Source organism: Oncorhynchus mykiss, chromosome 8 (genome assembly GCF_013265735.2).
Source record: "Oncorhynchus mykiss isolate Arlee chromosome 8, USDA_OmykA_1.1, whole genome shotgun sequence".
Taxonomy (NCBI): Eukaryota; Metazoa; Chordata; class Actinopteri; order Salmoniformes; family Salmonidae; genus Oncorhynchus; species Oncorhynchus mykiss.
In genome coordinates, this window is record NC_048572.1 from 35,424,249 (window position 1) to 35,485,196 (window position 60,948).

The 60,948-nt window shown below is 43.2% G+C and overlaps 4 protein-coding genes across 5 annotated transcripts; 2 read left to right on the forward strand and 2 right to left on the reverse strand.

The window, feature by feature from the left end:
- Nucleotides 1–2,067: 2,067 nt before the first annotated feature.
- Nucleotides 2,068–4,889, reverse strand: LOC110529854 (homeobox protein OTX2-like). The gene is made up of 3 exons (XM_021612459.2): nucleotides 4,477–4,889; nucleotides 3,852–4,003; nucleotides 2,068–3,569 (listed from the first exon to the last, which is right to left on the reverse strand). Exons 1-3 carry the CDS (start codon nucleotides 4,571–4,573, stop codon nucleotides 2,952–2,954), a joined length of 867 nt encoding a protein of 288 aa, XP_021468134.1. The 5' UTR covers nucleotides 4,574–4,889; the 3' UTR covers nucleotides 2,068–2,951.
- A 25,299-nt stretch (nucleotides 4,890–30,188) lies between these two features.
- Nucleotides 30,189–37,838, forward strand: LOC110529856 (N-alpha-acetyltransferase 30). Its single transcript, XM_021612463.2, has 4 exons — nucleotides 30,189–31,254; nucleotides 32,865–32,988; nucleotides 33,173–33,228; nucleotides 33,783–37,838. The coding sequence occupies exons 1-4, from the start codon at nucleotides 30,400–30,402 to the stop codon at nucleotides 33,918–33,920; spliced, it is 1,173 nt and encodes a 390-aa protein (XP_021468138.2). The 5' UTR covers nucleotides 30,189–30,399; the 3' UTR covers nucleotides 33,921–37,838.
- Nucleotides 37,839–38,024: 186 nt separating this feature from the next.
- LOC110529855 (armadillo-like helical domain-containing protein 4) lies at nucleotides 38,025–49,604 on the reverse strand. Of its 2 annotated transcripts, none has more exons than XM_021612462.2 (8): nucleotides 49,350–49,604; nucleotides 45,172–46,376; nucleotides 42,189–42,575; nucleotides 41,657–41,812; nucleotides 41,371–41,529; nucleotides 41,082–41,113; nucleotides 40,070–40,204; nucleotides 38,025–39,796 (listed from the first exon to the last, which is right to left on the reverse strand). In XM_021612462.2, the coding sequence occupies exons 2-8, from the start codon at nucleotides 46,268–46,270 to the stop codon at nucleotides 39,722–39,724; spliced, it is 2,043 nt and encodes a 680-aa protein (XP_021468137.2). In that variant the 5' UTR covers nucleotides 46,271–46,376; nucleotides 49,350–49,604; the 3' UTR covers nucleotides 38,025–39,721. The 2 variants fall into 2 exon arrangements, with proteins under 2 accessions (XP_021468137.2, XP_021468135.2); XM_021612460.2 differs by having other exon boundaries at nucleotides 40,055–40,204; nucleotides 49,350–49,603.
- A 639-nt stretch (nucleotides 49,605–50,243) lies between these two features.
- On the forward strand, nucleotides 50,244–60,358 carry LOC110529857 (actin-related protein 10). The gene is made up of 12 exons (XM_021612464.2): nucleotides 50,244–50,448; nucleotides 50,909–50,981; nucleotides 51,094–51,176; nucleotides 51,306–51,414; nucleotides 54,869–55,044; nucleotides 55,312–55,391; nucleotides 56,370–56,405; nucleotides 56,597–56,676; nucleotides 56,856–56,929; nucleotides 57,408–57,489; nucleotides 58,575–58,776; nucleotides 59,004–60,358. The coding sequence occupies exons 1-12, from the start codon at nucleotides 50,372–50,374 to the stop codon at nucleotides 59,183–59,185; spliced, it is 1,254 nt and encodes a 417-aa protein (XP_021468139.1). The 5' UTR covers nucleotides 50,244–50,371; the 3' UTR covers nucleotides 59,186–60,358.
- Nucleotides 60,359–60,948: the final 590 nt, after the last annotated feature.

A 60,948-nucleotide genomic window follows, 5' to 3' on the forward strand; every position in this document is an offset into this window, starting at 1 on the left:
TTTAGAACTGAGTGCGAGGCTCTTTATTACCATCCACAAATGCGATGAGGGGATTAATGAAGCGTCTGCCGGACCCATATGTCCATTCATGCCGCGTGGAGCTTAATTAAAACCGAAAGCCTAGGAATGGCATGTTGCCGGAATTATAGGTCCCTCGTCCTGGGCTCCTGGCCTGGTCAAAGGAAGTAACTTGCTAGCTTAGCTACACGCTTTTAAAACATCAAATACATCCGATGTCATTTCTGAGATGTGTTGTTTCATTGTTGACATATGGTTTTTAATATTTTTCGGATATAGTAGGCCTAGCCAAATTGATTGCTGCAAAAACATGTGGTGTAGTAACATGACAAAAAAAGCTGGATCTTTCATTAGAATAGTTCTACAATAATTTGAATGATGAATTATAGCATTGACAATTAGTTTGATCTTTTTTCATGATAATCAAAGCTGTTCATTCTGCTGTCTACTAATCTTGCCAGTAGTCTCACCAAAGTTCAACATTCAGTTGAAATTCTAACTTGCTGCACGATCCATTTTTTCAAATTGTTTGGATAGCCTACATTTCCTGATGATTGACTCAGAAATAGGTGTTAGCCTAACATTTAATAATCTTAGCAGCACCGGACAATATGAATCATTTGGGGATATTTCTCAAATGACCAATTTCCACACACAATCCACCTGCCACCCTGACACCTTCTACAATGCTAAACTAGTATGGAATTTTCTAGACGCAGTGCAGACAATTTGATCAACAGACTTGGGCCATTGATTAGGCCTACTGCTATTGATTGATGTTGACTGCATTGTCTCTCCTGCTTTCAACAAGTAGCTAATTGGCTTCAACAAGTCATGAGAGCACAAGCATCCCAATTCTAAAGAATTTCCTAGCTCTTTTGCCAATAAAAAGATCAGAATTGGGCTACCTGTGTAAACGCATAAGCACATATTATACAATATATTGATCTATCATCATAGCGTGTTCATGCAGAAATAATGCTGTAAAATCAATACCTTTGTTGGTGTTGTCTTTTTACTGACCAATGCATGCTATGATTATAGACGAATTAGTTTTTTCTTCTGTCCATTTGTGGATTTAGACCAATAGCACATTGGTCCCCGTTGTAGTCCTACATTGAGATTTTATAGTTATCCACAAAAATAATGTAAAAAAGGTCAATTTCCCTTTTCTAAAAAAAATATACATAATTGCAGCAGAAAATATGTTCTCATATTTCTCTCGGATATCTTGTTTTTTCTCAAGCCGCTAACGCCACCAATTAGGCCTTTCTAACCTCATGGAAAAGAGAATTGCCCCTGTCGATTGGTGCTAATTCAAGTTCAAACTGACAACAAAACAGTTCAAACCAGCAACAGCATAGAGTGACATTGACATGGGTCATACTACTCCAGAATGTATGGTTTATACTGTGAAATATGAAATGTAGGCCTAATAGCCTAAAGTGTTTTTATACTGCGTTATTATGATTATTTCTATATGTGGTGAATGTAATAGTTAAAATTCTGACAAACACATAAAGCCTATTTTCAGTTGGGAAAATGTGCGTTTTCCTCGCCTGATTTGCTGACATCCAAGGCGGGATTTTTGCAAAGCTTTTAAAAACGTAGTCCTTTTTAGCAGACAATTTAGTGGGACTTTGAATGTTGGTTAGTGATTAAGGGCTTCTTGGAAAGCCGCTTCGTGTGAACTGGACAGTGGTTAGCTGCCCTCTGAACCAAACAAGGCCCGTCAGTGAAATGTTGGATTATCCTCCCGGAAAACGGGATTAGCATAGTTTTCCCATACTGCACATTCCTGCTACTGACACTTTAGTTGTGTGTGTGTGTGTGTGTGTGTGTGTGTGTGTGTGTGTGTGTTTGTGTGTCTGCGTGCTCCGAAAATTTGCTTTGGTTTGATTTAAAATAACATTGTTGAAATATGCATCATGTTTTATGTAATATGCATTATGTTCACTGAAACTCGAATGTTGCGTTGACAGAAAAAGTAACAACATCGAGGCTTAAAAAATGTACATGTTTTTATGAAGTTAAACAGGCGACACGGGATCAGTTCAAACGTTCTTTATTTGTGTGCTTGGCAGTTTGGCATAACAACCTTGAGCTGTATTTGGTCATTGATGGACACTGATGTTTCAGGCAACGTTGCTGTTCATTGACTCCGCCACTCACACTGTTTGAGAACTCCCTATTTCAACTAATATTTCATCATAATAACTTATCATTTGAAACACTTGGAATTTTTTTTTTTATCCATTCACAGCTGGGTGATCGCAGATGGGAAACTCAGAATTGCATACAAGGAATCACAGTCTCAAAAAGCTAACAATGATAGAGAAGATGAAAAACACGTAGTGGGACATTTATGAGCACACGAATACTGGTTGATTGTCTCTTGTAACTAATGTCTTATAAGCATTTTTCATAAATTAAATAGTGCATCCAGGTTCGCCTCAATGGCGCGCGCACAGAGATGTGCGGGTACACACACACACATACGCACGCACGCACAATGCTTTGATCAAAGGGCCCCTTTAGCTTGCCAACCAAGAGGAGAGGGTCGGGGAGTCGTAAGAAGCTTATGGAAAGCTGACCAATTCCACGCGCTTAACCGAGGTTTGGAACTTCTCTTGATCATTTTCTTCTTGGGTAACAATTTTGTTCCATGTCCTTGATCAAAGTTAAACAGAGTTCACTCTGAATTTTCAATAAATTAACCCAACAGGTGTGACGCAGTCAGACAGACAGACAGAGCGGCAGCTCCCCTCCTCTCCCACTGCTGCTGCTGGGGTAATAGTTTGACAGACACTAAGGCCCAGTCGTTGGAAAACGTTCCCTTTCGGCGACTCATTCACTGCCAACCTGGGCCCACCGGATTGACTGGCCTTTATTTCACCACATTGTGAAAAGATAATGTAATTCACTCATTCTTCTCACAACACCTGAAATTTCCACGACGACTGGTCTTTGTAATCCAAACAATCCGCGTTGAAGTTGAGTTTCCAGGCCGCGGCCTGGTCTTTGTAATCCAGGCAGTCTGTGGGACCGCTGAAGCCCAGTCCCGCTGCCCCATAACCCTGCGTGGCGAGGGAAGAAGCCGGGCTCAGGTGGCTGGATACCCCGTTGCTGCCCATGGGGCTCATTGTGGAGCCCGCCGTGGAGAGCTGGTGGTGCATAGGCGCCAAGTAAGACCCGCAGTCCATCCCGCTGAAATACGATGAGGATCCGGTGTAGCCCTGGCTGTATCCGGACGCCTGGGTGTAGGTCATCGGGTACGACCGTTGCATACAAGAGGAGGAGGAGGTAGAGAGTGGGTCAGAGAGAGGAGAGATGGAGGCCGGGCTCCAGATGGACACCGGTGCACTGCTGCTGCTCACGGCCGGGATTGAGGTGCTGGGGGGCGGTGTGAATTGGCCGCTGGCACCGCTCTCTGAGCTGGCTTCTCTGATGGGGGAACTTTTCTTCTTGACGGGTCTGGTCTTGCTCTGCGCGCCGCTCTGTGACTGCTGTGCCTGCTGGCGACACTTCGCCCGTCGGTTTTTAAACCATACCTGAAAGAAGGATAAATATGAAAATAAAACAATGTGTTATAGCGTTTCCTTCATGTTTTATTGCAATACAGTCATCTATACAGTGGATGCAAAAGAAAACACTGGTAGGCTTATTCACTGTGAGATGAACACTCCATCAAATGAAGAGTGGAGAAGGCACTCACTCTCTGAAGTGGCGTCTGGGTGCTTGACTTCTCAAGCCCAAATTAATGAGCTGTGTGAGTGGCCTTCTCTCAGAATCTGGATGGACGCATGTTTTTACGCAATGGCCCAGGAACTTACCTGAACACGAGACTCAGGTAGGTTGATCTTCAGGGCCACCTCCTCGCGCATGAAGATGTCTGGGTAGCGCGTCTTGGCGAACAAGTTCTCCAGAATGTCCAGCTGAGCACGCGTAAAGGTCGTCCTCTCTCGCCTCTGTTTACGAGGGGTGGCTGTATGAGGAAGAGTAAACATTCATTATAAGACTACAAATACAAACATGTTATGGCTTTAGAGGAAATTTCAGACATGGAATATTTGTCCTTTGATCAGACCTAATTTGCATAAGTTTTACAATAGTTTTACATGACTCTTGTTTGTTTAGGAACATTGCTAGTAATAATTTACATTTACACCCACAAAGACCATCAGAAAATTAGTTATGATCCCCTGAAAGTTTAGATCAAAATTAAAGCAAAATTATAATGTTTATAAAGCCAGTCGAAATTATTGATTTAAGGCCAATGATTTTAAAAAAAATCGAATTATACATTGGTTTATTTTATTTAGCCTGTTTTAGCGTATCGATCATCATTTCGAAATAGGCAAGACATTTCACAAAGACAAGCTATGCAAGAAGCCATTTTACGTTATTTTACTATTTAATGGTTGTTTGTAAGAGATGTGAAGTATTCCATGCCCTCACCTGGATAGCCGACAGACGGATGGAGTAGGTCCATCCCGGAGGCAGACAAACTCAGGCCGTTGACTGTATAAGGTGGCTGCTTCAGATAAGACATCATTCTAGCCTCCGATCGAAGGGCAAAGTTGGAGAGAATTTTGAAAACAGAAAGTTCTATAAAAATACCCTTTTAGTTGAGTCCTCAAGAGTTGGGTTCTTCTCAATTATTCTGTCCAATACCTGAACAGAGCACGACAGGAAAGAGAGAAGGTTGTTTTGGTTAGACGATAAGTCCTTGGTTTTTCGCTGGAGTCGTTACACAGTCTTTACACAGCGAGGTGAATTTAAAAAATGAGCGTCGCCCTGTACGCCCAGTGCTCTTAAAGCAGACCGGAGACCCCCAGCTGTCCTTGTGGACTGATGATGCTCTGTCTGTCTGACAAACGTACTACCCTACTCTCTCTCTCTCTCTCTCTCTCTCTCTCTCTCTCCCTATCTCTCTCTCTCTCTCTTTCTCACACACACACACACACACACACACACACACACACACACACACACACACACACACACACACACACACACACACACACACACACACTACCACAACCCAAAACATCCAATAATTTCATCATGCCTTCTCGGAGAACAAAACATTCTCGTTAAAATGCGCACACACATTGGGCCAAACAAGGCAAGGCGCCTATTACCATAGTACCCACATGTTAGCATCAGCCAATTGTCTCCAGAATAGACGGCATGATTGGGGGCCATTTGCAAAGACAAAGCCCGCTGTTGACCAGATAAATAATGCTGATAACAAAATAGCCTTTGGCGACAAACAAAAGAGATAATTCTGTACACCCAGAGCTCTCCATTTTCAGGCAATGAAACTAGCACGGCATCTTTAATTCTATCCATACGGCCTTTTGTCTGCTAAAACTGTTAAATCTCTTGTGGTGAAAATTAAAATGTGAACGGCAATTTAGCAAAATAACTAGAAACTTGGGGGTACTCTTCCATTATTGTAATTCCATCTGACATTATTGACACTCCCTGGGCGATTTCCACGTAATTAATAGCTCCCGGTAATTAGATTTAGGTGGTGAGACTATGGAAGAGTGTTGATTAGCAAAAACTACTTCATCTTAATCTAAACATACACCGCAATTAAGAGCCGATCATATTTCTCTCATTCGGTGGAGTCTCCTTTTTAGAGAGAGCTATTTCTTTTGGCATTAAAACGGTTCTACACGAAATTACATTTTTCTCTACATAAACGCTACTAAATAGAATTCCATACCTAATGTACCCTACAATGTAAGGGTTAATACAGGAATTATTAGATGAGTTTGTTTGTAATGAATAGGAACCAACCAACAATCTAGCCATTCCAGATAGGAAACCCGCTGCATCCTCCTGAAGTGATGTGGATATATATATATCATAGTCCCTAACGGTGAAAAATATGTATACATATTGATAGTACTCATAGAACAAGGCCTACATTTCATCTTGATCTTAAGCACTTTCATTCAAAATTCCAAACAGGCCTACATTTAATTTTTTGTTGTTGTCATTTAACAGAGGCTCTTAGCCAGAGCGTCTAAAGTAGCAATTAGGGTTAAGTGCCTTGCTCAAGGGCACATCGATAGATTTTCCACCTAGTCGGCTCGGCTGACACGGTTAATCCCTGAGATACCAGCTACCCCATTGGAATTCTATTTTGACTTTGGCCTATAAAAAACAACAAAATACAAAAATGCAAACACAAGATCACAGGGCGAAGTGTATTACAACGTCATAACTAAGGATACATTTAATGTTTGTTTATGAAACGAATAGGCAATAACAATGTGTGGCAAATCAAAAAGCCTACAGTTATCAAAGTTGTTACATTCAAGTTGATCGTGGAAATGTTCGTTGTAGGCCATGGGCTCCTTCCTACATTACAATCATTCTGCACCTATCTGTAGAATCGAAGTTACAACGTTGAGTTCCCTCTTCTCGTGCACGTAGTCAACCCTAGGATACTTCATGTGTATATAACCTATATAACGGCCACCGGGCTCAATCTGTCACTTCTTTTACCCAGACCCCGTCTACAGGTTGCCCCACACCCGTTCAATAATAATTACCCTGTCCAATAATTAATTATTATTGCACACAAGTTTTTTATTTTTTTATAAGAATTTAACGAGATAATCCGGACGGCACGCGCTGCCCTGATTAGGACGCTAACCGCGACTCCGCGCGCTCCGCATTCGGGCTGATTAATTTTCTGCGTCACGAAAATAAAACAAAGGCTGGCATTGTGTTTATTAAGCCAGCTGACTGTCAGACAACCTGCTCCAACCCTCACTCACTTTCCCAAACTGATACAGGTCGCATACTAACAATAATAATAACAATAATAATAGTAGGCTATATAGCCTAATGAATAAAGGCTATATCCTTAGGGCTATAGTCTATTGAAACAGTGAAAAAAATGTGTTATCTTTATAATTCATTTCGAAAATTCTGTTCAGACAACTTTTTGTGATGTTTTAACTGCAAATTCAAGACCTTTCTACAGTTCACGTCCGTAGGCAGCGAACTATAAAACCAAGACAGAGTGCACATTATTCACAATCAACATCATATTTCCTCCTCTTGTTGAATATAGGGTTACAGAATGTGTTTGGCTCCGTCCACAGCCAATTATGCTAGTGGCTTTATAGCCTCCAGTGCAGCCGGCATGGCCAGAGAGGTGAGGGGTGGAAAACGTTTTTTTTTTTTTTTTTCAAACACGCCTTCCCAATTATCGCTCCATGCAAAGGTATTTCCATCACAAAGAGCACTTGATGCTATTGAAAAGAGGTAAATACACGATAGAGATGAGATGCTTGGAAATTACTAGCACTGTTAGCAAAACGTTTGCCTTAATTAAAGAATGCAAGCAAAAAAATACATAAACCAATGCAGTTCTGTGGATGGATGAAACTGTATAGAATGTTACTCTGGCAAGCAGAATATGAATCTTACACCGAGCAATACTGATCAAAGTATTTCTAACCTATTATGCAGACTTGACACTTGCCTGTTATTAATGATTCGTCCGTCTTCGGCGCTCCTTAACTAAACTTTGAAGGAAATAGTATGAGAGATAGAAATGTAAGTTTAAACCAATTATATGACAACGTCGTGATGTATTCGTGTTTTCAGAAAACGTGAGCGAGTGTTGCTCATTTTATCCAGGGGAAGATTAGCTAAATAACCTTGACAGCCAATGAAATAAAGCGAGGAAAATGATGGGGAGTGATGTTGAACCTTTCCACGCGACGTAGGCCTACTGAAATGCTAATGGGTTGATTCAATGTGTTTTTTGGATTTGTTGTGACTGTCGTCACCGCAGCCAATATCATATACAGGATTGTAGTTTATATCAATGCTATCAGTGTCATTAAAAAGATCACCTAGGTCTCCCGAAAAGAGCTCGCGTCCTAGATGAGCGATCAATTGACGTGTCCCCCCGGAGCGCACCGCTGCGCTGTGATTTGTGGCAAAGGTGACTATGACGCTCGAAGAGCAATCAAACGATTAATTATGCCAATAAGTGTTTCACACACATAAACCATGTCTCCACTGTATATTAGGGTGAAGAGCACTACACGAGGTATCGTCTTCGGTCGTTCGTGCTTTAATCAGTTTAGTTGTTTTTGCTCCATTTTATTTCAACTCAGTTTGAACCAAAAATCCAAATTACAGGCTAGCCGATATTTCACCACCACGAAATATCAAACATGTTTTAATTATTTTGTAAATAATGTTTGCAAAATCATTATGCCTAAACGAGAATAAATGTTTGTTGGTCGACTGCACTGATTTAGAAGTGGTGAAGTTCTAGCTAGGCCTCACCGTGAGGAAGGGGATTGGGAATATAAATTATTGGGGACCTGACTGTCACGGTTTGGTAAATGTAACCCTCTCAGAGAGATTTAAAAACTCTGGCACATGCAGCACCCCTCATCTCTCTCTCTCTCTCTCTCTCTCTCTCTCAAACAACCCCCTTCTCACACATCTACAGGCTACTCACATCATACTGCTATTCCCTCAGAAATAATATCCTTCATCCTACTTTATTTTACTGAAAAAAATATCTAGATGTTTCAATTTTCAGCAGAAATATGACTATAGCATTACGTTTTTTTTTGGGGGGGGGGGGGGGGGGGGGGGACTGTCAAAATATTTTTTTAATGTCTTACTGTCATTTTGAGCTTTTTGAATTTCGAGAGAAAATAAATATTTTAGTATATTTCAAAATGCTTTTTCAAGAACGAATTCACCCAGCTTGTCTGTGAATACAACCGCTACTTTTTGTTTCCTTCACCCACGCCTCCCCCTCCCTCCTCCCTCTCCCATTTCTGTCCTTGGGGACAGGTTGAGTTTTTGGGATTAGCGTCTGAATTTGATTACCCAGCAAGCTAATTGTTACCAGTGCTCTTTTCACTGTCTAGTTGTTATTGCATTGGTAGCAGCCTACTCACTAGTTTAGGTGCTAAATCTTCTGCAAAATAATAGCCGTGTCCTAGTAATTTCTCTCTCCTTTCTTTTTATGCGCCTATACGGATTCTCTTTAAATGTTGCAATTTGATTGTGGTTTAAAAAAAGGAATCCTCAAAAGGTTCATGTTAAAAAGCAGTGTTCTTATGACGTTTATCTTGTGCTTATTGCTTATGACCATCTGCTATAAGAATACATGGCCCAAAGGTCAGGCCCCCAAACCAAGCCTATTTTGCAAGAGTTTGGTCTATAGAAACGAAAAAGTCCTCAAAATTGAAGTTTTCAAACGCTTTCAAATTTAAGTGAAATTTGGAATGCTATTTAAATTAATATCAAATAGCCCACAGTGATAAGTCTTTCGACTTCATAATATTTTCAAGAGAACCCTAAATGATTAAATAAACAACTAATATCTCTAACATTTCGTTTCCCATGTCTCTCAGAAGCGTGAAGCCCTAATGCTCATGGCTCGTGCTGTCGCCTTTCATCTCGAGCTCTGATACATAATTCATCGGTAAATATCGCATAGCCCCGGGGAGCGCTCGCGCTAAACGGGGCTCTGATTGTAAAAGGTGAACGCGCGTGTTAACGTCAGTGACAATATGCCCTCCCTCTGACTCCCGGCCAATTGAAGGAGTCATGGTTTCTCCTGCTGCTAGGGAGACGAATTGGAGCCTTTAAGAATCGTGGGACCGGAATAGGCTCACAGTAAAGGTCCATACATGCACGATAGGGTCCCTTTTTAAATGTGTAGTCAACTGTTCGTAATGTAATAATACTACTACAACTAATAATTGTAATAATAATAATAATAACAACAATGATCATAATCATAAGCAAGTAATAAAGATAATTTAACTTATAATAATAATAATGTCATTACAGTGTCATTACCCATTACTAAAAATAGAGTGATCAAATTATTGTTGTCTTATAGTGTTTTTTTTTAATACACTCAGTATATTGTATACTAAATCCAAATCAATGATGTCATAGTTCAGTTCAATGGCATTCAGCTGTCCAACCCAAGGTCAGATCAATGTCTTGGCCCACTCACTCACCCCCATCTGTCACACACACACACACACACACACACACACACACACACACACACACACACACACACACACACACCATCTGCACCATACATCTACAGTGTTATGAATTTTTTGATGAGCATGCTGGCGACATATAAGTATTGAAGATGGCATCAATGTTGAGCCATCATTACAGCTAGACAATACAGCAGGTGGTTACATTCAAAAGTAGCAGTTATGAAGCTAAGCCTGTTTCTGTTTGCCTCATTCTACCATTGTCCACGTCACTGCAACTCAGGTAACCTCAGGTGAGAATGTGTTCGTACCTGGTTCCTACCATTGAGACTCTTCTTACATTGTCAAATTACCTAGTAAAAGTAGAAAAGTCGTCCATCTTTCCCCTCCTTGTAGTCTTCAGTGCCTAACTACAGGGGCCGAGTCATATGATTGACAGAAGGGCCCAAAGGACTAATTTAAACTATTATTATTAGGGGATCAGTTGGGGGATGGCAATATATGAGATCCTATAGCCACAACTCTCAATATACAGAAACCTACATATACTCATACAATAACTACAGTATGTACTGTACATATACAGGCATCTGAACATAGGGCATATAGATAAACACACATACACTTAAAAAAGTCATTTGAAGTAATTAGTTCTGCTAAAAAAAAAAATTTTGTTTAGAAACCTGTTTTCTAGAACCATTTGAGTAACTCAACTCATAGTATTTCAGTGTTCAATACCTAAAGTAATAAAGTGACATCACCATTCTTTTTTAAGTTGTGAATACTTAAATGTTTTGTGTTTTGGGAACTTTTTTACACTAAATTGCATTATGTTTATTGAACTATAATGGCTGAAGTTTCTTGAACATTGATATTTGTTGAAGAAAACATATCAATGTAGGGTCCCTTCAACTTACCTGTGTTACAATTATTTTTCAAGTGTAAGTAGTAAGTTGTTCTGATTAGTAATTTTCAGTGGTCATGTCTTAATATTTAACATTGTTATACGTGTTAGCAGCCACCTTGTTGAGCACAGTGCTCATTCCTCTAAGCACAGGTATTCCCAAACTGGGTTACGCACGGGATATGCTGTCAGGGGTACACCAAAAAAAATGCGATTCACATTTAAAAACTATATATATTATTATATATATATTTTTTAACAATTTCAAACAGTATTTTCTAACGGGGCTATACATTTGGGTGAGGTTTTTCACTCGCCAGAGCAGCCTTGTTTCACGGCCAAAAATAAAATGAAACCTTCTAGTGTTCAGCGAAATAACAACACAATGTCAAATACAGGTAGCCTAATCAAATTATTAACATCCAATCAAATTAACCGTTACTCTCTCGCGGGAATTCCACTAGCTGCTGCTCATTCTGTTTGCTCTAAAATTGATAAATGGATACAGAAAGTAAGGCCCCCATCCATAGAGACACATACAAGCTCTACTGGTAGTACTGCTACTACCAGCAGTACTACACCTGCACATGCTGACGACACAAGTTGTTCTGCTTCCACAAGCACATCCAATGCTAGCATCAGTAATTCTACATTTGTTGTTAGCCCAGCTAGCATGGACACTGACAGTTGTGAATCTGATGCAGCTGAAGAGCTACTCCTCCCGCACAACAGACAGGGACGTTGGACCATGGAAGAGAGCAAATATGATGAGAACTACATTGATTTAGGGTTCACTTATATTGGGAGTAGTGCCTTTCCTCAGCCACAGTGTGTTATATGTGCAAAAGTACTATCTTACAACTCGATGAAACCTTCACTCTTGTGCAGATATTTAGAAACAAAACATGCCAATTTGAAAAATAAGCCACAAGAGTTTTTTGAGCGAGAGTGAAGATGACTTTAGAGTAGTAAGACATGTATAAAAGCAACAGATACCATTAATAAGAAGGGGCTTGAAGCATCTTATATGGTGAGCTACCGAGTGGCTAGGACAGGCAAGCCCCGTACTATTGTGGAGGACTTAATTCCTCCTGCTGGCGTGGATATGGCTGGGACAATGCTGGGGGAAAGGCCAAAAAAACTATACAGACAGTGTCTTCATCAAACAACACTGTTTCACGACACATCAGTGACATGGCAGGAGATGTTTTGAAACAGACCTGAATCGGGCCTGGCACAGCTGCTGGTATATGTCTGTTACGTTTATGAGGGGTCAATTAAGGAAGACATCCTCTTCTGCAAAGATGTGAAACATATTAGAATCAAGCAAAAATAAGTTATTTAATACATGTTAGATTGACTTTAAAATATTAAATAAACATAACTTCTAAAAACTAAATTACTTTAGATTAGCAGAACACAAATAAATCAAGTTATATTTACTCAATAACCTAATGTTTGTTAACAATAGTCAGAAACATTAAGTGCTAAGAAATCTAATTTATACATGAGTTAGTGTCACTATTAGGATTTGAGTTCTACCGACCATTGGAGTAGCGGCTACTCAATTTCTTTAATGAGTTCCTTTTGAAAGTGCACATAACTGAGTGTCTGTGGGAGGTTGGAGTGCCTCGTCCCTGCTGGTACCTTGTTAACCTCCCCAACTAGCTCTCATAGTTTCACTTCAGATTTAGAAGTTCATCCCATGTTTTTCAAACGTCAAATTTCGATATTGTGGCAAACGTCAAATTTCAAAATTGTGGCAGACGTCAAATTTCAAAGTGTTCAAGGTTAAATTTAGGCATTGACTCCGAAATCTAAAAGTTAGGCATTAACTCTGAATGGTTAAGTTAAGGGTTAAGGCTTAAACAAACTTTCTAAAAAAGAAAATCAACTTTCTAGTACTGGATTTGAATTTGCAACCTATGAAATCAGGGGCTGATGATTACACCCATGCTCCATCCCGTTCCACAATGTCCAAGCAAATCCAAAATCTACTTGAAGGTAACAGTGCTTACTGTTGCCCCTAGTGGCCAGTTTCCACATCGTCTCCTGACATCCTCAGAAATGGATGGATGTTGAATACTGACTTGTATCACAGGGTGACCTGGCTGAACCTCCCAGGGCCTGTGGGTAGTGTTATGCCAACGAGAGGCCTCCAACCTGGACAGTACTTTTCAGGCTCTGGTCCCTGGAGGGCCCAGACCCCCGCAGTGAGAGGTAGGGAGGGGGAGGGATGGAGGAGGGCCAAACAAAAACACACCCTGTGATCCAAACAGCAAACAGCCCACCTACTAACGCTCAGCATCTGGAGGCAATGACACACACACACACCTATTCACATTCTGATGTCACTGACCGCCCACACAAACAAACACACACACAGGTTCACAAACTAATATACACACCTATGTACACACATGCCCATTCACACAAACACAGTACTCACATACAGTGTAACTACCAACTACACACACACTAAACACACACACACACACACACACACACACACACACACACACACACACACACACACACACACACACACACACACACACACACACACACACACACACACACACACACACACACACACACACAACAGGTTTTATTGATTAAAACACTAACTTAGAGTTGCATATAGCTCAAGTGTCTGTGAAAATGATATGAGGTTATAGGAATTTAAAATAGTCTATGATGTGTTCACAGGTCATGGAAAAGTATTCCATTTTAGTTTAATTCTATTCAGAAATGGATCAGTGAAATCAATCTAAAACGGCTTGTGAGCTATCAGCTAAAGCATTGAATCCAAAGAAACAGATTTAGAATTTGGCTAATACAGTGTCCTTTGTGTATTTACTTAAGATAGAAAACAGAGGTAAAGAGAAAAAAAGACAAAACAAAAACAGATGAACAAAGTTGGAAAAAGAGCAGGGGAGCAAAACAAAGATGGAGAGGGTTGGAAGAGGAGGAGTGGAAAGTTAATCCAAGCTGAATCGTTGGGTCCGGCTTCAGGAGTGACACTGAAAACAGTTTTTCTTTCTTTTCTTTCTTTTCCGTCCAAATTTGCTCTCCCCTCTCCCTCTCTTTTCTCTTCCTCCTGTGCCTCTCGCTATTTTTCAGCCTCCTTATCCTTTTTAATTAGAGGGGCTATTCTGCAGCATTGAAGGCCCTAATCCCCTACTGACCAACAATACAAAAAGGCAGCCTTTGAACAGCCGACCTGCACCCCCTGCACCCCCTGCCCCTGCACCCCCTGCCCCTGCACCCCCCACCACTCCAAACACTACCCAAGCACTCCAAGGCTCCCACCATTTGGAAAACCAGACATTGCCTCTTTTTCCAACTTTTTCCTACTTTTCGGACAAAGCGCAGAGGGTACCAAGTGCAAACTGAAAGTCTCTGAAAGATGTCAGAGTTCTGCCAAGACGCAAAGGTCAGAACTTGGATAACGTTTGGATGAACACTGTTTCCAAGAATTTTGACACTATTTTATTGAGTTCCTTCACTCTGAACATGTTTAGCTTTCTGTAACTACCAAGAGAGTACTCGAGAGTCCGCATTACTCTGCAGCAGTGGTTCCCAAACTTTTTATAGTCCCGTACCCCTTCAAACTTTCAACCTCCAGCTGTGTACCCGCTCTAGCACCAGGGTCAGCGCACTCTCAAATGTTGTTTTTTGCCATCATTGTAAGCCTGCCACACACACACTATACGATACATTTGTTAAACATAAGAATGAGTTTTTTGTCACAACCCAGCCTGTGGGAAGTGACAAAGAGCTCTTAAAGTACTAGGGAACAAATAATAATATAATAATAATCAATCATGTTGCTCTTTATTTAACAATCTTACATAGAAAACCTTATTTGTTAATTGGAAATTGTGAATAACTCACCACAGGTTAATGAGAAGGTGTGCTTGAAAGGATGCACATAACTCTGCAATGTTGGGTTGTATTGGAGAGAGTCTCAGTCTTAAATAATTTTCCACACACAGTCTGAGCCTGTATTTAGTTTTCATGCTAGTGAGGGCCGAGAATCCACTCTCACATAGGTACGTGGTTGCAAAGGGCATCGGTGTCTTAACAGCGTGATTTGCCAAGGCAGGATCCTCTGAGCACAGCCCAATCCAGAAATCTGGCAGTGGCTTCTGATTAAATAACATTTTCACAGAACCGCTTGTTGCAATTTCGATGAGGCTGTCTTGTTCAGATATCGGTAAGTGGACTGGAGGCAGGGCATGAAAGGGATAACGAATCTAGTTCTTTGTGTCATCCGTTTTGGGAAAGTATCTGCGTAATTGCGGACTCAACTCACTCAGGTGCTTCGCTATATCACATTTGACATTGTACGTAAGCTTGAGTTCATTTGCACACAAAAAATCATACAACGACTGTGTGTTGGCCAGTCATGTGATAAACTTGTCATCATGAAAGCAGTCAGACAATTGAAAATTATGGTCAGTAAAGAAAACTTTAAGCTCGTCTCTCAATTTAAAACAAAAGTGTAAACACTCTGCCCCTTGATAACCATCGCACTTCTGTATGTTGTAAAAGCGTTACATGGTCGCTGCCCATATCATTGTATAGAGCAGAAAATACACGAGAGTTCAGGGGTCTTGCATTAACAAAGTTAACCATTTTCACTGTAGTGTCCAAAACGTGTATGAAGCTGTCAGGCATTCCTTTGGCAGCAAGAGCCTCTCGGTGGATGCTGCAGTGTACCCAAGTGGTGTCGGGAGAAACTGCTTGCACACGCGTTACCACTCCACTATGTCTCCCTGTCATGGCTTTTGAGCCATCAGTACAGATACCAACACATCTTGACCACCAAAGCCCATTTGACGTCACAAAGCTGTCCAGTACTTTAAAATTATCCTCTCATGTTGTCCTGGTTTCCAGTGGTTTGCAGAAGAGGATGTCTTCCTTAATTGACCCCCCATAAACATAACGGACATGTACCAGGAGCTGTGCCAGGCCCGCCACATCTGTTGACTCAACCAGCTGTAACGCATAGAATTTCCTGGCTTGTATGCATAGCAGTAATTGTTTCAAAACATCTCCTGCCATGTCACTGATGCTGAAACAGTGTTGTTTGATGAAGGCATTGTCTGTATAGTTTCTTTCTTTGTCCTTTCCCCCAGCATTGTCCCAGCCATATCCACTCCAGCAGGAAGAATTAAGTTCCCCACAATAGTATGGGTCTTGCCTGTCCTAGCCATTCGGTAGCTCACCATATAAGACGCTTCTAACCCCTTCTCATTAATGGTATCTGTTGCTTTTATACATGTCTTACTACTCGAACGTCGTCTTAATTCGTCATCTTAATTCTCGCTCAAAAAACTCCTGTGGCTTATTTTTCAAATTGGCATGTTTTGTTTCTAAATGTCTGCACAAGAGTGAAGGTTTCATTGAGTTGTGGGATAGTACCTTATATAACATATAACTTATATAACAGACCTTGGCTGAGGAAAGGCACTACTCCCAATATAAGTGAACCCTAAATCAATGTGGTTCTCATCATATTTGCGCCCCTTCGAGGGTCCAACGTCCCTGTCTGTTGTTCGGTGCTTTCCAGGGTAAGGGAGCAGTAGCTCTTCGGCTGCATCAGATTCATAACTTTCAGTGTCCATGCTAGCTGGGCTAACAACAAATGTAGAATTACTGATGCTAGCATTGGATGTGCTCGTGGAAGCAGAACAACTTGTGTCGTCAACATGTGCAGGTGTAGTACTGCTGGTAGTAGCAGTACTACCAGTAGAGCTGGTATGTGCCTTCCTTTTTTTAAACCATTTATCAATTTTCAGGCAAACAGAATGAGCAGCAGCTACATTTGGCCACATACGGATCGTTAGCGGAATTCCCGCGAGAGAGTAACAGTTAATGTGATTGGATGATCATTATTTGACTCGACTACCTGTATTTGACATTGTGTTGTTATTTCGATGAACACTAGATGGTTTAATGACATTTTTTGGCAGTGAAACAAGGCTACTCAGGCAAGAAAGAAAAAAAAACTCACCGAAATGTATAGCCCCATAGGAAAATATAAATGGACTGTTTGAACATTTGAAGGAAGAAAAAAAAAGTGGAAAAAAAAAATGCGGACCCCAGTTTGGGAATCCCTGCTATACAGGGAACAGTAATCTGAAAACAATCAAACATAACCTGTGTTTACAGCAAAGACACGGGGCTAGAAAAAAGAAAGGATGTAAACAAAGGGGTTAACCAACTGCATATTCATGCAGAGGGACAGAAAGAAGGAGGAACTGTGAATCGATGAAAAAGAAAAACGGACTCAGCAGGCCTTTTGTTGTTTTAATAGGAAAACAGAAAAGGGTTAGATGGCAAGCGATGTAGAGAAATGCAATGGGGTTAAAAAATATGGAAATTCTCCCAGTCCAACTCAGGCCTCATTTACATCCCATTAACATATTTTATTGGTATCCCAGAAGCCTATTAATGTTGACCCTTGTTGTTAAATGCCTAGTTAGTAGATAATAATGTCCTGTCATTACTTTTTAATGAATGCCAGATTGAGAAAAGGGGTAGGTTAAAAGTCTCCCTACTACACTACTGATAACACGCCTATTAATCCGTATCATAAACTTCTGTTATTAGGCAATCATGACCTCATTTATTCACAATGCTTTCAATAAATAGCCTGGCTTCCTGCTATTTTATCTTAATGCGGAACTGACAATTGCTTGCCCAAAATTTCATATAGATTATTATTCTTACATTTGACAATTTAGTCATTTTAGCAGACTTTCTTATCCAGAGCGACTTACAATAGTGGGTGCATACATTTTCGTACTTAACTTTTTTGTTCTTCACAGTAATTAGAACCCAAAAAGTGCTAATTTAGGATAGAAGCCTCAAGACGATATTCTGTAAGCATTTGACACCCATGCCTCAATAAATATACCAAAATCCATGACATAACCAAGTCTTTGTGTAATATTTGATGGTCTATGTTCAATAAGGTTTTACTAATAGGCAGCCAATGTTTGTTTTCATTTGGATAAGAATGCTCAGAATATGGGTCATTTGTATTCTATCATGCTAAATAACATTTTGCACACACACTTCTGCTAATGGCAAGTAGTTTGAGTAAAATAGCGAGATTAATTGCCAGACTTGCCAGTATAGACTTGCCAGTATGACTACCCTGAATATTACCTTGGATATGAATGATTCAGAAACAACAGCAACAGTGTCAACCACAGCAACTGTTTGCTCCTCGTTGGTATACTGACTCTGCTGACTCCACACCACCCTGTACAGTCAGCAAGACCCAAACCAGTCCATCCGAACACAGTCTAGGCACACTGTTAATCACATGCCCAATATTTCCATAGCAAGCAATTACCATCCAGCTTTTATGTGCGAAATGGGCCGTGGCAGAGAACGAGAGAGTTATGAATGACAACGAGAGAGGAAGAGTGAAACGGACGAAGAGAAACAGAGGGAGAATAAAAGAGTAATTAAGATGTTGGGTGAGAGGCGAGAGAGGAGGACAGAGACAGGCAGCTAGTCTGTTGCTGTGTGATTTGAGGCATGCGAACACACTAATTAGTCCTTCATTGTGAGATAATGCACTTGGCCCGGTTCTCCTGGTTCTACGAGCTGCCCGGGCCTGAACTGACCCACCAAAGGTCAGAGGTCACCATGTGCGGTTTGCCTCGTGTGTATGTACGGTGTGAGCTGTCCCATTCTCTGCAAAGCAAACTTGGTATAGTTGAGTTGCCATGGTTTTGCATAGGTTTGTATGTAGAATGAGTGGGAGTGAAGTGAGTGTTCAAAACTGATTAAGAATTTCATCCAAAACAGTGAACAAACCAGACCCAGAACTAATAAGAATTAGATGGACCGGTGGGCAAGAAAATGGACTGTCGGTTCTGAGAATCCAGGGCTTGCTTACTTGTAAAGGCCTAGTAGACATCCCCAAACACACACACTAACACACACAAATACAGACTTATACACACGCGCACACACCACTCCTCCGGCCTATCACTCTCTTCTCCCGCCATCTTTTGAGGAGCAGTAATCTGTGAACCCTGAATCATAAGCCTGGGTAAAGCTATGTAATACGGGTAATTCGATGAAGCAGTATTTTCCCGGTGAGAGGCAAAATCCTGTTGACTATTCAGGAATTGAATCGTCCAACAGTAATGCCATTAGGCCAGTGCCACGGATTCCTCCGAAAATGCTGTTTAATTGCCAGTAGTGGACCATTGTCTGGTGACGGGTAAACACTGGCTTGGGGGGGGGGGGGGGATTCCGTAAGGAAGCGTGTGAAAAAGATGTCCCCCTTGGCTTCAGCCAATCGGCATCGAGGAAAGGATTTACACAGACATAGATGAAGCCGGAGCCTCCAAAGTGGCAGAGGCACTAGCTTAACTAAAGTCTTCAAGAGAAAGAATAAACTCTTCTCTTTTAATACAGGATTTGTTCAACAATGCGATTCAGGGGGTGTCTATTCAGAGTATGGATTTTTTGGGGGGGACTGGCGGGGTCTTTAAGGATCAAGCCGTGTTGCTCACGTTTGTTAGCGAGGGAATCGAAGGATCACGGCATGTTGCTCACGTTCGTTGAGCGGTTTCGGTGTGTTTTTCTACAATATTATTCCTCTGTATCCCCCAACTGTTAGTCCCACTTATTTCCACCTTTTTAAAAGCACCTTGCGTAAACCCATCACCTCATAAAATACCATAAGTAGCCTACCATAAACTGTCTTGCACTGTGCTGAAATATCGATATTTCAGTAAAGCCAAAGAATTCCTATAGCTCACCGATCAATAATTCAAGCCCACTCAAAAATGCCCCCTGAACCTCGAGCACCCCTAGCCTGCTGCTCCCCACCCCTCCATTGGTCCTGTCCAGGAGGACATTGATAGGATGTGAGAGGTGTGGTGGCCATTGCTGCCCTCCATTGTGAGCTGGTGCCTGCAGTACGAGCAGAGCTGCCAGACCAGACACTGATGCGGGTTGACACTGCATCCAGGAGGCGAGGACACTCTTTTCTTTTGCTCTTTTTCTCGCCCCCTAAAAAGTTTTTTAAAAAAGGCCTTTTAGTAGACAGGCCCCTCCCTTTTCTCATTCGCCGATTCCAGCCCTGAACTGGTCCTCGGTCTCACCCTCCTATCCTTGCCTCTCTCCCTCCTCTCCTCCTTTTCTCTCCTCTATTCTCACCCTCTCAGAGAAAAAGAACTGGAACCAAGATGGATATGGAATCCCTAAAGACATTCCCTCTCTTTTCTCTCCCTCTCAATCTCTTTCTTTCTCTTCCTCATTTCAAATAAAATTCAAGTCGTTAGACAAAGAAGCATTTACGCAAATGATGCACAAGGCAATGAGAAGAATAAGAAGGCAATAAGACCCTGTAACATATTGAGCCCACTAGCTGCTCTTGAGGCTGACACCCTGCCACATAGTGAGCCCTATTCACCACACCTCAGGCTATGACCACACTCAATATTTAATCTGAGTACCAATCCCTGATCCATTCATAATCCTGAGTCTATTCATCTTATAATACCTATTGTTTACAGGGAGTTGCAGGGAGATGCAACAGACTGTCATGTCATTTATTCATCCTAGTGAGAAAGGGAAACTGTCAAAGTGGGAAAGTGAGGACTGTTTATGTCCTTAGACTATGATGTTTTCTGATTACTTCATACTGTACGTATCAGTGACTATATAACTATTTTTGATGTGTCACCTATGCATGTCTCTCCTTGGCGTTATTGTCACACCTAAAGTGGCACGAAAGAGGAGAGTGACCTGGGAAGGCCTGCGAAAACTGAGTGGTGGTCTACACTCACAGCCCACGTCAGGAAGTACTTGAGCCTAAAGGTTGTTCGTGGGATAAGAACAAGAGGACTCATGCGTGGGTGTGGGAGGAGTATTATTGGAACGTAATGAATCGATTCATCTCCCTCTCCGATCGCCACAGGAGCACACGGACTACCAATCCCCTTTAATGGAACAGCTAATGACGAGCTCCATTAGTTTAATGTCTGCTTTTATCGGCCTCCTCTTAAGATGACTGCAGCGTTTCATGTCTGACTCATATCTCACTTTAGCAACCCAGAGGAAATTGTGAAGGGATTAATTTTGTGATGGACCCCCTGCTCCATCCCTCCCCCACCCCCCCGTCCTCCCTCCGTCTTCATCCGCCTCTCTCTCCCAGCTCCCAGCCAGAGACCCAGGAGGAATAGTCTCTTTGTCGCCCTGCCGCTTTCAGAGTTGAAGAACAAGAGAAGTTTAATCCTCATTGTCCAGGAGACTGGGGGGGGGGGGTTCACCGGCTGTAAAATGATCCAACTGGCCCTGGCTAATTCTCTCCCCAACCCCCAACCCCCCAGGTCTGAACCCCCCCCAGCACCAGCCCTATACTCCAGCCCAAGCATCAACCCAAGCACCAGCCCCAGTCCTAGCCCTAGTCCTATCATACCACCAAATCGCTCAGATGCACACTCACGTGGAGAGCGAGACCTACACATTGAGAATAGGCCTCTAACAGAAATAGGCCTCGCACACAGTCACACAGACACGCGGCACACCCTGTTACGTGGGTGTGATGAGGATATGAACGGTTTATCTGTGTATTTTTAAGTGGTTTAAGGTAATCACCTGAGCTAATTCTAAGGCCAACACACCGGGGGTATTTATCCTTAGACCCCACTCTGCGTACCAAATGGCACGTATTTCCTACACACTTTTGAACAGAGCCTTGTATACAAAGGGAATAGGGTGCCATATGGGACACATCCCATATCTCCCAGGCGAAGTGTGTCTTGTTTACCTGACTGATCTTATGTATCCTCTTTTTGAGATATTCATCCCCCCCCCCCCCCCCCCCCCCAAGGGAGCCCCGTTTATCTTACAACTAGTTCTACTCCCCTAGGCTGAGAGCAACCTGCCACCATCCTGTCACAAAGAAGCATGTTATGGGGCTTGGATGTGAGTGTTTGTGAGTAGAGAGACAGTATTATGCTGCGATAAATCCAGGTTAAGGTCAGTGGGTTGGAGCACAGATTATGGCATGTTTACTGAGTGTATCAACACATCTCTTCTGTTGCCTCTGCAGACTGGGACCAGTAGAGTACCAGTTTGGGATAACGTCTAGATAACATGTTGATAACGTATAGATAACATATGGATCAGAAGATAATGAAGCGGTGAGACAAAGGGAGAAAGAAGACCTCATCTGACTTACTGACATTCAGATCCCTGACAATGAAAACAATCACCGTGCCATGGTTCTTCCAACTTCCTCCTTATAAATAGTACTCCATGTCTGCCTGTTTTCTCACCCCCTCCCTCTCTCGTCGTCTACCTTTTGCTGATTTTCTCACTCATTTTTTCCAATCTCTCTATTTCTATCCCCTCCCCTCTCTTTCTCTTTCCATCCCTCTTTCTCTCTCTCTACACTCTTTCTCTTTCTTTCTTCCTCTCTCCTCCTTCCTGAGTGACAGCTCAATGGCCGTTTCTCCCAGGCTTATCTGTCCTCAGCAGATGGTTGACTTGGATCACTGTTCATACGCCACGATCTGGAGTGCTGATAAAGACTAGCTGGTATAGAGGGAGTTCACCCTCTCTCTCTCTCTTTCCCTCTCTCTCTGCCCCTCTCTTTCTCTGTCTTTCAGCATTCCATCTCTCTCACCCATACCTTCCCTTCCTTTTTCAATCTCACCCTTCTTTCCCCTTCCCACTCACCTCCCTTACTCTCTTTCTCTCCCACCCCATCTTTCCATGTTCCTTCTCTCCCTCCATACTTTCTCCCCATTATCCCTCCATCCATCCCTCCACCTCTGTGCGTGCGTGGAGTCTGGTGCTGAGTGATTGTCTCTCCTCCCTGCTGTGTTGGCGCCCGTCTAAAGAGCCCCAGGACTGTCTCTCCGTGAGGGGCCCCTACGCTGCCAGGGCTGCCCACTGCACTCCTCTCCTCCAACCTTCTCTTTTTCATCTCCATATCACCCTTTCTCTCCTCTCCTTTACTTCTCTCTCCTCTACATTTTTTATATCTCTGTATATTACACCAATCGCCCTTCCTCTCCTCTCCTCTCCTCACTTCTCATTCCTCTTTTTGTCATCCCCATATCATGCCAATCCCTTTCGCTCCTCTTCAATACTCGGTGATATCGCTTCATCCAATCCCTCTCCTTCCCCCTCTCAGTCAAAGCTTGACTCCACAAGCTTTGTCAAAAGGTCCCACTGTATATCTCTCTCTGTTTCCAGCCGTTGCAGCGTCTTCTTCCCCTTCCTAGTGTTCCTCATTCATGACCGTGGAACACCAGGAAGGAGATGAAGACTGCAACGGATGCTTTGTATTTCAGAGAATGGGATGTGTTGAGGATATCCTGCAGTCCGTTTAGAATAAATACACTGATGAACACAGTCAGTAGTCCTAACCTTATGGAGCCAATCAGTAGTTGAAACAATAACAAAAGAGGCTCCCCACCTCTGTTTTGGTAAAAAAAAAACTGAGGGATGGGGCTGGACAAATGTAACCACTCTCGAATTCATAGACAATGCTACGGATGGACGGACTGACCATCCATGATATCAAAATTATCATTTTAACGAACTATTGTTTAGAAACAAAGGAGTAAAAAAAACATATATTATGGGTTCTGATGGGGTAGGACAGTTGAGCTAAGCTCATGTTATATTCTTCAAGAATCAATGGGCACATACCATTCATTTAAAAGTTTTTTTTAAAATGATGTAGCAATCGCAGATTGACGCTTTAATCATTTGATGTGTGTATCACACCTCTTGCAGAATGGGAAGAAGAATGACTGTCCTTTCGTCTACAGCAGCACTTGGGCATGAAAGGGGCGGTTGGAGGACTGGGGGCGATATAGGAGAACACAGCACCTTGTCGGGCAAGAGAGCAACAGACAGGAAAGTTGGCTAAAGCTGAAGGGGACTGGCAACCAGGCAAAGACAGCACAACTGGCTCATCAGTAACTAATGCAGCATCAGAAGAAAATATAAAACAGCACCACAGGAAAGATACAGTTGATTCCAGCCAACGTGCCTCCGAATTAGCCAGCTCCAATGCCTCTGTGTTATATGTTGTTTATAAAGCTAGTTGTAGAAACATTCTAGTTTCTTTAACATTTCAAGTTTCTAAAAATAACTATTTTTCATAATAATGTATTCCATCCACTGCAGTCTAAAAAGTAAATCCAAAAACCTATTCTAACATTCCTACATTGGGTTGCTGTTACATGTGCGGTGAAATCCTTCCCCAGACAGTGAGTTTCTGGTAGTCTGACAGCTCTCTCCACTCCAGGCGCTGAGAGGCCATTTTAATCTGAACGCTGGAATCTGGCAGCCGCTCCCAAGCACCTGCGTCCGTCCAGTCAGTCTGACCCGCTTTTGTTCGGGTCCGACCCCCTAACTTTTCCCCCTTAATTAACCCAACAGAAACTAATTAAACCCGGCTCTCCTGGACCAGGCGCCAAACAAAGGGAGCGAAGGAAGGAGGGATGGGAGTGGAGCGGAGCGGAGGGAGAGAAAGAGAGGGGTGCGAGCCAAACAGACAGTCAGGAGTGGAGAAACAGTAACAGTGGTCCCCATTAAGGCCCTTGTACCCCGGGCCCTGGCCCCTGAGACAGACTGAAGGAGGGAGAGAGAGAGAGGGGGGGGAGAAAGAAAGAGAGAGCGACAGAGAGAGAGGAGCGAGAGAAAAGGAGAGGAAAGAGAGAGGGAAAGAGAGAGATAGCTATAATGTATTGTTTTCTGGGGAAAGGTGCAGGCTGTTAGATGATTGTCCCTCGACTGAAATGAGTAATAGAGGGAGAGTAAGGGAGAGTGAGGGGAGGAAAAGTGAGAGAAGGGGAGTGGAAGAGAGGGAGAGAGAGAGATTGGTTTTTTGGGAGTTTGGGAGGAGACATTTTGTTTCCATTGGGGGAGGCGAGGTGAAGCAAGAGGAGGTGGGGGAGAGGGAAAGAGAGTAAAGAAGAGGGGAGGAGAGGAGTTAATGCACTTGGCAGTGGCTGGCGTCTCTAGGCGGAGGAGGCAGGCTCTCTCTGGAGGCTTTGTGTGAAACTCATTGTTTTTTTAGTTACTGTGTTCTGAACACACAGTTGCTCAAGGAGTGGTGTGCGGAGAGGCTAATTTTGGCCAGCCCATTCAGCATGCAGCCGTGCACAATTGGCCTCTTTAGAGCAGATGATTGTTTTATTTGAAAGGGGGAGGCATACTGCATTCAATCCACCAATCTAACCTCTACACTATACGGTCAGAACATCATGCAGCTTTTACTAGAGAGGAAGAGACGGAATGAGTGAGAGAGACAGGACGACATAGTGGGAAAGATGGAGGAGTGACACATGCAAATAGATAGAGACTGTGGTTAGTTGTGGCCCTGCTCTTTTAGCCCAATCCCAGTCTGCTAAGTGATAGAGAAGGTAATTAAGGGCAGGCTGTTGAAGTAGATAGGCCTGGAAAGGAGATTTAAAGAGGGGAACTGATTGTGCATGTCTGATTCCAGCTCTTCAGAGAGTTCTCAGCCCCAAGGCTTATAGCTTTCAAAGGGTGGGTTCTCTCTGTCTCCCTCTCTCTCCCTTGCTTTCTGTTTTCTGGTCCAAATCAAACACACTTTATTCATACTCGTTACAGTACAAGCATGACACACACACACACGGCCGCATGCACGTGCACACACACACCCTGAAACGTGAGGGTTGGCGAGATAGGAAATATGACCGCGGGCCACAGAGACACTTATGGTCCTCTTTAAAGCAATGGCCTCTTGTAATGAAATCAATTTACAGGGGCAAATATAAATCAAGTGTTGTTGAGAGAAAGATAAGGGGGCGGGGGGGGGGGGCATTCTTCAGACCGCATCTCCTAGTGACACATCACAGCTTCATCATGTCAACACTTTGAAACAAGTCCATCAGCTCCACAATTTCAAATCCAATCAGTGTTTATCTTCATCAATGGTTGATGGGAGATCTCTTCAACTGTGATGAGAAATGTGTTGAGCCTCACAATGAGCAGCGAGGAGAGTTTGTGGTATCACGGCTGTCCGTTGTGCCTGGGGATACGGACATATGCGTTGGTCATCATAGTGACGTCCATCATCTATCCCCACACACTGAGAGAAACTCTGAGCCTGAGAGCGCTTAAGATAGGAGAGCGCTACAGATAGGACTTGACAAAGTTATAGGGCAACACTGCCACCTGTCTTTAAGAGAGCATTACACAACCCAGTTAGTGTGTGTGTGTGTGCGCGCGCACGCGTTAGAGTCGGGATCAACTCTATCTAATTTCCAGTCAATTCTGGAGTTGAATTGCTTTCATGTGGAGAATTCCATGTCCAATTCACCTGACAGAGGAGTTCAACTGAATGGGGTGGGACTCTGGAGAGACAGAGTGTGTGTGTGTGTATTTACATCATAATCTGGTGAACCCTTATCCAGCCTCTCCAGTGCATCTAATCTCCTCCACCTGCTCAAACACCCAAACAGTCCTGGCCCCAACAACCCCAAACACACACACACACCCCTCTGGGTGGAGTCTCGCCTCCCAGCTTCCTCCTTATCACCCTCAACGGGGAGAGCTCCACCTCCCTCTGATGCCCAGTTGGGCACTGCTACCCCCTCACCGTGCTCCAGCTGGAGTGTGTACCCCCTGCCCTGTAACCTCCAGCATCGCTGCCCCCCACCCCCTACTCTTTACTACCTACCCTCTGTGCCCCGTCTGCTGCCTAGCATTGCCAAGGGTTTCCCCAGTATAGTATTAGGGGCCAGGCAGTGTGTGCATGCATATACAATCACTTTCTGTACATGTCTCTGTGAAAATAATATTGCAAGCAGTTGTTATACTGGTTAACGTATTTGCAGAGATATCGGTTTTATTTTTAATTTTTGTACCTTTATCAAATCCATGACGTCCCATTGAGGTAAAAATACGTATTTTTCAAGGGAGACCTGGCCAACGAGACCAGTCTCTCCATTACACACACACTTTACATTACTTCATCAATAGCACTGCATAATACTTTGCGAGAAACTAGACAATCGCACCATATTTCAACGCACGTAACAGTAGCACCCTCTGCTGGCAAGAGAGTATATGGGCTCTGGAAGTAGGCCTGCCTACGTTCATGAACTTGACTTGAGTAAAATACCTCGAAATTATTAGTTATTTATCTGGTCACTATTTCATTTGTTATTTTGTTATTTATTTGGAATAGCCAGTCCACCTAATAACTTCCAAAGATTTGCAGAGGTTTGAATTGTATTTTATGACGAAAATAGTGGGCTCCAGTTATTCCAGATAATGCATTGATGTAAAATAATGTGCGATCTTCGCTGATGCTTGAGAGAGCTGTGAAAACCTCACATTGATTTTGATCAAAGATGATCTATTAAATTGACAAGATAGTTAGGTGACCGCCCTAACAACGGAAATACATGTCCTCAAAGATGGAAGGCAAGCGGGAGTAGGCGAGATCAGGTCTACCATTGTAGCCAATGAGAGGGCGGATAATCGTGTGAACAACAGGCACAAGTTGTTTTTCTCAAAGTTGCCGGAATGCCACGTGCATCCACTTATGTTAGTACATTTGTAACAGCCTAAACATAAGCATCACGTAATTCGACACTATAATAGGCCTCCATACAAAAAACACTGCTTCTCTCACCCGCCCAGACTTTGGGCAGAATCCTCTCGCTTCACCTCTTCCTCTCCGTTATGAATTGGTCCAGGCAATCGTCCGGACGTCCCAACTATGACATTACCTTCCTCTTCGATGGGGTTTAACGGCGTTTGGCATCCAATGTTAACGGTGCATCACCGCCACCATCTGGACGGGGTATTGAATAAGAAACAACAAAAACATTGTGGGAAAGGGGGGAAACGACATCATGCAAAACGAAACACTTCAACTAACAAAACCCATCCCACTTCTTCAATCACAGTCCATTACACAATACATCCCTACACAGGCTCAGGGTCCTGTGATGGTGGAATGTCCACCAACAGGATTTCTTGCATGGCCTGAAATCCGACAATGATTCCAATTTTCGTATACACTTCTTCTCCGCTTGTGATGTACAGTTTACGACCATTGCAATAAATAATACAAAGTCCACCTTTTTAACATGTAGCATTTCACTATCCCTCAGTTGATGAGAAACCTTCACTGGTCGTGGTGGCTCTACTACCATTGTTTCTTCCCCACCACTCATTCCTTCCCATTTTCTCACCGCCTCCAGACAGGAGACAAGATGGACACCCCTTACTCTCATTCTCCTTCACCCTAACAGGTCACTAACAGATCTGGCATATGATAACAGATCTGGCATATGATTCCCTTCCCTTCTGCACACACGTGACACATGACCAAATATTTTACATTTATGACACTGAAGGGGCTTGCGCACAAAAGCTCTTAAAGCGTATCTGACGAATTCTAACTTTATATGAAAATGGGAGACTTCATCAAAGAACAGTAACATGGATGAAGTTAATTTATTTTTTTCCATCCACCAAACAGGTCCGTCGAGGTGCACCAACCACTCAATCAATGTCTTCAGTTATATCCTCTGCCTTTATTTCTTGCGCCACCCAATAAATAACCCATTTGACAGGCGCCTTGCTGTGAAAATCCACACAGGAAACATTTATACTCCGATATCTTTTTAAGTCTTAAAACACTCTTCTTCTGCTCCGTAGACACACAAAAAAAACACAATTAAATCATTTTTTGTGACTCTCACCGACTCCACACTGTAATGCGGTCTGTGTGTAGCTGGTGTAGAGGAGTCAGGCGCAGGACAGCAGATATGAGTAAATAAACATACTTTACTCAAAATATACAAATGCGATACAATAAAGAGAGCCCACATTAACGGACCGTACTACATACAAACAATTACTCACAAACAGAAATGGGGGGAACAGAGGGTTAAATAATGTAATTGGGGAATTGAAACCAGGTGTGTCAGACAAAGACAAAACAAATGGAAAATGAAAAGTGGATCGTGATGGCTAGAAGGCTGGTGACGTCGACCGCCGAACGCCGCCCGAGCAAGGAGAGGGACTGACTTCGGTGGAAGTCGTAGTAACACACACTTTCTTCCAACACATTCCAGATTTTCCTCGAGACCTTAAACGGATTTCCCAAGTAGCGTTAATCCGAAATTACTAAAAATGAGTCTAGTGGTTTCCTGTTTTCCGCCACAGCTTTTGCTTCTCTTGTTTCCCTTTTTATTCGCCACTGTAACCCACGTATTCTCACTTTCTGTACTATTAGCTTCAAATCAAATCCAATTCTATTTGTCACATGCACCGAATACAACAGGTGTAGACTTTACAGTGAATTGCTTACTTACAAGCCCTTAACCAACAATGCAGTTAAAAAAAGTGTTAAAAAAATAGATAAGTAAAAATACAAATTAAAAATAATTAAAGAGCAGCAGTAAAATAACAGTAGCGAGGCTATGTACAGGCGAGACCTGTACAGAGTCAATGTGCTGGGGCACAGGTTAGTCGAGGTAAATTCAGTAATATGTACATGTAGGTAGAGTTAAAGTGACTATGTATAGATAATAACCAGATCGTAGCAGCAGTGTAAAAGAGGGGGTGGGGGGACAATGCAAATAGTCTAGGTAGCCATTTGATTAGCTGTTCAGGAGTCTTATGGCTTGGGGGTAGAAGCTGTTAAAAACCTTTAAGTCCTAGACATGGCACTCAGGTACAGCTTGCCGTGTGGTAGCAGAGAGAACAGTCTATGACAAGGGTGGCTGGAGTCTTTGACAATTTTTAGGGCCTTCTGACACCACCTAGTATAGAGGTCCTGGATAGCAGGAAGCTTTGCTCCAGTGATGTACTGGGCCATACGCACTACACTCTGTAGTGCCTTGCAGTCGGAGCCCCGAGCAGTTGCCATACCAGGCAGTGATGCAACCGGTCAAGGATGCTCTCGATGGTGCAGCTGTAGAACTTTTTGAGGATCTGAGGACACATGCCAAATCTTTTCAGACTCTCTTGCAGTTTCAAACAAAACCTCAGTGTCAACCATCTTCTACCTGAGGCAGCACTGTCTTCTGACTTTACCCCATTAAAGTTGACATTTAAAATGGTTACGGTTAGGGTTACGTTCAGGGTTTAGGGCATGAACGTCCCAGGGATCCCAGATAGCACTATCAGTCATGATTCCCATGACTGTCGTAAAGTACCACCCTCTTTCAGCTGCAATGGCATTTGCTGCGACAGTACTTTCCGGCAGCGGTGAAACCGAGGAGAAAGCAACGATAGGCATCGGAAGTAAAACAGAAATTGTTTCTGAAACCCTCGGATTTGCACAATTACCGCATAAGGGAAGTGAGCTTCGTTTATAAACCCTTTCATCTTGTAGATGAAACTTTATTTAGCGTTTTTTTTAAACGTGTATCGCCCCCTTGATGAAGTGGGATGGCTGCAGTGCCGACTGGGCCTAGCAGCGCATTGCCAGCATCCCCGGCTGAAATTATTCCCTTCCCCGGGGATGGGAGTTTCGAACCTGGGCAAGGGGAGCAGTCTGGCTGCGGTCGGGAGGGCTCTGTAGCCTCTGGGGCAAGACAGGAGCAGCAGGTCAGCGAGGACAAACGGTCAAGTAAGAAAAAACAGAAAAACATGCTATCCCATGCTAACCCGGCTGCGCTACACCTCAAAACGCAAGCCCTGCAAGAACAGAAAATTAACGGCTTGGTCTGTCCGTCGGAAAATCGACCCAAAAATCTGAGAACGGCCACGGAGTACTGTGACAACCGCAGTTTTGGAGACGACCCGAGCGACAAAAACAATAGCGACCATTGCTGCCAACATGAGGACCACAGTCCGTGTTCGAAAGGCAGCCACCCTCACTTGAACAACAGTAGTATGAACGGTATGCTGACTATCACAAGAACTGAGGCTATCCAAAGCCACCCTGTAACGGGAGACAGCCCCTGTGGTAACGTTAGGAAAGGGGAATGCGACCCCACGGAAGCCCCTCGTCCACCGAGTCAGCAGTCCCCAGACTGCGAAGGCCCCGGTGAGCCCCGGGCTGGAGTAGAGAGTGAACCCGACGCCCCAAACCAGCCGCCGGTGTCAGAATTAGCGAGGCTGGATCTGAACTGTTCGCCTTGCCGAGGAGAGGAAGAGAGCCAGGGGATTCATTATGTCCGATACGAATCCGAGTTACAGATGCCAGGAATCATGAGGTTGATCACCAAGGACTTATCTGAGCCCTATTCCATTTATACCTATAGGTACTTCATCCACAACTGGCCGCAGCTCTGCTTTCTGGTGAGTATGACATAGTAATTGATTGGATTTATACAGCACTTTTGTAGCAACTGAGGTACTCAAAGCGCTTTATGTAGTAAGGGGGAAACTAATCTCATCCACCACCAATGTGCAGCAACCACCTGGGTAATGCACTGTGACCGCTTTTGTGTGCGTATGCTCACCATACATCAGCTATCAGGTGGAGAGGTGATAAATTGCAATTAGGAATGCGGCCAGGTTGGGAATTTAAACACGACACAGGGTGTTAAGAGCCCTACTCATAAGATAAGTGCCATGGGAATTTTTATTACCACAGAGAGTCACAACACCTGTTTAACGTCCCATCAGAAAGACCGCACCCTTTGCAGGGCAATGTCCCCATCACTGCCCGGTGGGCATTGGGATCTCCTTAGACCAGAGGGAAGAGTGCCCCATGCTGGCCCTCCAACACCACTTCCAGCAGCATCTTGTCTCCCATCCAGGGACCAACCCTGCTTAGCTTCAGAGGCAAGCCAGCAGTGGTATGCAGGATGGTATGCTGCTGCCATTACATTATTTATAGCCCTCAAACTCACCTCTGGACCACTGCATTTTGTTTCATTGTTCCCTTCTAATCAGGCACTGATTTAGACCTGCAACACCAGGTGTGTGCAAATCATGATCAGGTTGAATAGAAAACCAGCAGGCTCCGGACCTCGTAGGGTAAAACACCTTCATGACTTGACTTAGGTGGGATTGGGCAACATTAGCTAAATAAACAGACCAGTAGTGTCCCATAGCACAGTTCTGATGTAGGCCTATTGTTACTGCGTCTGCTTCTATTGTGTTATTATCCTGTCGGTCTGTAATCTAATCCTACTCATTCGACATTCCTAAAGTTCCAGGTAAGTTGTAGGCTTCTCTTTAGGTGGATCCAGACAAGTGTCATATAGGCTAACTGAGAAGAGTAGCCCTTCCACCCTCTTTCCTCCTTGTTGTTTTTATCTGACAGTGAAACTTGAGTTTGTTTTTAGGTTGGACTAAAAGGGCCGGTGGGTTAGGCCTAGGGTTGGTTCGGGTGTGACTTGTGTAAACGTGCACTATATTTAATCACCTCAAGGTGTGTCACACAGCTACAGTTGAACATGATGTGGCATGTATGTACACACACACACACACACACACAAATCCCATTTGACAGCCTTGGGACTCCTTATAAATAGTGTTGGAGCCTCCGATGCTTTCTGACTGTGAAACACTGGTTTCATGTCTCTTTCAAGTCATTCACTTTTTCTAGTCTTGTTTAATGTGTTTTAATTTGGTGTTTTGAGGTGAACTCTTGGATAATTCGAAAGCATTTTAGGTCGACAAATTCAGAAATGTGTTGTTGATCTGTCTCCCTCTCCCTAGAGGAATTAGCCATTATCATCATTGTAACCATGCTCGTTTATATTCAGCATGATTTCTGTCTACTGCCGTCAGTGAACTCTAGGAAGGAGGAAAGGCCATGTGCCGTCTAATCAAACCTAGAGGTCAGGGTAGATGTGTTCTGGATGCTTATAGGCTAGAAGCATAGGTTTTGTTGGGTCAAAAGAAAGCTTTAAAAACTTTAGGTTAGACACAGCACAAACATGTTTGTTAATTTCCAGGCCATGGTGGAGCAGGAGTGCGTGGGGGGCATTGTGTGCAAGCTGGACATGCACAAGAAGATGTTTCGTCGTGGCTACATCGCCATGCTGGCTGTGGACTCCAAACACCGGAGGAAAAGCATTGGTGAGAACAGGCGCACTCTTTGTCGTTTTCACATGATGACCTATGACATCTTAACAGTCAACTTCGCAATAATACTTTTTTAAACATTTTTTATTTTTTTTATCTCAGTGCTTTATCAATTCAATTTTCTCTCTGCAAACTTCTACATGTGCATTCCCACTGAAGTAATTGTCTGTTTTTTCAGGTACTAACCTAGTGAAGAAGGCCATCTATGCCATGGTAGAGGGGGACTGTGATGAGGTAAGAAGATTGCTCCTGGCTGTCTGACGGTGATGTGCCAAGGGCCCTGTTGTCCATCTGGGTCCTTCACTCAGTTAGTGGCCCTCACTGCATTGGTACTGATGGATTAAAGGCACAAACTTGGATTCAAACCACCACAAAGTAGTCACCTGCCACTTTTTTCGTGAACAGCTGAGGGATGGGGGAGTTTATCGAAGCTTATTAGGCATTTCTAAGTTCTTCTTCAATAATCATTGACTATAGCTATGCATTCATTTTAAAGTCCAAAAATGTATTTAGAAATACTAGATGACCCATTTAACCTGATATTGTATATCCAGACCAGATGGGACGCAAGTATAGAAAAAAACATTGCTCTAGTGAATACAATGTATAGAATTTAAAAAATGACTTGTGCATCTTATAAAATTCACACAAAATGACTCATCCCATTTTTTTATGGTTAATGTTGTTTCTCTTATGACAAAAACAAACAAAGCAAAATGATCCAAACACTGCTTGTATTGCTTCAGCTCTGACCAGCTCTATTTCCTTCTCTCTCCTCTCTCTCTCAGGTGGTTCTTGAAACTGAGATCACTAACAAGTCAGCTCTGAAGCTGTATGAGAACCTGGGTTTTGTCCGAGACAAGAGGCTCTTCAGATATTATCTGAATGGTGTGGACGCGCTGAGGCTCAAACTCTGGCTCCGCTAGAGAGAGGAGGATGACAGGTGCTGCCCTCTTGCTGAACCAACTCCACAGTCTCAGTCACACACATGCACCCTTATGCACATGCACGCATATTCACATACATATGCATACACATAGGCACACGCACACTACCCCCATCAGACATACACCCCTCCTTTTTTGATCCTCGACATCTTGGATAATGGCTCTTTGGTCAAGGCTGCACTGAAAGGACAGACAGAAATCCCACCAAATGTTTTTATGAAGAGACCCCTGCCGCCTTAGCTGTATGACCCTGTGAGAGGGGGGAGGGGATGTGTAATGTGGTCTTGTGACCTTTAGCCTCTAAACTTTGACCCCACCCCCCCCCAACGGAGCAGTGTGTGAGGCATGAGGTCAAGTCAGTACCCACAAACCCCCGGAGGGCAACTCATCACGTTGAGTCATCCACCAGAATGCAGGCAAGAAGAAGTGGAGAAAAAAAAGAATAAATGGAGGGTGAAAATAAGGAAGTGGGGGGGGGCAGACTCAAGAAATATTTGTCAAGGTTTTTTTTGCGTTTCTTTTTTAATCTCATGAGTCAACAGGGGGTTGGAAAAGCTATAGTGTGTGTGTTTGTTTTGCCTAGTGGATTTGGAAAAGTGAGTGTTCAGGCTATTTCTTGGATGCACGTGTAAGGGATGTGGTTGGTGTGACTGGGTGTGAGTGTTTGTGAAGTTGTGTAGTGCTTGATGGGAATCCTGAGTTATGCGTGTTGGTGTGCGTTTCTCCCCCCGTCTGTGTTTTTGTTGCCCCCTACGGTGTGAGATGATCACGCCGATTGCTTTGCTCGCTGTTCAGTTTTCACCCCCAGACAAAGAGCTGGAGCCTGTAAAGATATGCATGCATTCATTTTTAACACAAGTGGCGGGATGAGTGTGTGTTGATTAACACTGAGCGTTGCCCAGTTCCAAACAGAACCATAGTCCTAACTCCTAGGCACGTGTAGATCTGAAAGGACTGGACTGGTGTAAGCAGTATGGTGCAAATTCCTCCTGGCCTATCAGAGGGCAAGGTGGGGCTATAACCATTTTAATCATTCCTATTCAATCATTTTAGACATATGTGAAGTGCTTAGTGGAGGAGGGGCTATTTTGAGATTGGGCCTTTTTGCAGATCAAAGCAAATTTTCACCAAATGCACTTCCAGCCACTGGAACACTGCTGAATAACCTTTAGAAGGAGAGAATTCGGTTTTAATTCAAAATAGTTATTGAGAAAGGCGTCGTTGTAGGTGTGGGAGGGGAAACTATTCCATTATTGCAGTTTGTTCATTCAGATTTCTCCTAATTTGTAGACTCTCGTTCCCAAGTACCACTCTGTCTTTCAATTTATCTTCGTCACAGTTGTCTGTCTGAATGAACCCCATCCAGAGCACTCGAGTCCTGTTTCAGCATGGCAAAGTGTCTGGCTGGAATAGTAATATTAAAAATGCTGGACCCCTGTTGGCTTCGCTGTGTGTTTTGAGTACGCTCATCTTTGGTTCACCTCTGGTAAAAGAGGGCAGAAGTATTGTTATCAGTTTTCCTATCAGCAACTTGCTTTCTGAGTTTGTTTAGATTCCTTACTATACGCTCTTACACTCGCTCACTTTCCCTTTTTGTCCGAGCCTTGTGTGCACTTCCCAGGGACCCTACTCTGATGCAGATCACTCCCCAGTAACATTTTAGATCTCCACTGTCCTGGGAATGACTAACGCACCAGGTGTTTTCTATCCACTCTAATTATGGCGAAGAAAATATGCATTTGTGGCTGCTTTAAAAAATTGAAAAAAATAAATATATATACATTGTTTTTTTTCTTCCCAGAGTAAATGAACAAAGGTCAGATGCACTTTGTTTGGCTATTGCTGCAGTGAGCATGTGTGTGTGTGAAAGAGGTACGCGTGTTTTGACAGAGTGGTATGGAATCGGTTCTGTTCAGACTCCCACTTCGCCCATTCCCATTTAAGTCCTCTACAGTATAGTGAAGACATGGATCCCGGGAGCTATAGTACTGAGCAGCAGTAAGAACTGAAGAGCTGAATCACGTCCTAGCAGAGACACTACTGTTCTGTACCGCTGAGCTGTGATTGCTGTCACAAAGGCCAAGAGGGAGCAGCTATCTAGTATCTACCCATGATGTGTTCTATGGTATACATTGACATACACAAGTCATTTTGGGCCAGGTTTACTCAGTGTTTGCATCTGCTATTTTACATCTGGTATAAAAACATGCAAACAGTTAGGAACTGTTACCTGAGGTCTTTGTCGAAATAGGCCGTTCTGCTATTCAACTGGCTACGATTGCAGAATGGGAAGTAGGAGCGGATGTAAACCGACGGACTAACCACCCACACATCAGCTTGTGTGTGTTACAAAATACGGATCAGATTATTATTATTTTTTTTTCCATTGCAGATTTATATACGAGTGTTGGTTCTCTATTGATTTGACATTTGAGAGCAACTTTTTGTGAATTGTGTTTTTTGAGGGATTGATTGACCGGGTTTTCTGTTTCTTTTTCTCTGCTCATTTATTTTGACCGATCCAGCGGTGTATATTGAACAGCGATGACGTTATTAGAGATCCAGAAGCACAGATGGGGAGCCAGGTTAACCGTTCCCGAGCGAAACTGTTTCGAACTGTTCCCATGGCACTCTGTTCCATTCACTGGGAAGACTTCCATTTGGCTCCCTGTGTAGAATCTGGACTCTTTCTGACATCACTCTGATCCTGTTTTATTCTAGAGGTGTGAGGCTCTCTCCTGTCCTATTTTCAAATGAAATGGGTCTTTTTAATTTGGTCCGACCCTCGCTCCTCATTCTCATGGAACGGGTCTTTTATTTACCCCCTACTTTTTTAACATTGTTAACCCCTGGCAGTGCCAGTAGGAACCGTGAGCATTCTAGTATTCCATGATAGACCAGACCGCTCCACTTTGACCATCAACACCAGAGGTCTGTTCAGGAGGGTGCCCTTTTTTACAGAAAGCTCATATATAAATGTTTTGTCTAGAACCAATCTGATTCTCGGTCTTGTAGAATTGGGAATTGTGTCAGCTCTATTCACTACATTTCTAGCTGCAATGTTCTGAATGTTGCACCTCATTGAATGAACTCCAGTTGAAGGGCTTCCTCAGCAGTCTGTCATTGGTCATTTCTATAGTCCTTCGTATATCTATTTAATGTACATCTAATGCTCTGGTCTGTTTCTACAAAGGAGTGGTCTAAAGAAGAAACAGCCGCTTCCAGATTAGCTGATAACTTCCCATCCCTTATGGCTTTATATGAAATCAATAAATGGTTTTCACTCCAGAGAAATCAAGTTGATTTCACAAAGGCCCCTTAACTGGTCCTGGAGGACCAGCGTCCCACCGGTTGCCAAGCTACCCTTCATCCCAGAGCCCACCCACTCCTCTCCCATCTCATTGGATGAGAGTTGTCAAGTTTTTTTTGTTTATTGGATGTTCCACTCTGTTTTTATCCGCAGCAACTGGCCTGTTGATAAGATAGGCCACGTAGGACTGGAGTTGAGCTGCTCCTTTTGCTAGAATTTCCCTTTAGGCACACCTATCTAGGATCAGCTTACCCTTTCCAAATCCTAACCTTCACCATTAGGGACGGGGGATGCAAACTGACCTTAGCTCAGTGGGCATATATTCTAGGCACCCCCACACACTGTGCCCCTGCAGGACCAGCTAAAGGGGGGCAACATTTGTTGTTTTGGGGTGACCAGCCCTGGCCCCCTCTGATCTGTAAGATGTGCTAAGGGACATTTTTTTTTTTGTTTTTTTTTTTGCATTTGAGTTCTGTTCCTTCTTCCCCTGTCACCTCTTTTTATTTCTGAAAGTGTCCGATATCTTTTTATTTAAATGTGGAAAAAGAAAACAGAAATAAATTATTTGATTTTTTTAATGCTGTAAGGTGGATTGTCATGGTTGACTTTTGGTTCTCTGGTGGTTCTCTTTCTTCCGTAGCATGCAAACAGAACATTTGTATTGTTTTACAACGTTTCAATGTTTTATGTATCATGTATCATTTCATGATGAGGCATTTGTCTTCCAACTGAATTTTCTGCGTTAGTGTTTAGCAATAGAAACAAAATAAGGAGCCCTTCCCAAACAGAGCTTTATTGGTAAATACTTCACATTTGATATCTATAGAAAGAAAGACAAATGTTGACAATTTTACAGAACCCATATGATACAGTATTATTGCATATTCACAGGCTTATCTCAAGCAACCTACCAGGAGACGGTCACACAAAATGACACATTTCACAGACTTGAAATGAGTGACTACTATAAATAGCAATGCAAGATTACTTAAATACATGGAATTTGATTTTTGAAAACACCTTTGTGATATTTAGTGCTTAAAGGCAGACAGTTTAGATCAACCACAGAACTAAATAAAGAGATGAATTTAGATCCCAGTGGCATCAACGCTGTAGCAGAGAGCGTAAGAGGGGCTGATAGCCAAAACTCGAGGATGCTGAGCCTTTCACCTGACTTTTTTTTACCATCATGAATCTTGTTCTTGAGGCAGCTTTAGAGAGTAGTCACTAGCTGGCACAGCCACAAAGTCCTAAAATCAGATTTTTTTTAACCTAACCTTAACCACACTGCTAACCCTAATGTCTAACCTTAAATCTAAAGCTACATTTTGTTTTCATACATTTTTACAATAGCCAATTTTGACTTTGAAGCTGGCCCATCTAGCGGAAATGGCTCCATTCCACCTCAAGGGCAAGATTCATGACAAACGTCAACCTGCTGTCCTTTCAGGTACCAGTGCAAATTAAGAACATTCTATTGCTACACTGTTTGGAAAAACAACCATACAGTACAGGACAGAAGCTGAGTGAACAATACAAGTGGTCTCCCTTTACAAATCCGTCAGCGTGTCTGTAATGACTCCAAATGACTTGGGCTTTCTGTAGAGTAATGGACGATTAAATGGGAAATGATATAGAGATGATTAATTAAGTATTAGCCTTGTATATACAGTTATGAAAAAGGTTGTTGCCATGCACTGGAGGAAAAACCTAACGTTGTCAGGAGGAGCAACAAGAGGAAAAATATCAGTATACTGTACACACACACACAGTAGATACACAGAGCTGGTTCCTGCTGCATGCTTTCAAAGTAGGATGATGACATGCCTTTGGCCTTCAACAATTGACAAGGTTGAATCCAAGAACCGCTGTCAGTGTTTTCAATACATATTTACTTAATGCAACTGATGCCGAGAGCTTATGCTTTTTCTTCTTCCAGTGTCTATGATGTGCTATGAACAATATAGTATGTGGCAATATTACTCCAGTATGTGGATCTCTATAGTCTGAAGTGGCTTCCTTCCTAAAATGTAGGAAAGGAGACAAGGAGAGGAAGCCACTTTAGACTATTGAAATGTAACCCTGCTAAGCTTTATAAACTGAGAGCCTATTGTATGCGATGTAGGTGTCCCCTCTAGCGTTTTAATTACAGAGCCAGTCATTAGGAAAAAAAAGAGGCATCAACACACTGACATCGCTTTATGCAGTGTGTGTTTGAAAGGATCTCAAACTGGGTTGTGATCAACACATTGTTGATCATACAAGAATGTCAATAGCCTGGAGTCTCTTAAAATGTTCTATAATTTTCCCTCTGTGCACCTGTAACTACGTAGGTGTGCAAACATTCTACCATGTTTTACATTTCAAAAACCCACCCGTCTGGCAGTAGTACGCAAACTTCCCCCATTGTCTCATAGCCAGGCGGCCCATAGTGATTGGCGATGTGGTAGTCATGGAAATGTGGGAGGGATCAGAACTCGTCCTCGGAGCTGTCAGCCAATAGCATGGCTTGGTCCTGCCCGTTGCTGCTTGGCTCCCTGGGTTGCTGGAGATGAAACGGACAGATGGCAAAAGCCAAAAGTCAGGACATTCATTGCATGAAGGTAAAGGTTGTATACAGCTCAATAAGTCCATAGTCTCTTCCTCTCCATCTCCTGATGTTGTGAAAGAAACTCCAATCAGTGCAGATGAAGGTGAGGAGATGAGGTAAGGAAGCCACTTTAGACTGTTAATGCCAATTTCTACCGTAAGCTGATTTGTGGATCCTTATTTAATAGTGTAGCGCTAGTGTATTCTTATTAACCTCGGTGTGTCTGACCTTCCTCCTGCGCTGGTGTTTGAAGCTGTTCCTCTTACGGTGGATCATCCTGATGCTGTAGAGGGCCCCAACGATAAGCAGGGCCCCTGCGATGCCAATGCCCACCGGGACCAACATCCCAGACACATACCCTGCCTGGAGGGAGAGGGGACATGGTTGGGGCATGGGCGAAAGAGGGGCCACACACACAGGAGAGACAGACTAGACAAAGAGTAGTGTCCTAGAGACAAACTCTTTCAGGAGATGTTTTACATGTTTTTTTAAACTAAACTAAATAGCCAAACGGCCTGAAGGACCACACTTTCTGGCCTTTATTTTATAGTGGAGGACAGTATGGTTCCATCAGGGGAATTTAGCTGAATGCGGTGCAACTCCAAGGTTGCTACGTCCACATCAGAGGAACATAGCAGGAGTGACATTTACTGTACTGTAGGTGCAACTCCATACGATATGATATGTGGCTCTGTTCATGCCAGAGGAATTGAGCAGGAATGAATGAGCACATGATTATTGCGTTTTGGTTTTCGTGTGTTGCACTTGCGTTCAGAGGCATCTATGAATCACATGATGAGGCATAGTATTGATGTCAAATGGAAGAACCAAGGACACGGATGGTTCCTGATGTTGTGAAATTCTCTCTGGTGTTTACAGAACAACTAGTGCTCTGAGATTAGGATATCAGGATTCAAGGAAGTTGTGAGATTAGGATATCAGAACCTATTTAGACAAAGCACTTGTAACTGTTGAGCAAAGGATTGCAATAAATGGGAAAATGAATGGCTTCATTATTGCTGTTATGAGTGAATGATGCATGGAATGCTAAGGCATAAATGTATGAAGCAGACTATTCTTATTTTCAGTGTACAGTATTGTACTATAGTTCTGTGCTGTACTTGTCTATAAATGTTATGTATTATGTCGTTTTGTGTGGACCCCAGGAAGAGTAGCTGCTCCTTTAGCATTAGCTAATAGTGATCCTAATTTTAAAAATACCATTAGGGGGCAGTCTTACCTTTTCTCTGATCAGTTCCACCCATCTACGCACTGAAAAGAGAGAGTGGCTTTGAAGCACATTGAATCCACACAATGGATTTGTACCCACTATTTCAATTATACTTACACAATGGATTTGTACCCACTATTTCAATTACACTTACACAATGGATTTGTACCCACTATTTCAATTACACTTCTTTCCTAATTGAAAATATTTACCTCATATTTGATCGACCACAAAGTCGATCAAAGTCAGTTTTACATGTGTATGAATGCATGTGTGTGATTTTTGAGTATCCTCTCACTCAGGCCCTGGTTGCGCTGCACCCAGACAGGGGGTGGGGGGATGAGGCTGTAGGGAGGTCGGGTGGGGGCTGGGATGGGGGTCTCATTCAGGTCCTCTTCACTGTCCTCTTCCTCTGACTCCTCCGTGTTCTCATCCTCCTCATCCTCCTCTGGCTCCTCTACAGGAAGGAAGGAAAACAACCAATGCAACTTCCTGTAAATTTGAACTTTCATCCTTACACTGTGAAAACAATGTGTACATTTGTGTATTAGTGTGTATTATGTGTGTATTATTGTGACTCCTACCTTCAGACTCCAGTTCCTCCAGACCTGATTTGGCTGCAGGCAGTTTGGTTGTCTTGGTGACCATTGTCATGGTAATCTGCTGGGAGGTGGTGCTTATAGGATTGGTTTCGGATGTTGGCGGGGTTTCCTCTAGGTTCTGTATGGTCTCACCGCCATCTAAATATAACCATCACAGCGGGATCATTATAGTAGATATAGTGAAGTCTAACATCAACACCTATCCTTTTTGTAAAAATAAAAAATTTAAAAGAGACGTGATCATGTCTCAATGTAATGAAGTTGTGAAATTATTTTTATATTCAAATACAATCTATTTTTGGGCTTAATTGTGGTCAATTTGCTGTGTAAAATTATTATTCTTTTCTGCCCATTCACTCTAACTAAAATCGTCCCGCGGCTGAATCTAGTTGCCTACCCCTGCTTTAGACACTATTCTAGAAACTTCTAGATCTGAACAGATCGGGTGACTGTAAGCAATATGGTGAAAATATGAAGCGGACGAATGGAAGAGTGTGGAAGAATGAAGAATCACCTGTGTCAGACTGGTGTACTAGCTGTTCTGCCTCTGAAGGCGGCGGGTCTATCGGTGAACCAGAGGGGCTGATGGGCTCAGAGATCTCGGCCCCGGATGTCTGCCATGGCGACGTCCAATCTGGTAGCACTGGGGACGGAACACGGGATGGCCCTGTGTCATCTGTATCCGCAGTGACCGCCTGATCGAGATCCGCCTCTGACAGCAGCATCCCCGTGGTAACCATGGCGACAGACGGCTGTGAGTTGTCAGGCGAGAGAGTGGCCGCTGCTACCCCCGCCCCTTCGGGTGTGACATCAAAGGGCTCGAAGATGAGAGGGAGGTCCTCCGAGGACATCGTGCCCTCTGTGGCCGTGTCCTGCAAGGGAGGGGCACTGGCATCCATGGCTGTTAGTAAAATACACATACACCAAAAGATGTTGGGTCAGGACTGATTGTCCATAGGCAATTCCTACTGGTGTAGTGACTGCAAGAGATCAGCTTGGAATGTGTACTGGTGATAGTAGATCAGTTTTAAGCCCACAACTCTTCCAGTTCTCAGCTACATTCTAACTGCTCTGACAAATAAAATAAAAATGCATAAATCACATATCATAACCATGGATGGAATCCACCATGATCAGTGTTATTCTTACACAGGTTATTCTTACACAGTAACTTTTGATTTACTCACCTACTTTTCTATAGAGCTGATGAAGGTTCAATCTAAATGTTTCTTTCTGCATCTCTTTCCGGCATGCACAGTGCATTCGGAATGTATTCAGACCCCATGACTTTTTCCACATTCTGTTACGTTAGCCTTGTTCTAAATTTTTTTTTTTTTATAAAAAAAAAAATCTACACACAATACCCCATAATGACAAAGCAAAAGCTGCTTAAACTAAAAACTGATACCACATTTACATAAGTATTCAGATCCTATACTCAGTACTTTGTTGAGGCAACTTTGGCAGGGATGACAGCCTCAAGTCTACTTGGGTGTGACGCTGCAAGCTTGGCACACCTGTATTTGGTGTTTCTCCCAGATCCTCTCATGCTCTGTCAGGTTGGATGGGGAGCGTCGCTGCACAGCTATTTTCAGGTCTCTAGAGATGTTAGATCGTGTTCAAGTCCGAGCTCTGGCTGGGCCACTCAAGACTTGTCCCGAAGCCACTCCTGCATTGTCTTGGTTGTTTGCTTAGGGTCGTTGTCCTGTTGGAAGGTGAGCCTTCTTCCAAGTCTGAGGTCCTGAGCGCTCTGGAGCAGGTTTTCACCAAGGATCTCTTTGTACTTTGCCTTGTTTATCTTTCCCTCGATCCGGACTAGTCTCCCAGTCCCTGCCGCTGTAAAACATCCCCATATCATGATTCTGCCACCACAATGCTTCACCATAGGGATGGTGCCAGGTTTCCTCCAGACGTAACGCTTGGCATACAGGCCAAAGAGTTCAATCTTGGTTTCATCAGACCAGAGAATCTTGTTTCTCATGGTCTGAGAGTCCTTTAGGTGCCTTTTGGCAAACTCCACACGTGTGGTCATGTGCCTTAACTAAGGAGTGTCTTCCATCTGGCCTCATCTACCATGAAGGCCTGATTGACGGCGTGCTGCAGAGATGGTTGTCCTTCTGGAACTTTTCCCATCTCCACAGAGGAATTCTGGAGCTCTGTCAGAGTGACCATCGGGTTCTTGGTTACCTCCCTGACCAAGGCCCTTCTCCTTGGCCGGGCAGCCAGCTCTAGGAAGAGTCTTGGTGGTTCTAAACTTCTTCCATTTTAGAGTGATGGATGCCATTGTGTTCTTGGGGACCTTCAATACTGCAGAAATGTTTTCGTACTCTTACCCAGATCTGTGCCTTGACACAATCCTGTCTCGGAGCTCTATGGACAATTCCTTCGACCTCATGTCTTGGTTTTTGCTCTGACATGCACTGTCAACTGTGGGACCTTATATATAGACCGGTGTGTGCCTTTCCAAATCATGTCTAATCAATTGAATTGACCACAGGTGGACTCCAATCTAGTTGTAGAAACATCTCAAGGATGATCAATGGAAATTGGATGCACCTGAGCTCAATTTCGAGTCTCATAGCAAAGGGTCTGAATACTTTTGCAAACATTTGCAAACATTTCTTAAAACCTGTTTTCGCTTTGTCATTGTGGGGTATTGTGTATAGATTTTTTTATTTTATCCATTCTAGAATAAGGCTGTAACGTAACAAAATGTGGAAAAGGGGAGGGGTCTGAAATATTTCCAAATGCACTGTACATATTGGCTCAGGCAGACTCCTCTAATCCACTAGTCTACTGCATCACACAGTAATAACCTGCCTGGCTGACCCTGCCTAGGTATTTACTGTTCCGCTCAGAGGGAAGGAGGGATGGAGAGAGAGAGAGAAAGGGATAGAGCAAGAGGGTGAGGGAGGAGCACAAAGAGGGAAGGAAGAAATATGGATGTTGTGTGAGGAAGAGAGAGAGAGATGGAGGCTGAGTGAATCCCCCAGAGACTTGTATTACAGTCCCTGTCACTGCTGTCTGCTGGCAGTCATGTGGGTTTATTTCCACAGTCAGAAATAGAAAATAATTAGACTGCTTCCCTGGGTCCCTGCCTGCTATGCTTCAAAGTGAAGCGTGGAAAACCAAGGGGACGCCTCTCCCGTGTCACTCTGATCATCAAAGGAGATCTCTGCTGCTAGACGTGTCACTTTCATTTCCCCTTCTCTTTTGAATGAAACCTCATGAAACCTGGCGAAACGCAAAGAGGCAGAAAAATACGGTTCTCTGCCACTGAACCCATGTAATGGATTTCTATGGTGTGACACAATAACAGCCAGAGCAGCACCTTACCTTGTTGTGAGGCAGAGCAAGTCTGTTTGTGTGGGAATGTGCAAAAACTCAACAGAGAATATCAAGTGCAACTGTAGAGTAGATTAACTCCAGGTGGCCCCCAGTGGCTCTTTGAAATATCCAGTATGTACTAATTGGAACATAGCATACTGCATACTCACCCTCATTTCGCTGCAGTGGTTCAGTCCAGAGGCTGTCAGGGTCATCCTGTCTGGAGGATCCTGTCAGGGCCGGTCCAAGGTCGGCCAGGGAGGGGTTTGAGAGAGAAGGCGCTGTCTCTCCATCTTGGTGCCACGGAGTGGCAGGGCCGGTGGCCTCTAGACCACTAGGGGGCAGCAATGAAGCTTCTCCTCTGGATCCCCATACTGACGGAGGGATGGAGGTCAAAGGTGAGTGTTTAAGGATGCTTTGGGGAGATAAGGAGCTTGGTCTGGTCGTCTCTGTCTCCTGGCTCAGAAGAGGAGCTCCGACGTCGGTCAAGCTCTGTCTGACTTCCCCCTCCTCTCCTCCATGGAGGTCTGGCCTCTCTTCTAGGATGAGGTCTCTCCTCTCCCCAGCTGGGTGCGTCCCTGACTGGCTGTCTGGCTCTGGGGCTCTGGCTGCTGCGGAGGCATCATGTAAAGCAGCTCTAGATGTATTCACGGCCTCTGTCATCCCGTGCTTCTCTCCTATGGAAGCTAACATTGCCCCAGTGGTGGTAATAGGTACATTCTCCATGGTTTTCTCTTCGGGCCCTACTCTCATCTCTTTGTCTGTGTAGAGTTCTGGAGCTTCTGCAGGCTGTCTGTGAGTCTCCTTCCCCTCAAACAAGCTCTCAGAGGCAGCCCCCGTCTTAGCCTCCCTCCCCTGGCTCTCAGCCCCAGCCACTCCTCGTCCATGACTGTCCCTGTTTCCTACCTGCGTCACTGGCTCTATCCCCCCTAGTTCGCTTCCGTCCACATCTGGGCCAGTGCCTCCCCCTGCTCCTACATTCTCTGATAGGTCAGTCCAGCTGCCAGTCCTGTGTTCTGCCATCCCATAGGACAGTCTGCCAGGATCAGAGGGTCCAGATTGAACACTTGTTGATATGACACTGGCAGGTGTTGCTGGTGTTAAACAGGGCTCTCCCTCCATTGGCTCTCCAGCTTGTCCATCACAGCCACTGTCCTGTGTGGAGGGTGCGTAGTCGTGGAGGGGCGGAACTGGGGTGCTGTAGACGCAGAGACAAACCCCTGCCAGAAGGAGGTGATGGAGGGTCACAGAGAAGAGCATCTCTCCCATCTCTCACCACAAAGTAAACATGGAGAAGGAGAGAGGGGTCGCAGTGGCTAGAAGGGAGGGGTCAGGCGACAGGGGCAGGTCACACCCAAATGGTGTGGAGATTCAACTTAGGAAAGAGAAGGGGTAAAAAACAAAGGGATATATTCAGCTCCTGATAAATGCAATGACTTAGAACTGCTGTGAATATGTGGCGCAGTGGCGCAGCGCTATAAGGCACTGCATCTCACTGCTAGAGGCGTCACTACAGACCCTGGTTCGATTTCAGGCTGTATCACAACCGTCCGTGATTGGGAGTCCCATAGGGTGGCACACAATTGGCTCAGCATCGTCCGGGTTTGGCCGGGGTAGGCCGTCATTGTAAATAAGAATTTGTTCTTAACTTACTTGCCTAGTTAAATGAAGGTTCAATTAAACTGGAGCATGTAGATATTGAAGCCAGATAAGGTGTTCGAATGACGACTGTGAGGCACACTGCACTTATAGGAATAGAGAATTTGTTTGAGAATTTCACCACTCATTTATTGCTGAAGCCTAACCTAAGGTAATTGAGGCTGAGAATTATATGAGCTTTTCTGTCAGCCTTTCCTTTGATGCTGCAGACTGGCAGTTTCTTAAACAGCTTTGTGGAACATTTGGACTATCTCTCTACCCCTTGCTGTTTTCTATCCCGCTCTCTGGCTATTGTGCTTCTAGTCCATTCCTTTCCACACACACACACACACACACACACACACACACACACACACACACACACACATTCAGTACAGCCTGACACAGCAAACCCTTGCACTTTTAAAATGACTATTAATAGCAGGTTTTCTCTCCAGAACTACTCAGTCTTGTTCAGTTGGACTCTGTCGAATACAGCAGGTTAATATGTTTAGATAGATAGGCCTAACCCTCACATAACAGTTTCAGTGAGTGCATTTTCATATCAAATGTACCACACAAATACAAATAGATACTGTTTGTTTATCGCTCTGGTGCTATTTTCACAAGTATGTGGTGAATGTTCAATACTCTTAGGTTCAAAACTCCAAAGTAGTAACACTCAAAAACTGTTTACTGTGCATTCATTTTGTTAGGAGACATCATTCACCACATAACCATTGATTCAAAATATGTTTACTTTGAAATACCATGATCACCAACACACAGCATAATGATATCTTCAGTTGCTTTAACAACCAGCTAATCCAATAGCAGAAAATGCAAGATATATTTTTCAAATGTAATATGCTACAGTACTGTACAGTTAGATGAAGTAATAGTCAAATGTATTTTTGTCTTGATGAATACAATCCTGATGTAACAGTATAGCTTCCGTCCCTCTCCTCACCCCTACCTGGGCTCGAACCAGGGACCCTCTGCACACATCTACAATAGCCATTTCGCTAGCCATTTTACATCGGTTACACTGACATAGATCTGGATTGATGTCATTGCATGCCTCATCCATGACCTGAAGTAGGGTGGCAAAACTCATGGGGATGGAAATCATTCATCTTCCATCTGTATTGTAATCATGCACTGTATTTTACCGTATTGTATTGCACTTACAGTGTCTTCAGAAAGAAAATCCCAGCAGCGTTGCAGTTCTTGACACAAACAGGTGCGCCTGGCACCTACTACCATACCCCGTTCAAAGGCACTTAAGTCTTGCCCATTCACCCTCTGAATGGCACACCCACACAATCCATGTCTCTATTGTCTCACGGCTTTAAAATCTTTTTTTAACCTGTCCCCTCTCCTTCATCTACACTGATTGAAGTGGATTTAACAAGTGACATTAATAATGGTACATAGCTCTCACCTGGATTCACCTGGTCAGTCTAAGTAATGGAATTGCAGGTGTTCCTAATGTACATTTTCATTATGAAGTTCTCAAAATCTGTTGTAGACAAACCAGTTCAAAATCTATAGGTCTAGCAAATGGTTAAGTGATCATCAATTTAGAAACATGTATTTTAACAAATGAGAAGACAATCATATGAAAAGTAATGTGAGTATTGCATTTTGAAAAGCAATTACTTTATATGACCATGTGTTACAATGTTTAACATGTATTTCCAGATGAAAACCCGATCAAAATGTGCTTAGAGGTTTAAACAACTATCTTTTTCGTTACATGTTTTGAGTGTGCAAAGGGTGGCTTCTTTGAAAAATATAAAATACTAAATTTTGGTTACTACATAATTCCATATGTGTAATTTCATAGTTTTGATGTCTTCACTATTATTCTACGTTGTAGAAAATAGTATAAAAAAAAAAAGAAAAACCCTTGAATGAGTAGGGGTGTCCATACTTTTGACTGGTACCATACTTGGGAAAATTGCACCAAAGCCATTGGGGGGAAAAAAACTATAATACCATTATAATAACAGAAAGAACACGTTCAAATGTGAAGTAATGAAGAGAATAGGACACCGCACTAAAACGTTTAAATGGTATCAGGAGCATTTTTCTAGATTTTAGTTCCCATTGGGTTGCCTGGGAGACACCCTGCTTACCTCAGCCTCCCTGTATTGCTGCGTGTGTCAGACAGGTATCTCACAGACATCAACATCAAATCCTGACACACAAACACACAAACAGACACACACCTAACTCTTGCCAAACACCACCGATCCCCCTGCTGTGTTGCGCACAAAGCTGTCCATCGCTAATCAATGGTAATTAATGCACTCAACAAGAGTCAAGAGAGCAGCCTGCTGCTTGACACCCAGAATACATGTTATGAGCTAATTATGAGGATTTGAATAGACCTCCGGTAAAACAAACATCATCATCCTGATCCACGCCACTGCGGCGCAGGCACAATCAGCTTTAGCGTACACATCCCATGCCGAGATTTTAGTAGTCTTCTCGTGCATTCAAATCCGCGTATTCATACGTACGTTTGAGACTATGCAACATAGGCTACAGTAGCGAGAGTGCTTCTCATCCTATCAACTGTTCTAGCAATAATGCAGATCATTTTTATATTTCAAATAGATCAATAAATAAAAACAGGTTAGGTAAGATGAAAAGTCTAAGGACAGGTTAGGATGCACGTAGTATAATAATGCATGGTCCTTACCTGCCAGAGTCAAAGAAGGGAATGATGTTTACCTCATTGCAAAGGGCGGTATGCCCCCCCCCCCCCCCCTCCCCTCCCCAGGCTTTCCTTTAAACAAAGGGTTGTATATTACAACAGCTTCAATATCATATCAATAAACTGCCAATATCGATCCGGAAGCAAGCTGAAGGAATAGCCTAGTCTTTATTATTGTACTGATCAGCATCAACCAATGTATGCTTCGGAGTGCGTGTGCATGCGCGCGACTGTGGTGCTGAACTGGCAGTGTCTCAATCTTGATCTGTGATTGAGTGCGTGGAGAGATATGATTTATGAAGAACGTTCAGTAATATTTCACGTTTAGTGGGTTGAATAACAGGTAATTGTTTTAGTGGTGGATTTTTTTTCTCTCCAAATTCTATTTGTAGAACCTCAAATGTCGTTTTTGTTCGAGGTGGTGCTAAATGGACAGCTCTTTGGAACCTGTGTTGTGCGTCTCTTAGAACGTAATACATTCATAAATGTGATAAATGTGAAATCTGAACAATAGCCAAATGTAAGGAAATTACCTAATAAAAAATTGTGTCAGACCAACTATCTCTCTACTCAAGGCATAACTTCATGGCAAATTTAAAAAACACAGAACGTCTCTCTTTTCATCCTTTCATTTCTAGATACTTTGGGCAGTATAGGGATAGGCTATGCCGTTAATTTCAAGTTCTTTATAGACAGTTCATATTCTCAGTGCATATATGGGCTGTACAATTGCCTTTTATACATGTTTGGATGTGACTATAGACCGGTAGATTTTGTAAAATGTATTTCAAATGTTTGTTTGATTTCATTTAAAACATAAAAGTATCATCCCATAAATTAATTTAAAGAGGGCCATCTATTTTTAAGCAGGCGAGTTCCACGGACGTCATTCCTCAAACTGAGAGGATACAGCCGAACCCAACAGGAATTCATGTCATTGCACTTGCATGTCGTATATTTAGTAAATACTCCATATTGGAAACGATTAAATACATATAAACGTTAAAATGCCCTTGTTTGAAGGGTTGGGGAGTGGAGGGGAGAAAACTGCAGTAGTCATTGATTTAGGAGCAGCCTACACAAAGTGAGTATTTAGTTAGCTAGCTATGTTGTTGGCTAGCATAGCTAACTTTGGCTAGCCGACTACGTTATCTACTGTTAGCAACATTGGCCACTTGCAGTTAAAACGGCTAAGTAATGAACATCAATCCGAGGTTTCATGGATTTAAGTAAATATAGACCGAGTGTCCACTGTTTAGACCACGTTATTTAGTCAGCCTAAATGTGTTAGTAATATGCTATTGCTGAAAAAGGGCTAGCAATGATGTTTAACGTTAGCAAGCTATCTGGCGAACAGCAGCAGTCTAGTGCCTGGGGCAGGTCATATGAGAAACAGATGAGACCCTCAACTCTGCTTCTGTACTGTATATTGACACACACTAAGGCCTTTTGTCAATGAATGTGGACTCAATGAGTATTGACACTGCCTGACAAGTGCCAATGATTTCACCCACCAAACTAAATGGTTTTGTATGATGATGCAGATGTGGCTTTGCTGGAGAGACAGGGCCCAGGTTCATAATTCCCAGCGAGATCCAGAAGCCTGGACAACAACAGGTGAGTTAGTTACTGAGCGAATGACTAGTGCTATTTAACTTATTGACAGACCCTGTTAAAATGGACAGCCTCGCCTATAACCATTACTGACGGTGTGTGTCTTCTGTCACAGTCTATCAAAGTAGTTCAGTACAACATCAACACAGAGGAGCTCTACTCCAACCTCAAGGAGTTCATCCACATGCTCTACTTCAGGTGAGGCTCTTTTGACGAAGTAGTGTGTTCAATGACTGACACATTAATAGAGAGAATCTGAAAGTAACCATGAGTGACTGTGTAGTCTAGAATAAATGTCTGTGTCTACTCCCCTCCTGCCCCGCACAGGCATCTGCTGGTCAACCCTCGTGACCGGAGAGTGGTGATCATCGAGTCAATCCTCTGCCCCTCTCATTTCAGAGAAACTCTCACCAAGGTCTTCTTCAAACAGTTTGAGGTACTGTCTGAGACCTCTGATCAACAGTTGCAGTCAGAAGTTTACATACACTTAGGTTGGAGTTTTTCAACCACTCCACAAATTTCTTGTTAAGTCGGTTAGGTCATCTGCTGTGTGCATGACACAAGTAATTTTTCCAACAATTGTTTACAGACAGATTATTTCACTTATAAATCACTGTATCACAATTCCAGTGGGTCAGAAGTTTACATACACTAAGTTAACTGTGCCTTTAAACAGCTTGTAAAATCCCAGAAAATGATGTCATCGCTTTAGAAGCTTCTGATAGGCTAATTGACATAATTTGAGTCAATTGGAGGTTTACCTGTGGATGTATTTCAAGGCCTACCTTCAAACTCAGTGCCTCTTTGCTTGACATCATGGGAAAATCAAAAGAAATCAGCCAAGACTTCCATGGGAAAAATTGTAGACCTCCACAAGTCTGGTTCATCCTTGGGAGCAATTTCCAAACGTCTTAAGATACCGCTTTCATCTGTACAAACAGTAGTACACAAGTATAAACTAGAGGTCGACTGATTAGGATTTTTACAAAAAAAAATGGCCGATGAATCGCTATCGGCTTTTTTTGGTCCTCCAATAATCGGTATCAGCGTTGAAAAATCATAATCAGTCGACCTCTAGTCGAGATATGTATGTATATATATATATATATTTGTTATAATGACAATTACAACAATACTGAATGAACATATTTTAACATTAACATTTGAACATATTATTTTAACTTAATATAATACATCAATAAAATCAATTTTGTCTCAAATAAATAATGAAACATGTTCAATTTGGTTTAAATAATGCAAAAACACAGTGTTGGAGAAGAAAGCAATATGTGCTATGTAAGAAAGCTAACGTTTAAGTTCCTTGCTCAGAACATGAGAACATATGAAAGCTGATGGTTCCTTTTAACACGAGTCTTCAATATTCCCAGGTAAGAACTTTTAGGTTGTAGTTATTATAGGACTGTTTCTCTCTCTACCATTTGTATTTCATATACCTTTCACTATTGGATGTTCTAATAGCTACTTTAGTATTGCCAGCCTAATCTCGGGAGTTGATAGTCTTGAAGTCATAAACAGCACAATGCTTGAAGCACAGCGAAGAGCTGCTGGCAAATGCAGGAAAGTGCTGTTTGAATGAATGCTTACAAGCCTGTGGTGCCTACCATCGCTCAGTCAGACTGCTCCATCAAATCATAGACTTAACTATAATATAATAACACACAGAAATACGAGCCTTAGGTCATTTAATATGGTCAAATCCGGAAACTGTCATTTTGAAAACAAAACATTTATTATTTCAGTGAAATATGGAACCGTTCTGTATTTTATCTAACAGGTGGCATCCATAAGTCTAAATATTGCTGTTACATTGCACAACCTTCAATGTTATGTCATAATTATGTGAAATTCTGGCAAATTAATTATGGTCTTTGTTAGGAAGAAATGGTCTTCACACAATTCGCAATGAGCCAGGCGGCCCAAACTGCTGCATATACCCTGACTCTGCTTGCACAGAACGCAAGAGAAGTCACACAATTATCCTAGTTAAAATAAATTAATGTTAGCAGGCAATATTAACTAAATATGCAGGTTTAAAAATATATACTTGTGTATTGATTTTAAGAAAGGCATTGATGTTTATGGTTAGGTACACATTGGTGCAACGACAGTGCTTTTTTCACGAATGCGCTTGTTAAATCATCCGTTTGGCGGAGTAGGCTGTGATTCAATGATAAATTAACAGGCACCACATCGATTATATGCAACGCAGAACAAGCTAGATAAACTATTAATATCATCAACCATGTGTAGTTAACTAGTGATTATGTTAAGATTGATTGCTTTTTTATAAGATAAGTTTAATGCTAGCTAGCACCTTACCTTGGTTCCTTGCTGCACTCGTGTAACATGTAGTCAGCCTGCCACGCAGTCTCCTCGTGGAGTGCAATGTAATCGGCCATAATCAGTGTCCAAAAATGCCGATTACCGATTGTTATGAAAACTTGAAATCGGCCCTAATTAATCAGCCATTCCGATTAATTGGTCGACCTCTAGTATAAACACCATGGGACCACACAGCCGTCATACCACTCAGGAAGGAGACGTGTTCTGTCTCCTAGAGCTGAACGTACTTTGGTGCGAAAAGTGTAAATCAATCCCAGAACAATAGCAAAGGACCTTGTGAAGATGCTGGAGGAAACTGATACAAAAGTATCTATATCCACAGCAAAACGAGTCCTATAGCGACATAACCTGAAAGGCCGCTCAGCAAGGAAGAAGCCACTGCTCCAAAACCGCCATAAAAAAGCCAGATTATGGTTTGCAACTGCACATGGGGACAAAGATAGTAATTTTTGGAGAAATGTCCTCTGGTCTGATAAAACAAAAATAGAACTGTTTGGCCATAATGACCATCCTTATGTTTGGAGGAAAAAGGGAGATGCTTGCAAGCCGAAGAACACCATCCCAACCGTGAAGTATGGGGGTGGCAGCATCATGTTGTGGGGGGTGTTTTGCTGCAGGAGGGACTGGTGCACTTCACAAAATAGATGGCATCATGAGGCAGGACAATTGTGTGGATATATTGAAGTAACATCACAAGGCATCAGTAAGGAAGTTAAAGCTTGGTTGCAAATGGGTCTTCCAAATGGACAATGACCCCAAGCATACTTCCAAAGTTGTGGCAAAATGGCTTAAGGACAACAAAGTCAAGGTATTGGAGTGGCCATCACAAAGCCCTGACCTCAATCCTATAGAAAAGTTGTGGGCAGAACTGAAAAAGTGTGTGCGAGCAAGGAGGCCAACAAACCTGACTCAGTTACACCAGCTCTGTCAGGAGGAATGGGCCAAAATTCACCCAACTTATTGTGGGAAGCTTGTGGAAGGCTACCCGAAATGTTTGACCCAAGTTAAACAATTTAAAGGCAATGCTACTAAATACTAATTGAGTGTATGTAAACTTCTGACCCACTGGGAATGTGATGAAAGAAATAAAAGCTGAAATAAATCATTCTCTCTACTATTATTCTGACATTTCACATTCTTAAAATAAAGTGGGGATCCTAACAGACCTATGACAAGTCACTTTTACTAGGATTAAATATCAGGAATTGTGAAAGACTGAGTTTAGATGTATTTGGCTAAGGTGTATGTAAACATCCGACTTCAACTGTATATGTCTAGAACCACTTTGCCGGAGGCAGGTGATTGCTGATGTAATGAACCTGGTACAAAAACCGAATCCACACTGACTAGATGGGTGTAAGCAAAATGGTGAATGCAATGCTCCCCTAAGCCAATTGGGAAGCTAGATGGAGCCATCTCCATATTGCCTACTCCTAACAGTAGGTGGAAGACAAAAGGGGCAAGGATTTTATATTTTCAGATCAGGCGAGGATGTTTTGGATTACCCTCTTACCCATGTTTCCAAGGTGCCCTCGGTGCTGTTTGCCCCCAGCCACCTTATGGCCATAATGTCTCTGGGCATCAACTCAGGCCTGGTGATGGACTGTGGCTACACGGAGACACTGGTGCTGCCTGTGTATGAGTGCATCCCCATCCTGCCAGCCTGGGAAGCTCTGCCTTTGGGTGGAAAGGCCATTCATAAGTAAGTAGTGTGCGTGTGTTTTAAAAATAAAAATACAATTGGATGGTGTAATCATGTGAAGTATGTTCGCGTATGTGTTACTTTGCTTGCCTCACATACTGAACTTCAGGGAAACAACCTGTTGTTCACCTCCTTGAGAACTGTGTGTTTCAAGCCGTAGTTTCTTGTTTTTCCCGGCCTTGACAGAATGAAGTGTATCAAGGTGTGTGCTTTCTGAGGTACTTGCCCCCCTTTGTTCTAAGTGGCTGTGTGTTTTCTACCCTTCAGGGAGTTGGATGGGCTCCTGGTGGAACAGTGTACAGTAGACTCAGACTCCAGTACTGGACAGAGTCTGCCTACAGTCATTGGTAACACCCCCACATCAGAAACCTACTTGTCAATAACACCAGCAACTTACCTCACAACTGAAGCAGTGCTTTGTCATTGTATAAACTGTGTTAGTTTGCTACCACCGTGGATTCTCTTGTTTTCTGTGGCTATATCATGCGTTGTGTATAGCTGTTGTTGACAATCTTGTTGATTCATTTTTCAAAAGGAGTTTCATAGTGATGCTGGTATTCCGTTGTTATAAGAAAGGAATGAAAGTTATAATCTCTCTCTGGGTGAATCAATCATGCGACACTGTATTCAGAAGTCCTTGTTATGGCGTGATGTGAAAGGAAGGCGAGACCCGCTCCTTCTCTCTTTTGAATTATGTATATACACATGGCCTTCTTTCTCTCCTTCTGTACTGCATCCTGGGGGTTCTGTTCTGTTCTGAGTGAATCATCATGAAGAGCAGCAGTAGCTCTCTAGCTAGCGGACGCAGGGCTAGGCAGTTTGGATAGGCATCAATAATTAAAACAGGCATAGCATAAACCACCTCTCTCTCTGCACTACTGAACCACACCACTGCAGAACCACGGCACGACTGAATGGAGTATTACAGTCAAATTAATAATGTAGACTATGCGTTGGTTCGACTGTTATGAATGCATACATTAAACTGTAGCAAACATATCTGGAGCAGGTAAAAGGTATATATCAAATTGGGACTTAGTGAACTGCACTCATCAAGAGTGGATATAATCCACTCTCTTCACGTTCTCCATAATTCCTAAACCCGTGAGTGCAACTCCGTAGTCGATTGTGGTTTCCTCTCCTTGTCTCAGATGCAACCCCCCCATGGCGTGCCCCGTTCGACTGCAACGAGACTCAGTCGTTTAGTACAGTAGCAGAAGCGTTGACGTGAAATGAAGGGCTCTGTGAGGTTTGTGTTTAAGGAAGGCTTAAGTGGGTCACAGAAAAATAAGTCACTTTCTTTTCATCCTGTCTTTCTTTCCCAGGCTCCATCCCAGAGGAGGTTGTGGAGGATATCAAGGGTATGTTCAAAAGAGACTGAAACCACTTTTCATTTATTTATTGCCTTCATACAGACAAAACAGACTGCTGGGACTCGATTCCTGTTTGGCAGTTAAATGGAATGGATTTTTTGCTACATTCATGTATGTTGGTGGTGTTTAGTATATTCACATTGACCCTCTAATGCTGTTTGTGTTGTCTTGTTGTCCAGTCAGGACCTGTTTCATCAGTGACCTACAGAGAGGCCTGAAGATCCAGGAGGCCAAGTTTAACCTGGGCGGCACGGCTGAGGTCAGTGACCTTTGACCCCCCTCAAAAAATGTCCAGTCAGTCATGTCTGTGTTTGGATTGTGTCCGGTATTTCAAAGAGTAGTTATTGCTGTGTTCTTCCAATAAATGCCCTTTCATTAAAGTTGGTATTATAGTCCAGTGCATTTGAGACCCTAACATCCATGTTCTTCTCCTTGTAGCGTCCAACACCACCCCCTGATGTTGATTACCCATTGGATGGGGAGAAGATTCTGCATATTAAGGGACCAATCAGGTAGCTGTTTGTCCTCTGGCCCCTCCACCCCCCTGAATAGCTGTTATACTTTACTAACACTAGCAATGTGGAAAACTATGGAAAATATCCTCAAATATGGAACATACCCTCAACTGAATGCAAGTAATGATACAATTACAAGACACGGCAAATGTGTTGTCCATTTCATTCATGTCCAGTACACTTCCAAACCTAGATATCTGGTTCTGTGTCTCCTCTTTAATATCTGGGTCACCTTCTATTATTGAATTTGGGCTGTCTCTGCAAGGTCATTCATGATGAGTGTCTGTCTGCTCTTCTCAACGGCGGCTAATGAGACGCTGCGATTTCCCCTTGGGGGTCGCAAAAATGTTTATTGAATTGAAATGAAGGTTGTGTTTTTTTTTTTTTTTTGCAAAGACTTTATTGCAGAGACTCTTTGAGTGACGGGATGGTTCTGTTTTGTAAGCAATCGTAATACAATTCAGATGTATTGCAGGGACTCTGTGATGGAGATGCTGTTCGAGCAGGACAACGAGGAGAAGAGTGTGGCCTCTCTGGTGCTTGACGCTCTGGTCAAGGTAACATTTGCATTGGTTTGTTTCTGTTCGAACAGCAAAGAGATGAGATGCTGCCGAAATATGTGGGTACTGAATTCATAAGTTGCAACACTGTCTTCATCAGTAATTACTGCACAATGTTGCGTCGGTCACAACGGCCTTTCATCAGACATCTGCGTCTTCTCATTAAAATCAGCCATTCTATAATTCCTTCCTTCCTTATTTTCCATTTTGTGATGACGAACGCTTCCCCCTGAAACGTACGAGAGACTTACTTTAACCCTGTTACCATAGCAACACTCCCAGACTCTGGTTCGCCGAGGTGAAATCGGCTTGGTTCCTTTTGAGAGGAGCCTGATCAGACCAACGACAGACCATTAATCTCAATAGGCAGTACAGCTTCCAGTACTCCTGCTGCTGGCCCAGTGCTTGTGCTGCACTCACACTGTAAGCACAGTACCATAAGCACTCGTTGGTCTCAGTGGACTAGTTTGACAGGCAGTCGCAGGAAGCTAGTTAACAGTCCACTCCACTTCTCTGCAGTTTACAATGTCAATGAGGTTTCTCTCCTGAGAGACCAGCACTTCTGTCCCGCTCAGGAGTAACAGGGCGGCAGGGAAGTCAGCAACCTGAACCTCGTTTATCATGCTCATGTCCAGGTGAGCCTATGTCAGATTTATACATTTGCGTGACCATTTTCCTCTCTAATTTCAGTACATACGTACATTACGGTCATACTGCATGGATGCTGATCTACTTCTACCTGGCTAGTCAGAGTCTTGTTCCTCTCTAGGTTTCTTCCCACCCAGGCCCTAAAGAGTTTTCCTTGCCACTGCTTCCTCTGCTTGGCACAGTTTGCTGTGAAGCACTTAGCAAGTACAACTGATTTAGTTGCGCGGAAATGAACACAATTTGAATGATTTGATTCATTGATACATTTTTTATCATATTTTAAAAAATACATATAATCTTATAAATCTCCATTTCTGTCCCATTGACTTTATTAACATTATTGGGAGTTTAATTTTGTGAACAGGACATTTGAGAAAATATGACTGATTTGATACATTTGTAACCACGTGTTTCCATCTGAATAAACCCCTTAGTGTCCCATCGACACTCGTAAGGCTCTGTCTGAGAACCTGGTGATCATCGGGGGCACGGCCATGCTGCCTGGCTTCCTGCACCGGCTCCTGGCTGAGATACGCCTCCTGGTGGAGAAACCCAAGTACCGCGACGCCCTGGCCACCAAGAGCTTCAGGCTGCACAGTCCTCCAGCCAAACCCAACTGCACCGCATGGCTTGGAGGTGAGACACAGATTAGTCTGATAACCAGCCTTGTCCTTAGACACTGTAGAGCTGTATGGATCCGATGGGTGTAGGAATACAATAATAGCTAAGCTGCGAGGTGATTGATACTACAGCTAATGGCCATGGGTTAGAGATCAACCTGCCCCCCCCCCCCCCCCCAGACTGATTAGGTCTAAACCAGCTGTGAATAACCCTGTGTCTCCTGCTTTACTCTCCCTGTTTAGGAGCAATCTTTGGAGCACTGCAGGACATCCTGGGTAGCCGCTCCGTGTCCCGTGACTACTACAACCAGACAGGCCGTATCCCTGACTGGTGCTGTCTCAGCTCCCCACCCCCAGAATCAGTATATGATGCAGGGAAGACCCCACCACCGCTCATGAAGAGAGCCTTCTCCACTGAGAAATAAACCGCCAGATCAGACAGTGTCTACTTCTAGTCTGCATCTGCTATCTATGTCATCCTATACCCTAAATAGTGCACTACTTTGGGCCCTGGTCCTGGGGAAAAAGGTGCCATTTCGGACGTAGTCCACACTAGACACAACAAACTCATCCCAGACAAAAAAAAAGTTTGACCTACCAGATGTTATAGGTACGTCTCAATAGTCTGTCGTGGCTTCCTCTCGTGCTCCAGAGTGACGCAGCGGTCTAAGACACTGCATCTCAGTGCTAGAGGCGTCAATACAGACCCTGGATCGATTCCAGGCTTTATCACAACCGTCCGTAATTGGGAGTCCCATAGGGCCGGGGTAGGCCGTCATTGTAAATAAGAATTTGTTCTTAACTGACTTGCCTAGTTAAATAAAGGTTGAAATAAAAATAAATAAAATGCCCTTACCCTCATCTGTACTGAACAGAATTGATGGTGGTGAGAGCAGTATGGAAAAATCCTTCGACAAAGGAGACAAGGCCATGAAGTCACGGTAGACTATGGAGATGCACCCAGCATCTCAACCCCCAGACGGCTGTGGATTATGGGGGTTGTAGTTTTAGTTCTGTCAGTCTTTATGTGCCTGTTTTTGTTCTGTAAGACTCCTCCTCCTGACCTATGCCACACTGCCATCCAGACTCTGCTCACTCTATTGCTAAACTACAGCTCACTGATACAGTAGTCAGCATTTTATATGAGAGAACTGTGCTATGGCCATGGATTCCGGGGTCAGGTAGATCACTTTCTGGACCAGATCTTTGTAAAGGCGGTCTTGATTTGTGGCCATGTGTTTGACCTCCCCTTTACGCAGAAGTGTTGGTTTGACTCTGCCGAACTGATGCGTTTCATGTTAAAACATGCCGTTGAGCTGCATTTGAAAACTGTCGGTAAGAAAATGTACTGTAGGTGAACCAGATAAATTGCAGTTCAGTATTCAAATGTTGCTTTGTCAAGTTGCTCTTTATGTCGTCATTGTGAATGCTACCCCAGGCATTGTTGTTCAGCAAATATGAAGTGTTTTATTAGCCATGTATTTATTGTTTCTTCTTTTGCCATGTAAAACATTGCAATATCAGTTTCAATCTCCCAAGAGCTCATATCTGTAATGCTTCAACTCAAATAGCGTTAAATAAACATTCCTGGAACGTTCCCACTGTTGCTCGTATCCTTTTCCTTAGTGTTGTCTTTCCTGTCTTGTCTGTTTATGTCGCTCTGCCCCCTCAGTCTTTCATGAGGCTTCTTTCTCACTCTCCAGAGCCTCCAAGTGATGTTTCACACTGATATTCCCACAGCTTGCTTCGCTGTTGAAACGCATACTGGAGAACATGAATAATGTTCACTCTTTAAGGATGTGAGGAGACAGCAGTCAGGGGTATGGTTTGAAGTTAGATTAGGGTTATTTCCTAGCCTCTTCCAAAGTAATGAACACCAGGCCAAGGAAATCATCATGAAGTGCCGGGTACTGCTAAAGTCTTGAGTCTGGCAAGCAAACACCAAGTGGCTTTGACTCTTTTTCTGTCAAAGACCGACTGATAAACATTTTAAGGTCTTCATCGTTTTCGGGTTGATTTGTTGCGCTGTAAAACAATGGGGCCATAATGCACCAAGTCACTGACACCATTGTGTCTATTCATTATTTCACGAGTTCATTTTTTTTTAACCTAGCACCTGCAAGTCATTGGATGTGCTTACACTACGTTTGAAACACGAATGATCTATTCCTGGCATGAAAAAAGGACG

Bases quoted from the DNA above. Each gene is read 5' to 3' on its own strand.
- LOC110529854 (XM_021612459.2), bottom strand. From the start codon at position 4,573: ATGATGTCTTATCTGAAGCAGCCACCTTATACAGTCAACGGCCTGAGT. The intron at 4,004-4,476 runs GTGAGGGCATGG...TTCCTCATACAG, and splicing joins TCCGTCTGTCGGCTATCCAG to CCACCCCTCGTAAACAGAGG. The intron at 3,570-3,851 runs GTAAGTTCCTGG...TCCTTCTTTCAG, and splicing joins TACCTGAGTCTCGTGTTCAG to GTATGGTTTAAAAACCGACG.
- LOC110529856 (XM_021612463.2), top strand. From the start codon at position 30,400: ATGGCTGCAGTGCCGACTGGGCCTAGCAGCGCATTGCCAGCATCCCCG. The intron at 32,989-33,172 runs GTGAGAACAGGC...CTGTTTTTTCAG, and splicing joins ACACCGGAGGAAAAGCATTG to GTACTAACCTAGTGAAGAAG. The intron at 33,229-33,782 runs GTAAGAAGATTG...TCTCTCTCTCAG, and splicing joins TAGAGGGGGACTGTGATGAG to GTGGTTCTTGAAACTGAGAT.
- LOC110529855 (XM_021612460.2), bottom strand. From the start codon at position 46,270: ATGGGAGAGATGCTCTTCTCTGTGACCCTCCATCACCTCCTTCTGGCA. The intron at 42,576-45,171 runs GTGAGTATGCAG...TTTTACTAACAG, and splicing joins ACCACTGCAGCGAAATGAGG to CCATGGATGCCAGTGCCCCT. The intron at 41,813-42,188 runs GTGATTCTTCAT...GGTTATATTTAG, and splicing joins AGTACACCAGTCTGACACAG to ATGGCGGTGAGACCATACAG.
- LOC110529857 (XM_021612464.2), top strand. From the start codon at position 50,372: ATGCCCTTGTTTGAAGGGTTGGGGAGTGGAGGGGAGAAAACTGCAGTA. The intron at 50,982-51,093 runs GTGAGTTAGTTA...CTTCTGTCACAG, and splicing joins AGAAGCCTGGACAACAACAG to TCTATCAAAGTAGTTCAGTA. The intron at 55,045-55,311 runs GTAAGTAGTGTG...TCTACCCTTCAG, and splicing joins GGTGGAAAGGCCATTCATAA to GGAGTTGGATGGGCTCCTGG.